This window comes from Lagopus leucura, unplaced genomic scaffold (genome assembly GCF_019238085.1).
Source record: "Lagopus leucura isolate 7727_CA_CO unplaced genomic scaffold, USGS_WTPT01 Super-Scaffold_100029, whole genome shotgun sequence".
Classification (NCBI taxonomy): Eukaryota; Metazoa; Chordata; class Aves; order Galliformes; family Phasianidae; genus Lagopus; species Lagopus leucura.
This window is the reverse complement of record NW_024962280.1, coordinates 5,199,027-5,271,115: the sequence shown is the minus strand read 5'-3', so window position 1 is coordinate 5,271,115 and position 72,089 is coordinate 5,199,027. Positions and strand designations below refer to the sequence as shown.

The 72,089-nt window shown below is 38.9% G+C and overlaps 1 long non-coding RNA gene across 1 annotated transcript; it reads right to left on the bottom strand.

Annotated features, from left to right (window-relative positions):
- Positions 1–17,994: 17,994 nt before the first annotated feature.
- LOC122185470 lies at positions 17,995–52,816 on the bottom strand. The gene is made up of 3 exons (XR_006180870.1): positions 52,619–52,816; positions 48,984–49,043; positions 17,995–18,081 (listed from the first exon to the last, which is right to left on the bottom strand). It is a non-coding gene; the product is annotated as an uncharacterized LOC122185470 (long non-coding RNA).
- Positions 52,817–72,089: the final 19,273 nt, after the last annotated feature.

Below are 72,089 nucleotides of genomic sequence, written 5' to 3'. Positions count from 1 at the left end.
CAGCCCGTGCAGTTTGGTGAACATAACTATGCCCGCTGCTACCAATGCAGCTGGGAGCCTATGTGCATCTCCAGTGCTACCACCAGAATGCACTGCATCTCCAGCCCTCAAAGAGCTCCAAGAAGGAAGAGCCAGCAGAAGGGATTCCACGGTGAGAGACAGTGACCCCACAATGCCACAGTGCTTTGTCTGTGAAATTAAGGCACTGACAGTTTGCTTTTAAACATTCAAATAATAATTTGTGTAAACTACCACTTAAAATTAAAGGACAAAGGCAGCTGCTCTGAATTGAAAGAGAAAGCCAAAAACTGGTTTTAGTTACAAAAAGGTTCTAGTATTAAGCAGCAGAACGCCAGAGCTTTCAGGAGGGTGGGAAGAGCTGTTATCTCCCTTTCCTGCTCCTAATGGGATTCCCCGGGGTCTCTTTTATATCCATTTCAAAAGGTCAGCCACTGTCTCCAACTGCTTCTTGCCCAAGTTAAAGCCACAATTTTGTCTTTGATACTGAGATAAAAGATGTATTTGCTGATTTAGACCCCCCAGACCGAGAAAAGGCCCACTTCAGCATTTCAAAGCGGCAAGTGCAGCAACGGGGATGGGGTGGGCAACATGCAATGACCAAGGCAAGGTCAACCTGAAGGAGATCAAAATAACTTGTAATGATTTACCTAGAGATACATTTCCCTTCCAGCCTGCTCCAAAATGCACTGAAGTTTGAAGAGCTTCTGCTGATTTTAAGTTTTGGAATATGCACTTTATGCCCTCAGAAATAACATTAAGTACTATCAGTTTATCAGGTTTATGGGCACATGTACCATATTTTATCTTTAAGCCTCTGTCCATGAAGAAGAAGAAAGGTTCATATATTGAATATCTTCAGACACAAGAAATAAAGCAAATAAGAGGAAAGGCAGATTTTTCAGCAACAAAAATAAAAGCTTTGATCTCAAACTGGTTTATTTTTTTTGTATTTTTATACCTGCTTTTTCCATTAGCAAATGAAGTTAGATTTTTATTCATATAGACTATCTGTAGTTACTTGCAATCTTACCAAGATTCATTCCAGTTGTGAAAAGGTATGGCATTCTCTATAAATAGATAAAATCATAAAAATAGCAAAAAGTCAATTTCCAGACTTTACAACTATTTTCATCCAATAATTTGTTGCATTTTGCAACTGCTAAGTTATAAACCTCACCAAAACAGGTTTTATTATAGCACAACTATAGATAATGATCTGTCAGCATTTTTATTAAATTCCTTATATCAGCAGAGTTCATAAATTGGCAAAAAAAAAAATCCCTTCCAAAAGAACATCGCCTTACTTGGTCTCAAAGTTGTTTTTAGTTAAGAGTCTAAACAACAGATTGTCCATCTTCATCCTGCCCCAGGACTCTGCCAGCCAATTGTTTTAACTGAAGCAATTCTGGGTTCATTTGCAAAGGCGAGCTGCCATTTCACAAGTTTTCAGTCTTGACCCTCCAATTCCAACCACCAGCACCCCTGGGGTCATGCAGGGCTCTATTGGCAGAGGTTATTTGGGGCACTCATTGAGATCAGTCTTTCCTCCACCATTCAGGGAACCAAACAGGTGTTGTATGCTCAGGCAAAAGTACCCAGCTTCAGCACAGGGATATGTTTTTCTATAGCCAAATGTTTTCTGGAGAGGCACAAAGCAGTAATCAATGATCTCATTCAGATGTGTTACTCGCCCTACAGTAACTCAGAGCTGTGGCTAATGAAACCTGATTGCAACAAACTGACTTACACTGAATTAATGTCAGGTATTTCTGCCCAGCCCCGAATAGTGCTCTCCAGCCTTACTTTTCTTCTTTCTCCCAACTTCCACAACAACCCAGGGTAGGGGTTTAGCACACTGCTAAAAATCCAAGTTCCAATAGGTGGAAAAGAGGTGACATCAGAATTGCAAAGTCCTGCCCTAGCACTGCATCCAAAATAAATAACCTATTAGAAACCATTCCACAATAGAGACTTTTTTAAATGATAAAAAAATAATAACGGCAGAACAAGCATCCGAACAATGATGTGAAACCAACCTTCCTGCTCTTGGTGGGAGAATAAAAAAAATAATCTAACACACGTACAAAGCTTACTTAGAAATAACATTTTGATCCAAGCATAGCTGTATCCTACCCTGTTAGAATGATAACAAAACTGTACCAGAGAGCCCTAAGCTCTGCTGCTCTGCACTGGGCAGGCAGGAGCAGTCCTAGCACACTGAGGTGCTGTGGGATGGATGCAGGATGGACACAGGCACCAAGCAGCAGCACGGCAATGTAAGGCTCTCATTGATCACGTTTGTGAGAAGATCAGGAAAGCTCTGATTGCTTATTATGCATTATTAAAAACAGATCGATACCAAGTTCTCCAGGGGCCACAAGCACGCCCTGCACATGTGATTTGACTTTCTGCAGACACAGAGCAAGTCACAGAGAAAGAAACAGAAGCTTCTTTCCCATGGCCAGGCTCTCTGGGTGCAACGCAGCAGGAGCTCCCCTTGGGCAGGACATACATGGCATCTCTCCTCTCACTGCACTTTCTTCCTCCTTTCCTGATGGATTGTATGGTGCCTAAAAAGTCCATGTCATGCTTTTTACTAATAGGGAATCCTATCCTGTCCTCAGGGGGTACGCTGCAAAATTCATCCAGCGCCTGCCTGTTCCTCAGCCCATTGCTAGCTAATGGCAGGAGAGGAGCCAGACATGAGCGCGTGGAAAATTGCTCTGTTAACATTCAATTTCTGCTCCACTGTCTGATAAAACCCTGACAGCAGGTAGGCAGCTGCTGCTCGCTGTGCCAGCACAGCCATCTCTCGAGCAGCTCGTGCTGTCCAGCCACACCGCAGTTATCACTCCTTCACAAACTCTTTGGGAGACCAGCATGGGAGACAGGGCTGGGAACAGGCAGTAACCAAACGCAAAAGGTCCAGACTCCAGCCGGAGTCTCTAAATGGTACATTAAACATAAGGAGTAACTAGTTATTTCTACATGTTTTTTGAGAAGGGATTGATTTTGGAGATCAGAGAACAGTTCATTCTTTAAAGATAAATCAAACATTAGGAACTCCAGATGCTCAATTTCCTTCACAAGAGGAATACTGTTTAAAAAAATCCCCTCTTCCACCAATAATACTCTTTCTTGAGCATATGAGAAAGAAGATAATTTCTGAGAAATAGCATGCCACTTAAATACACGTACCAGCACCACGCTGTGAGCTGCACACCACTTTGCTGAAGGAGGTGAGGAGGACCATGCTGTCCTCAGTAAGCAAGTTGATAGCTGACAACAACCATGCTTTGCATCAAGCTCAGGAAAGAATGCTGCCACACTGGTAAGCTTGGCTAAGAAAAATAATACCTGTGAAAATTTATCTCAAGAATCACAAACAGAAAACCTTGCCAGCAGACATGGGGAAAAAATAATAAAATCAGGATCCTTCTACGAGAAAGTATTCTGAATGAACCAATCAGTTACTTGAAGATCACCCAACCTGGCTTTGGTGACTGGCTGTTCAGGCCCAAAGTACATCTATTCTTGTGGAAAAGGAGGTTACCTGATACTTTCCACCTTCTGAAGGATAAAAAGAAATTTGTATAGAAAAAAGGGAACATCACTCACTTAAAAATTAGTCTTCAGAATGTAAAATACTCTGCTTCACAATACCAGCACAAGTCCCATATTATTTTCTTGTACCCTAATATTAAATAATCCCTAGTATTAGCTTCTATTTTGACCTATTGCAGAGAAGAGTTTTTGATAGGAATTCTCCCTCACTCCCTCCTCTCTGAGCACAGTTCTAGATAGGAAAAAAAAGTGTATTATGAACAGTAAAGCTCAGAATGACACAAGGAAAATAATAAAAATGACAAAACACAGGTTCTGACTATTGGGCATGAAAAGAAGTCACAAGACAGAACAGAAGAGCAGTGAAAAATAGCAGCTCTTCTCACATAGCTTATGTGGCTAGAAGTCATATCACATAGCACTGACTATACACCGCCCAACTCAGCACTGCGTGTCTTCTGTCTCCACACAACAGTAAGCATCAGATTTTTGTTCTGAGTTAAAATTCTGAATTTCCCGACCCCAAAGGAAATGTTTTCTGACATTTCTGAAAAGCTATTTCATTAATTCACCACTAACAAACATGAAATTTTACACTAGTGTGCCTAATTTTAAAGCCTAAGCAACATGGAAAAGAAAAAACTCAGCATAGTTCAAGGCGTACAAAAACCAAGGTTTGGAAATGAAGCTCACAGCACAATTATAGCAGACTGGGACCAGAAGGGTTGAGGAAGAAGAGAAAACAGAAGTAGAAACACACAGAGAGCACTTATTCATGGGCAATCATCTCCAAAACATAACTGCAAAGCCTAACACACTCCAAGCAATAAATTTCTTTTGCTCATCTGGAAGTATTTGTGAACTGTGGTAACAAGCTGTGCATCCGTCATCCTTATCTCATGTTGACAAGACAAACTACTAATGGCCTCACTCCTTCAATGATAACAGATCTGTAGCTTCTAGGCATTCTCAACGCTGGTCAACTCTGTGGGCACTGTAATTCTGTCACATAATTGAATGCAATTATTCAGCCTGCCTAGTAAATTGAACAATAACAAAATACATTAATATTGTGAAGTCAAGCACTGAACAACTAGGAATTTGAAACCCAATCAGATATGTTTATTACTTAACCTATGCATCATCCCGTGCCCTAAAATTGTCATCACTCTGGGGATAAATGGAAGCTGCTGTTGCCTTGTTCTGTATTTATCTTGTCAATACGTTCTGGTGAGAAAGAAGAGAGAAGAACTGATCCAATGGGAAAAGCAGCTCAAAGAGAGCATATAGAACCAAAAGAAGCAGAAGAAAAAAGAAATATTCCATCATGCATGTTAAACACCACACACACACTACAGAAAGCTGTATCAATATTTGAAATTTCAAAATGAAAACATTTCTTTGTTTTCATTGGAGGAAGAAGAACACATGGAGGAGACCGAGGAGCATAAAGAAACAAAGACAACTTGAAAGAAGTTGAAACACTGTTAGAAACAGTTGATGGCTGCCAACCACAGCAACAATTCTCACAGATAAAACCTACAACAGAAACAGACATGCTGCAGGTAGAACAAGAAGGTTATGTGTAACAAGAGGCAGAACAACAATACCTGCAAATGCCTGTGCATAAAAGTACAGTAATACACGCCTCTGAAAATTTCAGAAGTGCATATGAAACTTCATATTAAAGTTTACAGGGATAACAGAGCAATATTTTTCGTGCCTTCTACAGTTTGAAACTGCTGATGCTGTTTAACCAACTTCTGACCCTTAAAATATTACTCAATTTTGCCATAAAATATTTATATTAAGCTTCTAGCACAGGTTTCTGCTCAAGGTCCTATTAAGCTCTCATGTGGAGCTGAGTCAACACGTCGTGCTCAACCTTTTAAACTCACTGTTTCTTTCAAGTTGCTAAAATGTGAAGAAAACTAGAATATACCGTTGCTCTTTTCAGTCATCATTAATGAAAACGTAACTGTAATTAAAAGATAACAAAAGAAATATGCGTGCACCAAGAAGTTTTTAAAATGGCATTCATCTCCCCAACTACATTAAGCTCCAGCAAACAGAAGGTATCACTTCAACATGCTCTTATCTCTCTCTTACTCCCCTATGCATTACTCAACAGCTATGTTAAATAAGATCATTGTACTATAGCCCACACTACTGAATAATTGATTGTTTTGACATTAAATGTTCATGGACAGCAGCATACACCAAATCATCTTTGCAGCCAAGGAAAGATGAACTTCACATTCCCAGACTGCCAAAACCTGTTCAGAAGTCGACAGCACTTTCGCTGACCTGAAGTGTGCTGGTTTTAAGCTCACTCCAGAACTTCAAGGAACACTCTGAGATTCTGTAAGGACTTCTTTCCCTTCAAGGTAACCATATATAAAAGGACTTGTATGATTGAGATTCACTTCCTGGAACGTAAGCTCATGTTTTTACTGACATTTGGCTATCTTCACCTCCAGGCAAAACAGTAAGGAAATTTATATGTAAATTACAGAAGAAGGGGGAAAAATCCCAGATGCAGCATGAGAAACATATAGAGGATTACAGGTATCTCTGATTTTCATTAAATTATGCTTCCCGGATACTAGGCTAACTACAAAAATTAAAACAAGTTTCACTGACTTTTTCAACAGGCAGCAATTGAAATGCATTCAATGCTTCTTGAATTTATTTGTACACTCGTAACAGTGCTGTTGTAATGCTGCATAAATGAACATAGGCTTAAGTCTGGAGCACATAGCTGGATGTAGATAACAGTACACAAGCATTTGGTGTCTGCAGAGAAAGGCATCTCTGGAACACTGCTCAGGCACTCACATCACAGCAAATTCTGCTGCAGTTTGGTGTTCTTTTTTTTTTCCTTTTAATTATGGATAACAGTGTATATTAATAATATTATTTTATTACTATTATCAATCAAAATCGTTGTTAGGCAGCATCTGATTCCACAGCAAGGTGCTGCCAGAAAAACCAAGTGCTGCTGAAGTGCTGAGTATCCCTCACTGAGCTGGATACAAATTCAAAACAGATACATGCACAGCTCTGTCGTTATATCACACCAAACATTGCAAAAATACATGGCACACAGCGAAAGCAAAGATATGAAAAATAATAGTTTTCAAGCAAAATTTGTCAAAATTTAGAACCAGTGGAGGATTCAATAAAATGGCTTACCACAAGAGAGCATACTTGCATATATAAACTGCTCATCACTTAGGTAATTCCAGCATAGGATTTTTTAAATGAGCTTTTATTTTTTAAATTTTATTTTTAAAGATGTGACCTGTGAATCATCATTTAAACCAAGGAGTTAATCAAAACAAAAAGTTCAATCAGCATCAGTCTTCTGTGGATGTGTGGCCTAACATATTCAACATCAGCTAAATAAAAAGCCCAAGGGTGACCTCAGCTCTCCAGAACAGCAAAACTAATAAACTATTTCATATAATGTGAAACAGACTATGCTGAAACCAGTTTACCTCAGAGTAAGTGGAGTGCATGCTTTTTCCCAGGGCTCACATGGAAAAAACGAATGCATGGGAAACGCAAAGAGAAGGCTTGCATTTGCAAAAGGAGGAGGAAGATCGCCATTGGCACTTGTATAGTTGGAAATCAGACATTACAAAATCTTTTACCTCTTTTACTGAAAACACAAACCATAATACCCTTGGAAGCAACTTTCTAGCTGAATTAAGAACGGTACCTAACAAACTTATTCAATGAACCCTAACCGTTAATTATGATGAATCAGTACAGCTTCCTTTGCTATCCTTATATCATATTACTTATGAAAGTAAATGAAAATGAGAGCACTTAAAAGTCTTTGTTTGAAAAAGAACAAAAACCCCATGAGGGGGGAATAGAGCACCTAACCCAAAACAGTCTGGAAGATGTATACTTGAGAGGTAGGTAGGGAGAAGAGAGACATCAAACCCAAGCTCTGCAAAAGCCACGCTGGATCTGCCAATCACAAGAATATTTCTAATGAGTGTCTCTCATGCCAGCTGCTTCCCAAGGCATTTACGTCAGTAATTCCTGACACGCTTTGGGTCTCATTAAAACAAAAACCCAATCACCTCCAAACCCAGAACACAGTTCCACTGAGCAATTTTAGCCAGATCAAATTAAGAGACATAACTCTTACATTTGCATAACAGTTTGGTGTTTATTTGAAAAACTGAAGTATTTAATAGAGACCTCCACTCATAATTACCATAAATGTCAAGAGCTTCCTGTAGGATAAGAAGAGCTCCCCAAATGTTTCAATGATTTTTGAGCTTTATCTGAAGTGGTTAAACTTCCACATTTCGTAATGAAAGCAGCCCTACGTACATCCCGAAAAGCGGCAGCTTTCATGCCCACATATTTTTACCCCAAAACACATCCAAGGGCATTCTCTGAACACCAGTGCCTCTTCTCACACTTGACATTTATTAGTCATGATTTTAAAGCGAGGAGTATTTAATTACAAATAGAAGATCCCTGCATGTGATATCTCTCAAGATTTTCCTAAGCATGAAATAAAACACAACACCAGTGCCTCCCCTTTGACTTTGCAGCGTACATTTCTTTCTTTTGATAATTCTAATAGACTGATTATCAAAGTCTAATTTAAGACTTAATGAAGCAGTAAAGGTTGCAGCGATAGAAAAGAAGCTGGAACAATAACAGTAAAAACATAGCCATAGACTACGATGATCCAAGAAAAATTTTCTGGCCAATTAGATTTGATTGTGTTGAACAATGACAAACTACAGGAGTAATTAGAAATCACATACAGAATTAGCAAGTGACTAAACGCTGTTGCTGGTTAACTGCATTTTATGCTTCCTGAAGATTGCCATATCCTTCCAGTGCACATGTTTAAAACAAGAATCAGATTAGATTCTGTAGTCAGAATTGTACTTTTTCCTTCTAATTCAGTTGTGGTCAAATCAATTCCCTAATTTTATCTTCCCACTGATTTTATTTCAATATGTTCCATTAATATTAATAGGATATTACCGAAATCTCATTCACATACTGTTCAACGTTGATAGCTGCATAAGAACTCATTATGAACTACATTCATAGGGAAACTAGATGGCTAAAGTCACACGCATGCTTTTGTAACAAACAAACACTTCTCACGTATATTTAAACAAAAATATCCATGGAATTGTAAGGTCCGCAGGTATTTATCTCCAAACACAGTTACACAACCAAGACTTCGCACCCCAGGTTAACAGGCCTAAGCAGCAGCGAAGCAAAGCTGCTGACAGCTCTAAATGGCTGGAAGCCCAGCTGGCTTTGCATTTTTAAAAACACACAAAGATTTGAATCCACAAAAATGAGTTATAAAAAAGGAAATGCTTTATGGAGGTGTTCAAAACAGAAGTTTATTCACAGCTGAACACCAGGGCAGGGAGACTTGGTTGACATAAAATTAAATACAATCAACCCAAACATTTCATAAGCACCTTTTTATCCACATTGTCGCACAGCAGTCCACCAGAGAACACACAAACTGTGGAGACCGAACACTACTCAATACTAACACAGCCAGTTTCCTTAGGTCCTCAAAATGATAAATAAACGAAAACCTGACCACTAACAGCACAAGCACATCCAAATGCCTTCTGTGCTCCCTATCAGGAACCCCATTCTTACCATGTCTGTGAAAATTAGAGATGGGACAAGTGAGAATTTTCACTGGGTGCAAGCACTTCTCGGCAGGTTACCCAGACTTCCTACATTTTAACCTCCTATAGGTGATGCAGTACTCACCTAGAACCTTCACCTAATTCACATAGCTCAAGTTTTCAGAGAGTTATTAGCAGGATGATTTAATTCACAGGAGATCCTTCAGCAACATTTCCTGTGGCACGTTACTTGATACAAACAGCATGCATCTGTCTGTACTGCTGCACCTGATTAAAAATCAAACATTATGGATTTTCCGTTGAGCAGCAAGGAAGCTGTTACGTCAGGATGCAAAAGCCTGGCTGCAGCCATGACTCACAGGGCAAGGTGTAGGAACAAGGGCCCATTCAAGCAGATCTCACTTTACTGGCAGCCGCTGGAAATCACCAGGCGATGTCCCTGAGTTGGTTCATTTTCTGCTTTGCTTTTTCAAATTTAAATTCAGAGAAAACACTTTGTGACAAAAGGAACAGCAAACTGGTATCTGTTGCTCAGTTTGAGTTTTCAAGTTCAAATTGCTTAACTGTTTAGAAACAAAACTTTCTTTCCCCAAGAGTACCTTTGCACAAATACAGTCATCACATACACAAAAAATTATAATGAAGGAAAATAAGCAAAACATAGGATTAGAGCCAGAACTTTCTTCATAATAACTGCAATGGATGATCCTCTAACGCTGACACAGATACAGCAATTAAAGGTCAAATTTACCCTGGCCTACTGATCCCCCAAATAGAAGCCAATTTCTCTTTACCTGAGGGTTACATTCCCCTTTTATCACTCCCTACCACACAACGCCCAGAGATTAAAGATTTATCAGAGGGTGACAGAGACCCATTAGAGTTAGGGCATGCTCACTGAGCTTTCAGTTTCTCCTTTGTCAGTCTTGTCCCAAATTGCACATTTACCTTTAAGAGGCTACTTCCCTTCTCTATCCAGCAACTCATTATTTCGGACAAGACCAAAACCATCAGGCCAGGAAAGGTTCCCTTTGTGCAGATATCTCTGCCTGATGCTATGATCAAATCTGATTCTCAGAATAAAAGTTAAAAAAGAGTGAAAGAACAACAAAAATATGTTCAATCTAAACTGTGGCTAACATTTACAGTAAACTAATCATCATAGCAAAGTGGGTTTCTGTTTATTTCTTTTTTGAAATCATGTCACTACTATAACCACCACACTGTTTTGCAATTATACAGGAGTTCTTGCAGCAGCTCTCCGTGCTCAGCACATCTCCACAAGGTAAGGCTGGCAGATGTGAAGCACTCATCTGTATTCTTAAGCACTACTTTAATGAGAAGCAGAATCAATTTTTTTTTTTTTTTTTTTTTTTTTTTTTTTGCAAAAATACTGAAATTGAGCTTCTCTGATCAATGCAGTCATCTCTTCTAGGCCTCCTCCTCTCGATCTTCCCCCTGAAGCTGACATGGCTTGAATTAAGGTTTCTGTGAATCTTGTTTGCCAGAACACTTCTCCGTTTATTTCTTTTCAACACAGAGGGCAGCAGGCACCACTTCAGTAACTTCCCTGAAAATGCTAATAGTAGAACTGATTTATTTCATTCTAGCATCATTTGTTCAATTGAACTTGTTTAACCATGATACTGAGGAACAAGAGAAGAATCACCAGGTACACTGCTTTGATCCACCAGCTAAAAGTCAACTGATTTTGTCCCAGTTTTAGAAGAATGTCATCAAATTTCTAAGTTCAAAATAGCAAAACTTACGCATACTCTGCTGCATTGCCTAAAGAACAGCAGAAAGAAGATACTGTCTGTTTCTTCTACGGCACCAATGTTACTGTGTTGCAACTCTTTTTTCCACCTCTGCATTCTGCAATACTAAAACTTGAAAATAACAAAAGCAGAAGCAAAGATCTCACTAACTCTCATACTAACTAAATAGAATATATGGTAAGAAGACCCATGAGTACATTCTTGAGTGGCGATTCTTTTGATCAGCAATTGTGCCATCTCAGAGGTAACTGCAAAACCTGGTTGCCTGGTGGATATAGAGGGACATGTTCAGAGGTGGGTGCATGCGATGGCTGCTCAGAGCTCAGCTGTGCTAAGTAAAGGGAAAAACAGCCTACAGTCCAGAGCTGGTTTAGCCCTGACTTTAATGCAATATCTCATTTAACAAGCAGTAAGACCTGCTTTATCATCGAGACGTTTCTCAGCCGATTCTGTCCAAGGCAGCATTATTCTGAAAATCAGACCATTTAAATGCTGCATCTCTCATTTCTGACTTTAAATATTAGTTCTACAAACCCCTAATGTTATTGCTTTCTCTAACCATTGCTCAAGTTCTGTTTGCTTTTAAATTAGACATAACCACATCCTATCATTTTCATTCTGAGCCTAAGTTTACAAACAAGCATTTAATCAGACGATTTCTCTAAATCGTCCCTTGAAAATAATGTTACGTGTCTGTTTGGTCTAATATTTAATTTTTATTAAAATTCAATAAGTTCTAGTGTTGGAAATATTAAAATTAGTCAAATAATGAAATGGTTTTAAACTCAGGCACTGGAAATGCACATTTTGTGCACTTCATTTCTTTTGACAGTCTTGAAGAACTACGACAATTAACAAACTTGTATCTGGGATTTGAAGCCAAACACAAGCTCAAAAGGCACAAAAGTTTTAACTAAAAGACACCCAAAGTGGCAGTAAAATGTATTCCCCAGTGGCATATTGCAAATGGGCTGTAAAAATCATATTTTATTAATCCAGCTGCAATTAAAGAATCACAGCTGTGTCATTTGCATCGCAGCGTCCCATTTTGAGGGAGATGACAAATATTGTTCATTATTCATTATATATTGCTGATTGGCAAACATTTTTCTTAGTCCAGTAGCAATGTCTCTTGGGCACAACTGCTTCTCTTTATGATCGCAAGCTGAGTTCTCTTGGTATCGTGGGGTTTGCAAATGCAAAGAGTCAGTCTTTCTTTCTTTCCTCTAAGATGTTCCACATTTCAAAGAGAATGATAAATTTTTGCTGAAGCCAACAAAAGTAAGCAACACACATATATAGACAAGTATCTGGCCAGTAAGCTTTTAAAGTGTTACTGACAGTTGCTCATTTCCCTACATTTAATAAGCCATCATCTCAATTTCTTAACTGTTGTATCACATTCAAATGTTTTGCAGAATGAAAAGTGAGAAGTGAAAAAGTGCCTAAAATTTAAGTAGGAAAGAGATAACTATTATTTTTTATTATTAAAAACATAAAGCTTTTTTTTTTTCCTCACAAACAAGGCAGTCACAACGCAATCACAAGGCAGTCAGCTGATTAACTTTGCAAAACCTGTGATAAGAGCACTAAAAGATGCATGAAACGAACAACTTCATTTTCACATTCAGTAAGTATATAGATCCCCTCTTTTCTTTTTCTTCCATCCAAGTAGTCTTCACCAAGCTTCAGGAGAAAGCAAGCACTGCTTCTTGGAGAAAATAGATGCCTATCAACCCAAAGATCGCAGCAGAGATACCACATGTCTTATGTATGAAATTAACAGACTAACGGAAAAAGAATGAATCTACCAGACTGTTATCACAATGAAGATATTGAGGACTTTGGATTATGTTTCCTTACAAGTGAAATTTCCCCTTCCTTTACACCTTTCTAGATTAGGCAAAAAAAAAAAAAAAAGCCAGCTCTGTCATTTCTCTCATGCTCTTTATTGCATTTTATTTTGCTTCTGCAAAAAGTCTCTCTGTAGTGCATCATCATCAGCTTTTCTGACTTGCTTACATTGTCTCACACATCCCATGATGTTCACTGGTAAGCAGCAGAACAAGCATCTATTTAAAACAGCATACAGTGAGCTAGGAACACAGTACGCTGCCTTCTTTGTTATAGGCTTACTGGAGGAAAAGAAATTATCATTTCTTCTGGAATACAACACAGCCTAAGCAGCTGTAGCTATAATAGTATTATTAGCTTACATGGTATTAATAAACTTTACTTCTTTGTTGAATTACTTTTTCTAGGTAAATATTTCAGACTAACAGCTCTTGCTATCACAGGGAACGGCTTCACAGTTTCCTCTAATATGATGGGAATAAGCCTTGACTGCAGACACAAGGAATGGTTTGCGAGCATATTTTCATCTCAAAAACTCCTGAATTTGAAGATCTATAAGAGTTTGTATATAGAATCAATCCAAGACCTCTTCATGAAACATCTCTCCCTCTTTGCTGAAATCCTGTGAAACCCATCAAAAGATCTACACACACACACACACACACACACACACACACACTGCCTCTACTAAGCTTGCTGCTGCATTCACATCTCGTGGATGCTGTGATATTTTCAGGCTCTGAAATGCACACTGTGAAGGTTTTCTGTTGACTCAGAGAAGCGGCACAGCATGGTACATCTGAAAACCACCAACAGGACAGCACTGGCTGCCTCTCTGCAGAGCCTCTGAAGAAAAGAGCAGGAGACATTACACACCTGCCCATCAAGTCGAGCCAGAGTATAGAAGACAGAAGGAAAAAAGCATTTAAGAAGCCAAATAAATTTAAAGAAAAACACATAAAGCCAGCAAAACACTGAAAAAATATTCATCCAGAAATATTAAATATATGCACAGTACTTATTTCAACACCGTGCATCAGCACTGCATTTACTGCTTGCGTGAGCTCCACTTAGTACTTCTAAATACAACCTACTAAGATCAATGGCTTCTAAACACGAAATGGTTTCCTCCCAGTAGAAGACTGTTAGACATTTTCAGTACAGAAACGCAATGGAAGTAATGAGCTGCCACTTTCAGAAAGCAGTGCAGAATCAAACAGACCTACTCAAAGGAATTTTTCCCCCAGGTGTGGTATCCAACCCTAAACTGATTTCCATGCAGAGTACAACAGAGCTTCACAAGTTGACCATGCAGAACACATTTGAAAGGAAGTTGTGCATTCTGAACTTTAAGGCATATTGAGAGAATAAACTCAAGACTCATTTCTATCAGCATTCCTTTTAACGCATCTGCTCTCACTGAGATTTGCCAAGAAGGAAAAAAAACTGTTTTAAACTGAAATGCTTTTGCTTGAAAATTAGTGTATAGATGGTGCAGACCCTGAGCCCCACAATTCCATCACCTTACAGAAAGAAGCATGCACACCAGCAGAACTGCCTTCCAATTCCCACTCCAAGTATGAGGCACACCGTGCTCCAGGTGAAGCTCAAAGCACAGGCTACCCCAAGAACATACACCTTCCAGAATTGTTTGCTAGAAAGAACTTTTATTTTCACCATGTAGAGTTTAGCATTGCTTTGGTTGCTGCTCAGTGAAGTGTTTTTAGAGGACCTGAAGCATTGCAGTCACTTTCCATTAAGTGAAACATTTGGAAATTTCAGATAAGCCTGAGGAAATAAAAATGTGTATGGCCTGAACGTAAGAAAACCCAGTAGGGTCTCACACATTAGAGCTGTGTGGGTTCCTGAATTCAGCTCTCAAAGAACCCAAATGCAACAATAACGATCTTGGCATAGGCACTTCCTGCAGATTAATGACCAGCAGGGAGGAGCTGATGTCCCACAGCACAGCCAAGGGCCATTAACCCCAGCCAGTCATTAATCCCCAGGAAATGCCCTGTGCCAAGATCATTTTCTTATTCCAAAATGAAAAGCAGCAGAGACTATTAAGAACACACAAACTTTTTTTTTTTTTTTTAAATGAAAGAAGCTATTCAACTGCTATCTCCAAGGTACAACATCTCTAAGTTAACTCATTACAGTTTATCTCCGAGACCACAAGCACACAGACTGGGCACAGTGCAAGTTTCAGGCTGAATTCACAGCACTGCAGCTGCGGCTGTCAGCAATTCAAGGACAGATGCAGCCATCTCCTTTGCTCAGAAAGCTGAAGTACTGCTGAGCCTCACTGCATCGTTAGCAAGGACATCACTGTGGGCTGCATTTAATGCATACTGCACTGCTGGGCATACCCTCAGGAACAAGCTTGCAGGACCTGCTCGTGAAGGCAGAAATCAAGCGTGCTGCTCAGCAGCTGGCAGTGCTTGAGACCTCACAGAGAGCTTCACAGAAGGGCAATAACTATCCATTTCACTTACACCTGTTGATAACTTCTGCTGGGACTCACTCCATAGATCCTGCGCACTTCAGATTCCCAATGGGCTCATCTGCACATGATGTGACGATGACCATTTTGAAGATAGGAATGTTACACACAAAGGGATTTCTCCAAGGGCATCAGAAAGCATACGTATATATGTTTGTAATATCAAACCTAGTCAACATGCTGATGCAGCTTACCTCAGAGCTGGCCCAGCAGGAGTGCACAGGGGCAAGCACCAAATTCCCTGACATCTTTCAGAAACGTCTTTCTGACAATGATAGTACCTGGTCACAGGGAGGATAAGTCTTCTCTTTATATTTAGCACATTTCCAGGTTATAGGGCCTGCACATAGGCAAGCCTAATTTTGTTGGTCTAGAATCAAGCAATTAGAGCTTCTAGTTAACAGCATAATCACTGCTTTAAGTATCAACATATCACCAGAACTCCGGTTAAGAGATTTCTGTTCTGTACTGAGTATCCTTACAAATCAAAGGAAGTCTCATAAGAAATAAAAAGAAAAGCTGTTTTGAGCATTTAGAACTCCACAAACTTTCATCAGTACCTTATCTGTAAGCTGTCTCATCTCCAGCTAAACTACTCATGTACTCCTAAATAAACTTTTTGCACATTTTCTACATCAGTCTTTATAAGTTTACCTCCTAACTTTGTCTTTCACAGGTACACTTGATACCCATTCAAGTTTTAAAGCTTGAGCTTACTGCATGGAGCATCTCCCCCACACACTCTTCCTCACATTCTGTAAAACATTTCTTTTCCAGAATGAGGCTATACAACATTTTCTGCTCTGGAGAACTTCAACATTTTTAATCAGCAGCAAAGAATTGCATTCGGTTACTTGCTCTCACAGTCCCTAATCTTGCAGCAGGCTAATAAGCATCCTCCCTCCACACAGAACTTGGAAGCAGCAGGCTCTCATCAACAAGACAATGTGAGCAAAGGTGAATGATCCTAGAGCCTTTTAAACAAGTACTTGCTGTCCTCTGGTTATATATAATTTACTGGGAATAAAAATAATTCATGAAAACAATTCAGGAGGGACTGAATAAAACCAGCAGTGCTTTTCAGGAATTTGTTGTCAGCTCTTCTAGCCTGTTATTAGCCTGATATCCGTATTCCCGCAAGGAAAAGCAGAGTTGAAGGTTTTCCTACAATAATAAGGACAGTAATGTATCAAAAAAACAGGCTACACTACCAGAGGGCAGATTATCAACTTTGTTTCCACTGAGTGAAGCACAGGAGCAGAAACTAAAACACAGAACTAATTCACCCCTTCATCCATAGACACCCAAGCTTCAGAGGAAGCTTCACACACACTCCATAACATGCAGCTTTACTGCCTCGCATTCAAGATGCCTATAGACAAACCTAATTAGGAAAAGCGCTGTCAAAGTCCTCTCTACATAAGAAAATCATAATAGCTGCTCTCCTCAGAACAGATGTGCTAATAACTAATCCTCACTCTGAAAACATGCATTTGCTGCAACACGCTCTACAGTGACAGCCCTTTCCTGCAAAAGGGCAAAGCAGGTGTAAACAAAAGGAAAGGAAAAGTCTGGTTGGAGTCTGTGCTTCGAGGTTCATCTTCACCACTGCATGAACAGCACATATCATACAGCGCAGGATCCCAACAGCAGCACAAAACTAAAGCAAGGAACTACTACTGCTCAGAGATCAGCAGCCTAAATCACGCCTGTGCAGCAGACCTGTTCAGACAGACTGTGGAGCAAGGCAAAGAAACACTGCTTGCTCCAAGCCAGAGAGGCAAATCTAACAGAGCAGAGGGAAAAAGTCTGTACAGTTATTCTGACACAAACCTAGCAAAACTCCGCAGATTTCAGCAGCCAGTATTTCTCCTGCAGTTGTCCTACTGAAGAATTGTTCTTACACACCAAAGCGCTGTACAACAGATTCTGGGCCCTACTTCGCGAAGTGCTTTGCAAATACTTAGATTTCACTTCTTCCATTTTACGTTATTCTGGGATAACACCACAGATTTTCAGACATTTCTTTGGCAAACTGGCTACAGGATTTCAGAAAACTGATTAAGACTGTGACATTTCCTAGCCCCAAAAGGTCTCAGTAATCAGAAAGTGAGCCCACAAGAATCACTACCCACATCCAACCCACGGTTTGATAATACACAGTATCCAGATAGAATAGACAAAATTACTCAACTGAATGTGTCTATATTTAAAATTGAAACCTTAGTATAAAGTATATCAATATGTTTGTTGCCATAGAGACAAGAACTGTACAATAAGCAGCCAGTATTTATCATAGTTTTTCCTCTGGCTTTGTTTTTTCCCCATCAATTATCTTTTTCCTCATTAGATAATAACTTTTCATAGAAAATAATGTGGTTCCAAGTTAGAACAGTTACTACCTTGATCCAGTAATTTAACCTCTACCCCAGTGCCTATTTGTGAACCTTAATTTCTCTCAGCCCAACATATTGAATTTTCTGAGTCAAAATTAGAGACCACATCAATAAGCTCAACGGTTGGCAGAACAGCATACAGAGCAAAGTTTAAATATTTATTCTTCCAGTGAAATCTTTGAACATTAGTGAAAAATCTTTTGACCAGAAAAACAATTCTCTCCCCGCTAATTGCAATATCTTTAAATGCTGATGCCTGCTTGTACTACAGCACTCCATGGATCCGCTGAGTTGTTTTTCTAAAAAAAAAAAGTGGAAACACTTTAAAATGTACTCTGGAATTTAGAAGCACAAATTCCATATTAAATTCTCCAGAAACAATACATCCAAGTTCCATTGATGTCCTTCTTGCAGTTCCTTTGATATGAGGAAAAGGTTACTTTACTGTTCTTCTTTAAGCTGACAAGCATGTTTAAGGACAAGTAAGAGCATGCACGCTGCGTACAGGTTTTCTATCCACACATTTTACATCAGTTTTGATTTGAATGGCAGCAATGAATTATTTTTAGTTGGAAAATAAAAAATACTGTACATCTTATGTAAGAAACAAGAAAGCTGAATCTGCTTTAAGTGCCTAAAGATACTTTCAGAATTGGATGCGTTTCCAGAAGAAGGATTTCTACCTAAATGTCGCCTGTTTCCCTATGTCAGTAATTATCTTAAGTCTAAACAGAGCTAATGAGGTCAACAAGGATCACTACAGTTAAAAAAAAAAGATCATTCTCAGAACTTTTAAGGCAGACACACAGACACACACACAACCTCCACACATCTGCTATAAAGGCAAATTGTACCGCCTGCAGCTTTTACTTTGAAGGTCAAAGACTCTCTGAGTCAAAGAAATTGGTCTTCAAAAGGTGAGAATAACAGTTCCTGTATACATAACTGTTCTGCCCAGCTATTTTGTGCAGAGAGGACCAATGATAGTCTTTTTTCATTCCTAGCTGGGAACTGCAGGCCAAATGTCGTGCTAAGATAATAACTGGCTGATTTGAGAATATTGAGAAGCAGCTTCAAAGTGAAAAAACAAGTTCCACAAAATGAAGAAATGGCGGCGTTTCCGCACAACTGCCGCCCAAGATGATTTAGGGGAACGATCAAATTAGTTTCAGTATTTTGTTCCCCTAATTCATCAATCTGCAATTACTGCCATTGTCATAATAATTTATATTAGTTCTAATTTACCAAATTAAAAAAGAGGCAGATGTTAAAACTCAAAGTGACATAATTACAAATAAGAGCATTACTGATATTATGTATGCTTTGTTTATCCATGGCCCTCAAAGTGGACAGCTTCTCTTCATCAGCATGGAGGCAGAATTCACATCCCTTTTCTCCTTGTAAACAATAATTAAAGTGTAAAAAAGCTCCCAAAGACAGGAAGTGTTCCATTGTGCCAACGTTCACAGTGTTGAGTCTTACTACACAATTGCTTTTCTTGAGTAGTTCTCCTAAAATCTAAGAAGCAAAAAGCAAATAAAAAGAAACCAGGACTAGGCTGACCGGTACTTTTGCACTAACACAGCTCTCTCCAAGTGATCTTCCTTACAACACAGAACTTGTAGTTTTTACCATCTCCTTTGGGCCTCCGGCTCTCAGGAGCAGTCGCTGGCACCAGACACCCCTAGAGCTAGGAGCAGGCTGTTGGCTGGAACCACATAAACCTTACAAGTCTACTCCTCTGTATTCTTCATCCAGATCAACACTGCCACCTTTCACTTAACTGAACAACATGCATCTCTTATTTGCTTGACATCCTCCATTTTGCTTTACTTAAATAAGTGAATGCATACTTGAGCTCTCCCCTTGTGATTATACCACTGCTGTTTTCAAGAGTAAAAAATCTTAGTTGTTTTTCTCCTTCCAACCTTGCTATAAAAAGAAGCCCAGCTCAAAGAGTGTTTTGCCTCTCAGTCTCACCCTGATTATTCAACACAGAAAAATTCCAGACCCACTCACTCCTTGTTTACATCTTACAGTTCTCTAAAAATATTGGAGATTTTTCTCTCTCCACCCACAGCAGAAGGGAGTCACTGCAATTTACCTCATTCATCTCAATATCAGAATGACTCATTTGTGAACACAATTTTTCTCCAGAACAGGCTGTGCAAAGAGGAATACTGTTCTCCCACTATTACTTTTAGAGAGAAATGGAAACCAAAGAGGGACTGAAGGACTCGTCTACGGTCACAGGGTTACACAGCATCGTAGTTTCCATCACTCTCGGCTCATCTTTCCAAATGTTTTCTTTAACTGGCTCCTCCCCAATCTCAATTCAGTTAATGACTCCATCCAACCAAACTGAAATAAGCATTCATAAGCATTTTCTGTTTAATCCTTTGTAACTACATAGATACATGGATACTTTCACACCAGAATATTCTCACACTGCAGATCAAACATCATCATAGATTTTGGTTTGGGATATTATCAACATGTATTAATTTGATCCCTTTTTTCCTACAAATAAAGCAATTAAAGAAACTTGCTAAAAAGCATTACTATTTACTTTCTTACTTATTTTGCAGCATCCAGACGCATCTGTTTGTACTGCTCCTGAGAGCAGACAGTACTAAAAGGTAATCTAGTTGAGTCAGAGCCTTCTACACACAAAGCAGATGTCTATGAGTAATGTAAAGATAGTGAGCTTCACAGAGTTACTGCAAAAAGCATTCACATCATTAAGTTCAATTTCTTAGAATATCTTAAGGCCAAGACATACTATACGTATCTATAAAGCTAGCTCAGCAGTTCAAGACTCATTCAGCAGTGTATCAAATTCTCCTTTGTCCATCTGTAAACCAATGTCTATGCCCAATTATAAATGCCTTTTATGTTGTTTTCTCTTCTGATGCTTCAAAAAACATCTGTTGAACGTGAAATCATTAACACTGTGCTCCCAGAACAAATAGCTCAGCTTGTGCATTTATTACATCCAGATTATCACGTGGATTATCAGAACAGGAAGAAGGTTTTTTTTTTTTTTAAAAAAAAAAAGGTATCAAGTGCAGCATATGGGAAAAAGGGGTCTTTTTCCTTCATTGAATGCTTTCAAGTCTTCTATTTCAACCAGCTGCATTGCTCAGCTTGGGTGCTGAAGTTGTTTTTAAACAAAAATCGCAACTCCATTTTTTCCTGTTTTAACTGATAACCAGGCATGGAGCCTGATATTCCTATTTTTTTTACCATCCTTCTTTCCTATTTATGTCTCTGCACTGTACTCTTAAGAAAGGGAACCCACTCCTGAAAACTTTAACCAGCACAGCAAAGTAACTTCTGCAATTTATACTAAAATAGATTTAAATAGCAATCTTCTCATCTGAATAATAGCTTCCTTAGCTACTTTGCAGACAGCCCAAATAATCAAGCATCCATCTCAACTTGTAAAAGCGTTGAGATGAACTGCCCTCACATACTGATCAAAAACAGATACACTACAAGAGTCATTTAAAGTCATTTTACCACTTTTTAAAATGCATGCTTTAATGATCTGCTGCTTGTGTAGGAAGCCCATCTATAGAAGAAAGTAGAAATTCACATTACACATCAAGTCTTTCTGGTTTCCACCAATTAAAGAACAACAAGTCTCCTAAGTAGTTACAACTCCTTATTCCTTGCAGGCTTTTATTTTAAAGAAAGTTTAGGATTCAAACTATCTGTACTAATCAGCAGAAGAAAATCTTCAGGTACACACACACTATGAAGACTCCCATCTTGAACCTCTTCCCTCTGGTTAAGGTAAAGAGCCAGAAGGATCCCTCAGGGGAAAGGATATCAGTCTACCTCTCAGTGCCAGCAAGCCTGAAAAAAAAAATCCTCAAGATTTAGGAGAGCAGGGAATGCAGTGACAGGAAAGATTAGCAGCAGTGGCAACACTGGGAAAAATAACAGCAGCCACAGACAGCTGATCCAAGTCAATATTCCTTTTGCAAATTAACAGAGTTTCTCACCGGCTTTTGATTTTAGGATCTTGGATAACTAACAAGTATCCATACTGCTCAATCCTATTTCTGCGATTACACACCCGTTCAACACATTATATGTTTTCCTATTTGGCTTTTTCTGTCACTCAAATAAGTCTTAGAACATCAAAACCAGTTCTCTCACAGCATTTCCCTTGTTTGGGAAACTACCAACAAAACATTACTATTTGGGAGCAGTACCAGCAGTTCTTTACTACTGGGGAAATAGCAAATTGAAATACTCAGACCACACCACTTTCAAGTCATGTAAGAAACAGTTTAATTGTAGCTAAACTCCCCAACTGAATGAAGCAGAACAATGCTCTCTATGTACACTTAACATAAAGCATCCCAGTGTGCCACTCCAAGCAAGATTAACATATTCAAATTATATTTATCTATTTATAGGTATTGTGGTTTTAAGGAATGCAAGTAGGGAAGCATTAGGGAGGAGCTTGGAATCTTATTTAAAGAAGAAAAAATAAATATTAGATGACCATCGCTCTTAAAAGCGGTGAGAAAAGATCTGCATATGAAACCATGACTGAAGCCAAGCCCCCCCTATTTGTAGGAATGGAAATACTTAGGCTGCCACAGTTGGCAACTGCAGCGACTGTTTTGCACTAATCACCTGCTATTCCCTATTTACTTACACTTCACTTTGTCCTCCTAAATCAGTGCATACATTTAATAAAGAACCTATGCACAAAACCATTACCAAAGAAACTTTTTCCAACTATTTCTAAGGGCTAACAACAGTCATCTGCATCCTCTCTTCCTTTCAGTCTAGCACAAATTCATTGGTTTTTTTTATGTAGCCTTTACTCTACGAAGAAGAGGAAGTTAGGAAATCAGTGTTTTCAACTCTCCAAAACAGAACAAGTTTAATCAAGCTTTACCAGTTTATGCTTTCTTACATTATCAAGTTCTACTAATCTTATTCCGTAAACACTTAGCTATGAATTCACAACATAAAAGTATTTCAGAATGAATCATAGCCTAGAACTTCATGTAAACATCCCTGATGTTTCATGTTTGCATTCTGTACTTATGACTCTTAAGATGCCAAGCATATGGTTTTAGACAAGGTTAGAAACAAACTGTAGATAGATGCAGCCCATACCTAGCTTATACCAGTATTAGCAAATGCAGTTACTATGAAAAATGAATATCAGGTTTTAGCTGGGAAAGAGCATGCCCCTGTTAGAGAATGCTTGTGAGATTGTGTACCTACAGCTAAGCAAATCACTTCAAGTAACACTAAAAACTAGGAGTATGGAAGAGCCTCTCCAGAACCAAAAAAAAAGAAACACGGCTGTATTTCTGCTTAGCCATAGCATCATAAGCAGGAAAAGGAGGAGGGTGTTTACACCATACATTTCATGGTATGCAATGAAAAGTTCAGAAGAAAACTGTTTACAGTTAACAGTGAGTAAGGTTCAAGATAGCCATAATGTTCAACCTAGGTAATTTAGACTTGAAAACACAGACATGTTGCTCCCTTGCAGTTCTGCTTATTTCAGTGGCACATCTGGCTCCATCACCTTTCAGCTCTCCAGTTCCAGTCCTGTTCCCTATGGTCCAGCCAAGAGCACCTGGATTTCTTTTTTTCCCCCCTCCAACTTGAAACGCATAAATCCGTGAACTCTGTAATACACAAGTTAGCAGCTGTTTGATGACCACACAGAAAGAAATATTCTTTTAAATAAGCAGGCATTACCTGAAGTTCTCATCATCCCTGTGAACAGGTGGCAGCAGGTAACAGTCTCGGTGATCTGATTCAGCTCAGTTGTTTTTTCATTCCCCTTACGACTTCTCAGCAGCAGTTCAGCAATATTTGAGACAAGAGACACACAATTTCCAGAACACTACACTTGGAATCTGTTCTAAAGATGAATAACTGCATGGAAGTTTAGAAAATGAAAAATATCAAGCTGGCCTCATAGATCCATAATTGAATGCCCCACAATGGCGCAAGTTGGACAAGTCAGTCATAAATTTTTTACACCTTAAACTTTCAAGCAGCAGGATGTAGACTTGGGAGATATTTTCTAGTTTCAGCTATCTATCACACAGTTAAAATTTGCATTAGTTAGCATGTCTAATGCCAGATGAGATTCAGCCCAGTGGGACAATAAACTGATGCTACTCCGAAACTTTGAAGTGAGCACAGAATCAACATTATATCATACACGTTACCAAACACTTTCCTTACTAAATCCAGAGCTTTCAACACTCCCATCAGCAACCACAATGAGCACATAATGAGCTGTCAGAGCACACAGAACAGCAGTCCTGGGGTGCAAAATAAAATGTTACATTAATCTACAACCAAAGATTTATGAAAATCAATGTCATAGTGTCACTGCAAAATGTTGCCTTCATTTCTCTTTTCCCTTCAGGTGCCACATTGAATTCTTCAGACTTATTTTTTTTCCCTTTTAATTTCCCTACTGCCCAGCCTTTCCAGAGATGCACACTGTACTTTACTGTGCTTCACGCTGTTCTTCGTGTCGCTATCCTTGTATCAACAATCAGAAAAAACTTACTTCCACTGACGACTAACAACGTATAACAATATTTCAACATTGATTTTCCTGACAGGCCTAAGTAATGCTGTTCTGTTAATAACACTCATGAGATAAGGCTAAATGCATCTTCTTTACATTAACAGCCACAGTGATTACCACCGCCTCCAACTCTACCTTGTATGTAGAGCTTTTACTACTGACAAATCACAGAATCAGAGTTGTGACCTCTGAAGATCATGCAATCCAACTCCAATATAAATCCACTTACACAGATAGAAGTAACAAACACACTGATATAATAATGTCTGAAATTTGGAATTATTTGCAACGGGAAATGAGAAATACAAAATCTCATTAAATGTCCGGTACCTTGACGTTATCAACTGACAGCCTGCAAAAATTTAAGCCAATAAAATGCTAGCGTATTTATCTGAGGAACAAATGGTTTTGGTTCTCCCCCTGATGGGTTGCATTTTGCACATGCACAGAGGAGCATTCCCACAGAAGCTTCAAAAATTTCACATTAAACCTCATTCCAAATCTATGGACCTTCCGGGCCCCATTTCAGAAGATGCTTAATGACCTCCCATCATCTTTACATGTTCTACTAACCAGGCAATAAGAATTACAGACATACGGATTCCAGGTCATTAATTAATTCAAATCCTATTCAAGCTAATGAGAAATAAGTCACTGAACTTCAGGAAGATCAGCATTAGAACTTTAAAGATTGGAACCTCCTCAAGATAGACACTAGTTTTGTCCCTTTACACTACAAAAATCTTCTGCATATTATCAACTTCTAGTACTGTGCGCTCATGTATAATAGCGCAGAGTTACAACCAGCACCAGCGATTACCCCGTTACATGCAGCAATGCAACTTTTTAAATGGCTCCTTTTAAAACCTGTGAAACGTATTCCACAATGATTTTTTTTGTCCTTATACTGTGAAGCAGCTAACATGAAAATTAATTTAGAAAAACTAATTTAAACAGGAGAGTGACAAAAAGGTTTAGGTGGTAATGGACTGCCTTCCACTGGTTTCCTCTGAAAAGAGGTGGGTAGACCTTAAATAAAAGTACATACAGAAAGAGGTTTATAGTAGCACTAATCAGCCATTTGGTCTAATGCTCTGCTGAGAATCAGGAATGTTAGAAGTTTAAACATCAACAGCTCTAAAAGTAAAAGCTCTGTTCCACAGAATTACAAACCTAAATCTTACTCCCATCGCAGTTTCACTTCCATGAGCACAAGGGAGCCAGGCTCAGTGCAGCATCACAACCACAACATCAGGGGCCTACGGTACACTCACATCCTTTAACTGGCCATATATTTGCACTCTAACATTTCCAATCACTGATTTTGTTTTAATTGTTTTACTTTTTCAGGATACTTTAACAGTTGATTAACATTCAAGTGTTCAAAAAAAAAAAAAATAGAGAGAGAGCAGTGCAATAATTTTATAAATGCTAAAAATATTGCAGGAGCCAACGTTTCCTTACAGCACATCAACCCTCCAGTAAAAATGCCAGGGATAGGTCAGCAGGGCATGGGGACTGTCATTTGCACTGCAATTACAGTCACTGCCAGAGCCCTCTCAGCTGGAGCACTCCGGGGTATGAGACTCTGCTCTTCAGATACAGAACTTGTGACATTTATTGACCAATGGCGAGGAAGTCAGAAAGAATCTTGAAGTACTTCAGAAATTAGTGTTACAGACTCTAAGGTAAAAGAAAGGAAGAGGCAGACTGCATGCTTTGAGTGCATCCTGCCTTCTGCTAAGTATTTGGTTCATGGCAATTAACTGTTAACTTCACATCATAAACGAAATGCAGAGCAGGAGGTAACCTATAGATCCATGATGCACATCAGTAGCAAACTACTGTGAAGAAACTTTTTATTTACATATAAACATACATAAATATGTATGTATTCATGAATATATATATATGTAGACCACTAATTTAATAATATAGATATTTATATGACATCAATTCAGACAAAGCTTTGTCGTCTTTTTTTTGTCACTAAGACAGGCAAATTGTTGACTTGTCACCACTCCACCCCCAGCCTTCCAATCCCAGGAGATCTGAAAATATTAACTTCTCAAATAAAAAAAATACATTATTAGTGTACACAGAAAGTTAACCATGAACAGAAACTGAATTTAAAAGATCAACTGTACAATTTTTTTCTGTGGGATGGTCATTTATCAGAAGAACAAGCATGCTGTCATATTCATAGGATTCTAATAGAAATCAAAATTTAAAAAAGCATGTAAGCATCTTTGATTCATTACACTTGTTTTTAACTGACAGTTGCTCCAATATCAAAATCCGATGCCTTTCAGCATACTCATTCATCAGAATGATCGTGTTCATCCTCATATCCTTTACATAATTTCTCAAGTAATGTGAATAGTACGCCTTTAAATTAAATAATCCTCCTGCAAAGGTCAACAAAGCAGCAGAGCAATGCATAGAGCCTTCAGTACATTTCCAACACAAGTAAAGCTCCCTTAATAGACTGTGCATTGCAGCAGACAAATACAATAGATTGTCAAAGCAGTTTCTCTTCAAAGGAACACTAAAAGTCCATTTAGGTCCACCTGTTACACACACAGTCACTCAACAGGGCTGCTAAGGAATCCCCTGGTGAAGATCCTCAGAAGGAACAAGTTGCATCTGCTGCTATTGATCAGTAAAAGGCCTTTTAATAAAGGGTTGATCCAAGAGTAGCAGCTTGCTACATATCAGAAATTATATTTTTAATATCCAATGATAGATGAAACAACAAGTATATAAAACTTTACCAGCCAATCCTCTCCAAACACCACTGAAGGTGCACTGAACAACATGACAAAAGTTTCACCCATAGCCACAAGGATTATTGTGCTCCAAGTTAAGCACCGTTTAAGTGCTCTTCTGATTGAAGCTAAACACAAGTTAATATCGTGACCACTAAGCGCCCACAGCCTCCTGGTTCCCTCCTGATATGAGACTTTATTCTACAAAATTAAATAAAATTGCTTCAATTTCACACAAGTTTCACACGCTTAGAACTGGATTAATGTCACTAGGGAAAAAATTCACAAAGCAAGTATTCCACACAGACCTATGACTCAGTAACATTCAGTACGGCACTCTTTTGAAGCATGTTCCTCTAACTGTACCGCTTCACAAACAAATAATTTCTTGAATAAAATGCACTTTAAAAACAGCCACAGAAGCAAATCTGCTGCTGCAGTCGGCAGAAGGGGCAGACTTGCTCAGAAGTCTGCCTGAAGCTGACAGTTTTTGCTATCAGTCACTCTCTAATTCATGTTCTCTTTTATCAGACTTTAAGCACAGAAGCATTTCACCTTGTTTCTGGTTCAACGGAAACTCTTCCTCTGTGGTTGGCAAAAAGTAACTCCAAATGCAGAAGCATCAAGCGAGCCTCGTTCAGGCAAATCATTGGACTACCTCATACAGGATGAACTTGATGAAAACACCAACACCGATAACAGCAACGTTATCTGGTCAGTGGCTCAAGTTGAAGGAAAACGTTGAACAACATTAATCAGCCCAATATATTTATAATAAATAAGAACCATGCCACATCTCTATTTTCATGCAGCTGCACCGATATACTTTCATTTCTTTTTTGGAGGAATCTGCAAACTAAAACTACAGCTGAAAAAGATGCAAGATAGTTTTGTTGGCACTGGTGCAAAGAATTCAGAATATGTTCTCCCAGACTCTGCCATGAAGACCACAGCCAGCATTTATGCCAGCTGCATAAGTACCTGCACACAAGCCTAAGAAACAATCCCTTAAATTCAGATAACTCAATAGTTATAAAGGAAAACATACCCAGAGCCCTTTCTTGAGAAAATCAGGAATACTGTAACATTGGCTCAATGCTAAATTTGGAAATCTGCCTGTTTTACCAGCCTGTGTACTTACCAGCAGGATGACGACACTTCCCAGCCTAATGACTGAGACACCAATTACCCAAAGTTAGCTCTCTACTTCGAAATGCAGAACAATTCAGCATTCTCAGTTTGATAGGCTTGATGCACACTTTTCCTCCCATCAAGCCAGAACTGGAACATTTCCATCCATGAGGATGATCCTTGAGTGGTCCCTTCTCTGCAGGTGAAAACTCTCTGCTCAGCTCTCCTCCACATTTTGCCAACCGTGACAAATTCTGAACTGTATTACCAGCAACCATCGAGCTTCTACTGACAGCCACATAAGTGCAGTATATCTGGGGGAAAAAGCAGCTGCAAAAACAATGACCTGTTACAGGAAGGGTAAAATGATTTGTTCCCGTAACAGAACTAGGCTCCATTCTACTCCTAGCACACTCAAATAATGCAGAGCACATTTTTTCTCACTGTAAGAATGATGGATGTACGATGTGGTAAGGACTGTTTTCTACTGCTCTAGCTGCATTTTATTTCTTACCTCACACAACACTTTGTCTGCAAGAAATGGATAAATATTTGACACTGCATGATTCCCAGTGCTCCCCTCAATATAAAAGTTGTTTTGTTTTGTTTTTAAATTAAATGTGTTGCTTTCCTGTGTACTAATTAGATTAAGGACAGGTTGCTTTTTTTTCTTCTTTCTGTATTCACTGTAATTACAAAACAAATTACATAATTTTACAGACCCATAAAAATCTTGACATTATTTTACTGGCTCTGCCAACTAGGATTTGAATAAGAACGGGATCAGAGCTAATGAAGTCAGCACTAAAACTGTCATATAATCTTTCTGAATACATAAGAAGTTCAATGTGAAGTAAAAATAAATCATTTTTATGACTGCTTCCTGACACATGTAGGAGAAGGATAGAAGATGACAAAGTAGAAAACACCAATAATTATGAAAATGTCAAATATATGACGTGAAGTATGTGAAAAAGCCAGTAAGAGATTAATGTAATGTAAAAACATACTTTGGGGTTTATTACTGGCCAAGTTTGTACAGTTTACTTAAAGATGCTATAAAACCAAGAGGTACTTGGTTAGTACGTGGTACCAAGAAGTACAAAGATTTAACATCTGCTTTAACTGCAGTTTGTTACAGGCTAAGCTTATGACCAAAGGTCTATCCAGTCTCCCACGTGATGTAACAAAAAATAAAAACATTTAAGAGGAAAAAAAAAATAAAGAACAACCAAGCAAATACTTGTACCGTGGCTTCAATATAACGCATTTACATGCTTTCATCTCTATAAAAGAAAGTTTGCAGCTTCACTTTAAAAATGTGTTTTCATTCTGCCATGGAAATACTTGAGAGACACTGAAAATCCTTCTCCCCCACCCCACCAAAATTCTATAGATACAGGGTACTGTGTACCCTGGATGACAGCTATTAGAAGAAGTTTGTCTGCTCACAACACCAGATGGAACAGAGTCCTCTAAGTGCTTGGCAATAGTTTCATCAATGGTTCTCTGAAGTTCCATATCACCTATGTAAGCAAGCGTTCTCACAATTTCTCTCATAAAGACTAGAAGTTAGAGCAACTCCCGTGGTTTCCCATAACTCTTGGCAAGTGGTCTCACTTCCCTCTCCCACTCGCTTACCCCCACCCCACCAATTCCACTCCCTCTCATTAAATAGCAGACAGATACAACCAAGTTCTTCCTGGCCAATAAAATCTGTTAGAGATCACATCCCCTCCCTCCCAGCTTCCCTTCATTTAAAAAAGGAGGCATCTTAAACCTTAGCCAGCTGCATGATCTCAGAGGCCTTGAGAACAAGGTGAGGACAAGAGACCTGTGGAACAATGAAAGAACACAAATGCAGAAAGTTCACCATGCAATCTTCACGTTATTCTGTCTGGGGACCCAAGAAAAGCCAAGCCATTGGCTTCCCCTGCTTGGAACTCACTTTGCCTCCTTCTCCAAAGATGTTACACAGGGGCTGGGCTCATCAAGGAATGCAGTGCTACCAATTTTTCAACCTGTAAGGAAAACAATTGATGCTAATCCACCCTGGATGTATTAGAACTAGCTATTTATTAGGAACTAATATTGTGTACTCATGCTTCTTTTTCACGCTCTCATTGTTGCTTTTAGTCATCTGAGGACGTTAAGATTATTTTTCTTCCTGAAATCTTTTTAGGCATTATCCTGGAATTAACTGTCTCTAAAAAAGTAAGCATTAAAAAATCATTTAACAGCTGGAGACAACATCTGTCTTTCCCAGGTCATTAGTACTTAAGAGCAGATAATTTATGAGACTACAAGGTAATGGAAAGACTTCCAATTAAAAGAAGAATTACACTTGGTTCAAGAGGTGGGTTTTTTTTAAGCCATGTTTGAGTGTTGCGATTTCAAATAAAATCTTTTTTTAAATAGAAGTCATGCCAAATAGAAAGTGCCATCAACTTTTCAATATCCCAGTAATTCTGTGAAATCATGAGTCATCTTAGATCTTCATTTCAAGAAAATGTGTGATTTTGTGTAGCCCTTTCACATCTCAGATTCAAGGTTGTAAAGTTTAAAATAACTCAGAAGGCAAGGAAGAGTAAATAAGGAGCACAGTAGAGACAGCAGCATCTCACACAGTATACGTACAACCTCTTAAATTCTAGATCTTGAGGCAGCCTCAGGATTTCTTTAGGGTGCACTGAGTAACTTCCATGCACGTGAGGTAGGCAGCGCTCAGTCACCAGCACTGCTGTCCTTGCTCTGAGCAATCTGTGAAGCTATACACATCTCGCAGTCACAGCTCATCACAGTTGTCTATTCTGTCCGGATATAAAATTAGTAATGTTTCCACTTTCAAAAATAAAAAAGCTTCTCCATTTTAAAAAAATGAAGTAGAAAAACTCAGTATTTACACTATCAAGGCTTGTTATAAAAACATTTATGCAAGACAGATCTAAAAACAAAGAATGCAGAAAGATATAGGAGTATCTCACACAAACAACAACAGACTTGACAAGGTCTGGCATCAGAGGTACTTCTGCCAAAGAAGGAGGAGAACAAAATTTAAGCTTCTATACTCATATAAAAATAGACACTTTTAGAGTCAATGAAAGAGTTCCATGCATGTAAGGTATAACTGATTACAGTTAACACTGGTGTGTTACAGTGGCTTCGGTTCACTCTGCAATATGACTTGTATTTCAAACCAAACGGCCATAGGTAGAGTGAACCTCCTCCCACTCAGGTTTCAGCACACAGCTATGACCTGCATCTGTTCTGAATTACGGCTATAACTCAGGCTTGATTTTACCATTACTCAAAGTCAAGCCTCCTCTCCTCTGTATTGGTGTATTATTACACCAGCATTGTCAAATGTGAACAGCCCTCATACAGCGTGCTGATAGTTGTAATGACTCTTAGTAATATCTGTTGTTCACATAAGCTGTAATCATAAATAAATCCATTCTAGAGGCTGTAGAAATACAGGAATATCAGAATGAGAAACAAAACAACAGCACATCCAGATTGTGCAGCTAGGCTGCAACAACACCGATCCACAACTTCAGCAAAGCGGATTTGATTCCAGTTCTCTGACCACTGGCAAGCTCTGAAAAGTCAGGCTTGGCTTCAGCACCAATCCTTCTCCTGACCCAGCTGCAGTTTGTCAAAATATAATCCCATCTTTAATTGCTCAATCCATCCTTTCACTGCACATTTTGTGCTGTTAAACTAGTTACTGAACTACATCTTTCCATTTTTCCCATTCTTCAGTGCTGACCTTGTAATATACTGACCTGAAAACATCACAGTCAGTTTCTATGAACTATGGGTTGCAGTGGTATCATACACAGCATTACTAAGAACAGCTTTCATTTGAAGGTGGCAAGGCACTGGAACAGGTTACCTTACGCTGTGGTTGATGCCCCATCCCTGAAGACTTCAAAGGCAAGGCTGGATAAGGCCCTGGGCAACCTGATCTAGCTGTGGTGCCCCTGTTCCTTGCAGGGAGTTGGACTAGTTGGCCCTCAGAGGTCCCTTCCAGTTCTAAGGGTTCTATGATTCTATCTATAAAATATCAATGTATGTTATATATTTACCGAAAAATGAATATAGCAAAATCAAAGTTGGACTAAGATTTATAAGGAAGTAGAAGCTACAATATATAAAATACAAAATATAAGTTAAGAATCTCCACCTGGTCTCCAATCTTATCTCATCTCTATGATTCTGGCCTTATGCTAAGTAGTACATAATTCTTGCAATGCCTGCAAAGAACAGAACAAAAATAACGCATGGATTAACAAATAATAATTCACAAGTACAACTCAAAAATCAAGCAGAATTTTAGTAAGTCAATAAAACCTCATTTTTAGTATTTATATTCTGAGAAATTGTTTCAAAACAAAATGCAGATCTCACAATCTAAGGAGCTACTAATCTTAGTATAATGTTCAGTAAACCGTTCAGCATTACAAGCGCACACACATGTGTACAAGTACATATCTTCATCCAGAAAGTCTTAACTTCAGCTTTTATACACGCTAACAGAAAATTTAAAATTCTACTATTCTGCGAAGCCAACATATTCACATTTCAGTTGAATGAAGGGAAGAGAAATCAAACAGCTCCAACATCAGCGAGAGCACCTATTGCACCAACTCATATCCAGAGGTCAAGGCACAACATCTGCACCGCTGGAAAATCTGTAGTGCTGCACCAAGTCCTCAGGCAGAAGCTCGATTGGAACATCGCTCAGTGCACTCACAAAGTAAAAACCGTAAGGAAAGGAACTTCTCTGTGCAATTTCTTCCACACATTTAATGAAGAACTCAAAATGGACTTAGTTTCACTTACCATCAGGTTATAAATGGCTACATCAGCAGTTGCAGATAACTTCATGAGTATTTCATAAAAACTGAATTTCCAGCTTTAAAAGCTGCTGTATTTTCAAATTATCTGCTTTAGTGTAGGCAATACGTTGAGCAATAACATTATGAGATTCAAATAGTACAAGACCACATCTCACATCTTTGAACAGCAGTACTTGTCACTTATTTGCACATGTCCATTGCTTGTGGCTAAAAAACAATACATGTCTGTCTATTTTCATTTCAGGGAAGATGATTTTTTTTCTGCAATATACTTGGACCATCTTCTAAAATTCAGTGGAATTCTATCTTCCCTCCGAGACAATATTGTGCCCCAAAGACTCTCCACTAAAATACCGCACCATTTGCTACCTGTCAGATGGCTGAAGGCACTCACTCAAGCAGCCAGCAACTGGAGAGGATTATAGCTCACAAATGCTGCCAGTATCAGTGAGACAGCAAGTAGCAGACAGTTCATTTTACAAAAACTTAATGGACTGTATGGCCCTGGCTGCTTAATACAAGCACTGTCAAGGCATCTAAGTAAAAAGTCTCAGCTGTCACTGCTGACAAGCTGAGCAGAATTATTTGTCACACTAGACTAGATAGGAGACCAGTAGTGTGGTGTATGGTGAGCTTCCCATACATCTCCATACTGCAGTCTCAGACAGCAGGCATATGGTTTCTTCCAATGCACTGGCAGTGTAATGTAATCTTACCACAAGCAGTACAGCCACAGCATTATTCTTTGGCCTACATATTTTAACTAAACCATCCTCCTTTGTGCTCAGCTTTACATGTTGTAATTAAGTGCTCTCTGATTTCCTCTTCATTTTTTTCTGAAAAAGACAGCATGAATGATCTCCAGATCATTAGCTAGTGCAATCCATGTCATCAATGTCAAATTGTATTGGCTGAAAAACTAACTTGGCACATCTGGTCTATAATGCAAACGCCTTCATCCTGCTATTTTTTTCTAACCCCATCAAAAAGTCTATCACTTGTTATCTTTCAGCAAGCGTACACTAATTAAGGAAGGAAAGACAAAAAAAGTAGTTCTTTTTCCTGCTTACATACCAGAGCTCTCATTAGCCCAGTCCTGCATGTTGTCTACATTAGGGTATACACCATCTTTCTTCACAAAGGAACGTGACCTTAGAGTTCTTCTATTCTTCGTAACAAAACAGAAATTAATGCTTTTCACTTATTGGCATTCACCCTGCACAGCCACACTGATACTAACACTGAACAAAACCTATGCAAATTGCTGAAAAACCTTTGACAGATCAGAACAGTTCCGCAAAACTAACAGCACAGTGCAAGTTCGAAGTGTCAGATCTCCCTCCTTTAGTCAATACAAAAACAGTTTCTTACACACAAAGTTGTCAGGAAAGGATCTTAAGGAGTGGAAGGAATGGCAAGAAATGGAAGTAATAATATAGACTGAGTCAAGTTATATAGGGTTGTCAGACAAAGATAAGGAGTAAAGAACTGTGTAAGTGACAGGAAATAAGCAGATCGAGGCAAAGTGCCTACACTGCACAAGGGGCAGTGTTGCATGCTTGCTGCTCCCTCTAGTTTTACATCTGGGCTCTCCTCTAAACTGCCAGGCACAACACAGCACAACTTTGGTGCAGCCTTTCAAACGCCACAAGGTTATCACAGCATTTAATGCAACAAGTATTTTGGTACTTCAGTTCCTAGAAAACAAAACAGCCGTAATACCCAAGTGGCAGTTCTTTCCAACACTGCTCTCCACTCAAGGACATACACCTCTGCTGAAACGTTCCCTCTCAGAGGAGTGTTAAAAGCTACAGTTACGGAGAAGTTAGCAAGGAAGCAAAGGCTCAGTGAATGAATTCAACTTCAGTCATCACCACTGAGTTTGTGCGACCTTCGTTGAATTTATAAGATCACTCCAGTTAAAATTAAAAACAGGAAATCCCAGCACATCTCATTTCTCAAAGACCTTCTCCACTTCTGAGCAGCCAGTGGATATTTCTGTATTATTTCCTGCACACTGTAGGCAAGCAACAAAGTTATCAGTCTGTCGACAGCAGTGAATCTACATGTCAGAGAGATGAAGCCTGAAGAAACAATTACTAAGCACTGCTCTTCTACACACACACATACATCCATAAAAGCAGAACACATCCTCTGTAAGAGAAAACTCACGTGCCTCATCACTGGACCTGAGACAGTCATTCTCCGTGGCTGAAATTCATTCACGAATGCAGATTGTACACAGATTCAACCCCACCTAACTCTTCAAAATAAAGCAGAACTCACAGAGGCCTTGCCCAGAGCTCTTTCTGCCTCCAAGCTGAGCCAGGAGGACGTGGTTCTGACACGATGCAAGCAACAGCAGCTGTATTTCAATAAAGCATTGCTGGAGGTGCACTGCACTTCAGAAAACAAATCCACACACTGATGACCATGCAGCAGCAGTAACAGAGCCTAATGCTATGGAGATCATGTACTGAACTGTGGTATCACGAAAATCAGTATCATGTTTCTGCAGAATCAAGGCTAGGGAGTAGAAAAAGATGAAGTAGCTAATGAATAGAAATTAGAATGAATACGAGAAGTGAGTGCTTACAATAAAGGCAGACGCTTGCTAATTCACACTATTGAAAGTATTTAAAAAGTGAACAGCTGACCTATTTAATGAGCACTCAAAGGATTTAAAAATGCCAACAGATACAGCATTAAATTTCATAGACACTCACCTCCAAAAAAAAGCTCTGTCACTGTACAAACCACAAATAACACTTGTGAATGTAGTTAAGACATATGAGAGAGCTGTTAGAGATAACCTCAAAAAATAAATGCAAGTGTTCTGAAAGGAGAGTGCATCATTATAATTCTAGATTAAGAAAAGACCTGTGCTTAAATTCACTGATGAACACGTTGACTGATTGGCCAGGTCAGTAATACCACCAACAGTTTCACCAAAGCCAAATTAATTGAGTGTAAAGCTCCTATTGTAAGACATTAACTCAACTTCTAAATGTTAACACAAGCTTAATTTTTTGTCTTTGTGTGTGTGTAAAACAATGACCAGAAAGCATACTTAGTGATTAAATAATTTCCATCAAGAATCGAAACTCTCTTCTGAATTTTCTGGTTTATCAAATTTTCTTTCTTCCCCACAAGATTTGAAGTGAGAATGTTGAGGCATCTATCCAGAACGACTTGCAAGCCTGCACTGTGAGATTTCAAGAACTATGTTGGCACAAGTGAAGTGCAACATACTGACTGCATCATAAAAACTGCAAGACTGACATTTGCGGTTGGAGCAATTCATCTAGATAGCACTACAATATATATCTTCAGTTCTCTGTGTAAAGTAACAAGGTCTAAACATTAAAACTTGCTGCGAACCAACAAAATACTGCACAAATAAAATTGTAGAGCTAAAAGGAGAACATCTAACCTCAGTAGCCTTCATCCCGTGCCACAAGGCTTTGCTGGTTCTTCTGGAGGCAACAAATGAGAAAGGCTCTTTCAACCAGGAGAGAATGTTTCAGCAAGGTCATTCACACAGCTGAAATACCCATCCTAAAGATCACTGTCACTGACCCTGCTCAGCCTGACACAAGCAAAAGGCAAGCAAGCCCACAAGTCCTCCAGAGCGTGTTTAGCTCCACTGCTTACCCAGCAGTGGTGAGCAGCATCAAGGAAAGATGTAAGTAGAGCATGTTGCCCGCCATCATTCCTCTCCCCCACATCCCATATCTTACCAATTCATTTGTTACAGCTTCAGGAGATGAAAGAAAGTAAAATGGCTTTCCTGGCAAATAAGACAGCAGTGACTAAAGCAGGTAATTTCTTTTACACTTTTTTTTTTTTAAAGCTATTTCCAAGCTTTAATCAGCCATCTACTCCCCTTACATTCTACCCTGCAAGGAAAGGAAACCCCCAGAAAGAAATTTCTAATACTGGCTCCTGGTGGGACCAAATTGATACATTTTAGCCCATTTCTTTTTAATAAATGCAATGATTTTAATCAAATTTGTTCAGAGGACATAAGATTAGTTAAAGAAAAGAAGTAAATGAAACATTAAATGAAGGTATCACTGGGAATTAAAAATGTAATTTTATGTTATTACCAGCGGTATATTATGAATAAAGAATATGCAAAACGCAATTAATATGCACCACAATATGAACAGCATTTGAGAAAAATGAATTTGATATGTAGGACAGAAAGGTCATATTCTTAAAGCCAATTCAATTGGCTTTGCTCTGTTCAATTTCCTCATGTGCTCCTCTTTAAATATTTCCAGTTACAGGGGACAGTCACTACTAAGTTCTGACATACTTGAAGGTGACTACAGTTCCTGACAAACACAGTATATTCCCTATACAAAGCAAGACAATTCTTGGAAGCTTTTCAGTTTTGTAGAAGTTTTCAGTTATGTAGAAAGCTTTTTCACACATGGAGATACATGGAATGCAAAACATGGATCGATAGTTCATAAGAATACATCAAACATCATAACAGTGCTACAGATCACAAAAGTAAAAAAAAAAAAGTTTCTTGAAAGTTAGTTATAAACTTGTTTATCTAAAATTACTATTCAGAATCACTTGCCAGTGTATTAAATCGTTATTTCCAAAGCCATTCACTGTTCTCCGTAGGATATTTGGGGGGAAACAGGAAGTAACATGCAGTTTGACCAACAGTACTTCTTACCTGTAAGGTACCATCAAGGTACCTTTCCTTCTTCCATAGGATAATGGATTTTTAAAGCATGTTGGAGCTCAGATTAAAACTGTATGCCCGAGTCCTGTTTTTCTAAGACAAACATACCAGAAAATTGAGACTGATGAAACCAGTGGACTCCATCATAATTCTGACAATCAACACTACGCATATGTTAAGATTTCTTATACAACAGCAAAACAATCTGAAAAGGATAAATAAGTCAAAGTTACTTTAGAGCATCCATGAAACCAGCAATTATTTCATCACTTTCCTGTAGGTATTATTTCATCCTTCTAGCCTAATTGCAGTTTCATAATTATTTCCTTATTCCAACCTATGTAACCCATTGACATCTCACTTCTAATAACACTATCTGTTAAAATGTACATTTCCCAGTTTATAGAGGGCAACTGTGATCATCCCAACCAATGAGCTGAACTACACCAAGCTGCACCAAGCCCACAGGTGTCCAGCTGAGCTGGAGCACACTTTTTAGAGAGATGTAACCTTGACTTAGTACTTAACAGTAATATCATTAATTGCTTTGAATTTCTCTACAGCTACGATTTACAGCTTCACTAACATAGTGCACTACGTTTCCAAACACTTAATATACCAGTGTCACATTTCTAAACTGATTCCTAAGGATCAAACATTCAATAAATTTAACTTTGAGACAATTACTAATTGCAATGCAGCCTCAGGCCTGATAACCAAATTTTATCTTTTCTGCACCAGGAAGCACCATCAGAAGCTCAGAGCTTTCACCCAAGCTCTCTAACAACCACCAGTTCATCCACAAAAAAAATAAAAACAGAGCAAAAGCAGGAAGCGTTGAATACTGACTAGCAGAAATACACGTGGAGAACACTCTTCAAAGCGTTATTGCAGCCTTGAGATCAATAATTCTGTGTCTGAGCTTGTCAAGTTATAATGTAACACCTCATACACTGAACTTCTCAATGTATCTATATCAAAGATGATACTTTCAAGAGTTCTCTTTGTTTCATGAAGTATGGTTTTGTAATTTACATGTTTCAGGGGTCAGTTATAACACAAACAAATACATTAAATACCATTGATACCATTTTAAAATACCAAGTGCTGAATTTATTGTCTTTATTTTAAGATATAAAGCCATCTCTATATTAGAAAATTAAACTTCTGAGACCACACTTCACTACACAACTGAACAGTTGAGAAACAAAGCTTTAATGCTCAGGGATCTGTCAGTGCTTGGCAACAGTGACCAAGGTGACACTGGCCTCATACTTACAAGGTCAGTGTTGCTTACCTAGTTCTGTTTGCTAACTACTAAGAGCAGAAGCTTAGATGAATTCTCTCTTTTGTGACAGTCATGACACAGATCATGCTACCATCTCTCATTTTGGATGTTTACTGGGCTATAAACTAATTCAGCATCCTTAGATACACTGCCACATACCTATGTCTGTTCTAGTCTCACTCACAGTAACGCATGATCTAACCAATCACGAGAACACGAAGTAGGGATATAAAAATATGATAATATACCCAAAGGAGGGAAGCAAGAAAGACAAAAGGATAGGAGGCTGAAAATGGCTCCTTTGGTTTGAAGGAGGCTGAGGGCTGACTGCATTGCTCCTCCTGAGGAAACTGTGGCCAGCAAAGAGAGACACGCTGACCTCTTCTGTCTGGTGAGACAAGGAAAGCTCTGAAAGCTTTGAAAGTAAATTTTAAGTCATACAGCTTTTATTTTTCAAGTCATTTATTTATAGCTTGCCTGTACCCTAACCCCTTGCCTCACTGGTGCGATTACTTTAAGTGATCAAGAAATAGAGCAGTACAGTAAAACTACAAGTTCGAGGTATACAAAATTCAGTCTCTGAAAGTGTTTTGCTTCAACATTCCTATCCCCATATGGTTTGATAATGTAATAGAAAACAATCAGCAGATTAAAGACTTTTCTGGGTGAGGCCCATTTTGACAAGCAATACACATCTTTTCAGATACCTCCTATTGCCTTATTCATTCTTACGCAGAGGGCTATAAAAAGGTGCGTGTTTTACTGATTAGACAAAGATAAACTCTATTTAGGCTGAGTAAGCAGTTAAAACTTGTCCTTAACCCAGCTTTTAGGACTTCATGTCTGGCAGATAAAAACTAGTGAACACATCACCATTTGATAACAAGCTTAAACATACTCAAAGATGCTTACTTTTAAGTAATGAAAGTAATATTAATTGGTATTGCATTCACCGTTGAGGTGTGCTGCTGGAATGCAGACAAGCACAGATTATTGAAAACAGAACAGGCAGTGATTTTGAAGTGTCATTTAGAGAAACAAGGGATATGTGAATTAGAAGTTGAGAACAACGAATGTGCTGATTGTGAGAAAAAGAGAAACTATTTAGAACAAAGCATCCAGAATAACACTTCCAGTAAAACTGAAAGCATACCACTGGCAGAACAGAGTGAACACCTGCAGAGAACTTGAACTATGCAGTGTGCTGACCATTGAGCCACCTTTCCGCAGCACAGCACCTACAGACCCACCAGGCCTGCTAATGGCCAACCGCACCTCCTATGGTTACTAGGAAGAGCCTTCTTTGGTGGATTGATAGTTGTGGAAAGGAATATCAGATATGTTTTTATTTTCTGTCAGATAAACTGCATGACTATCATTAAACCGGAGGAACTGTAAACTAACATTCACAGCAGTAATAACATAAGAACATTTTGCTACCTGGACTTTTGGGAAAGCTTCAGAACAATATTTGAACTTTACATTTACAGATGCAGGAGACACCGAGTAAGTTTTCTTCTACTCTTTGCTTCTATTGAATCTGACAGATGTATGAATTCTGACAATTTCCCTTCTTCTATTCTCATGCACCTTCTGTTGTGATTTCTTCCTTAAAGCTCCCCTCAAACCATTAAAAAAAAAAAAAAACTTAGAAATCAATAGCAAGTGAACCTGATTCTAACATAGGTTACTGTGAGTTGTAACATCAATTTAATACCACTGAGGTTAGTGAAATGCAACAGAAGTAGTGAAAAGCATCAGAAACTTCTCCATATATCCTCACATGGAGCTCCATGCAAAAGGGAAGGCAAGCGAAAGGTAGAACTGCGTTTGCTATTTTCTACTGTGATATGATTTAGAGAAGTCTGAAAAAAACACCTTTTCTTAAGTCAAGAAACAGCTTCAGTGTTGTTGCACTCCCAAAAGATGAAATAAAAGGCAGCTGAGCATAGGCAGAGGTCGCTTATTTTCCTACAAAACAGCCGTTTGGAAGCTCACACGTAGAGTGGAAAAGTTGTTAATTTACAGTTTTAGACTGCTTTAGAAAGTGTCAAATACCAGAATCATCTCACTACCCCACTGCTTATTCAGCTATACCACCTAGTTATTTTTGTTTTACTGATCTCCCTGGAACACAGCCAAGTCAGTCTCCATTTACTCTCTCCCCTATTATGCAAATTTGAGGGTTGAGGAGGGAATATTGCACAATTCTCAACTGCCTGAACTGTGGGACTGGAGCACATCCACACACACAGAATGGTTGACTGAAAGTGATGCCAAAATTAATATGCACACTTATTTCCTTAACAAAGAACTTGCTTAGGAATCTGAACTTTTAGTTTTACTGACACAAGTAAACTCATTAGCAGACCAACTACGGGGTAAATAAGAGAAGACTTCAGCTGGTATCATCGTAAATTCCCAACAGTTGCAGAATGCAAAGGATAATTTCATTCAAAATACACATCAATTTGTTGTAACGCAATACACTGATGCAATATAATACCAAAAAAAGGGGCTGTTCAGAAAAAAAAAATCCTTACAATTAAACTATTGAGAAAATCCAGAAAGTGTAAGTTGTTTGGGTTTTTTGTTTGTTTGTTTTTTGTTTTTTAAGACAATAAGAATCAATTTTGTTATGTTTTCAAATAAGGCAGCCAAAGGCCAGAACTGGAGGATTCCAGTTATTGCAAATAAAATTAATCTTGTAGAATTCAAACTATGGTAGATTCTACTCATACCTGATTTCATCTATTATAATTAATGGATCATAGAATAGTTACAAAATACATTGATTACATTTCAATGCAGTCATGAAAATCATATTGTCATACCCCATAAGTTTCGTGAGACACCTATAAGGTTTATTTCAGTAGGTAATACCGAAATCACAGTATTTCATCTCTAAGGTAATAGCTAAAAATCGACCTTCACATACAACTGTTTTTGCTTATGTACATAAAAGCATGAGTATAAATATATACACACAGTAGATCATCTGTGCATCAGTGAAGACAGCACAGCAACAGAAGTTACAAGAAAATACCCATTAAAAGAACACATTTTGTTTGCTTTCAAAGTAATATATTCTACAGAAATCTGTTTTCTAAAGAAATTCTACAATTCAGTCAGAACTTTAAGCTTCATGACAAGGTAACAGATTTATCCTCGCAAGTTAAAGCTCTCACACTTGTTGAGCACACAGGACACCAATAACTTGACGCAAGGTTTTCAAATGGGTATGGGTGCATAATAGAGACATGCTCAACAAGATTGACCAGAGGATCGCAAACTCACGCCTGCAAGACTTCCACGCCAAACTTGCTCTACACCTGATCAACCTGTGGCAAAACCACAGTGAGTCTGGGTTTATCTGAGCCTCATTTCACAAGCTCTCCCTGATGTTCTGCCATAGAACACTTAGAGCACTCAGTGCACCCATAACTAAGCAGAGCACAGCTGCATATGGTAATAATCAACACCATTGTGCCCTGAATCCCTATATCACTGTGCTCCTTGTTGATAATGCATATGATACAGTAATACAAAGCAGATCTCTGGATAACTCAGTGAAGAGCATCCTTCTTTCTTAGTCAAGGGCATCATCTGCCAGAATCCACTGAAAGCCCGCAAAACCTATCACTACTTTTTAGGAAACATATTTCTACAAATTCAAGCCCACCTTTCACCATGAACCCTGAATCAAGCTCCTCCTCAAAAGATGAAGTGGATGAGTTGATACACATTCAATTTGAGTTTCTAAAATAGAAGAGTTGCATCCTTGCAGAAATATTACTACTGATTTTATATGGGAAGACAAACAAATTCCTAGAGATGGTTACAATAAAACAAATACTATACAGACTAACCTAGGACTAAGTGTTCCAGATTAAAAGGAATGGCAAACATTGGTAATTCTTGGACACTTCAATTTCCCCCCACTCCGCTTAATTCACATGCCAAATGACCAGCCTTATGACTTTTGTATACACAGGTACACTCACTGTGCCCACAAATGGCTCCAGCACCTTACTGAGCCTTAACCTGCCATAAAACTAAAAGCAGGAGCACAATATTATTTGCCTGCTTTTTCAGCTCAGTGGTCGTTTTGTCTTTAGCGTGTTGGTCCAACACAGAGCCCAGTTCACATGACCTTCTTTCTGCAGCAGGTTAAAGGAAGGGGAATGGTTTCCATTTACTGCATAAACCTATCTCAGCATCACAGGACACTGAAGATGATGTACTGGGGATGAATGTAAGCTAAGCAACTTTAGGGTGTTTTATGATGTTACCTATATTCTAGGTTAATGTGAGATTTTTTGTATCGGTACATTACTGCATCTGGGGCCACTGGAGCTGTGCTGCAGCTTCTTTTCCAGATAGCAGTATATTTCTTCACAGTTCCTACCTACTTTCAAATTTAAGCAAGCCCAGGGGAATGCAGCCATTCGGTATTTGTGTTGATAGCCTAGCTGCTTTGCTGTCATTTCTCTCAAGAGAACTTGTTAGGTATAATACCTCTAAGAAAGGGTTTAAGTAATACTTTGTTCCCAGACCTGAGAAAAATAAAAATAGTTTTAATTCTTTTCTCATTTCAATATCATGCCACTTTCTTTACTATGACAACCAACTACATTTTGTACTGCAACACATTTTGAAAAAAAAAATAAAAATAAAAAATTCCAGCTAGCTCCTTCATATAGGAAGGAGGCTTTATTTATTCAGTACTAGGTATCTGAAATGGCTGCCATAAAGGAAATATAAAAAACATTTGAACAGATAGTTCTTATTGAGGAAAAAAAAAAAAAAGACGAGAAAAAAAAATCTGAAGCATAGTTTGAAGACAACTCACAAGAATGTTTTCATTTGTCAAGCTTCACCTGCTCCTAAGGTATAGGGAAAAACATGAATGAAAAATACTGGGGAAGAAAGGTAGCATGCTTCCCACAGAACAAATATTGTTGAAAAGCCGAAATACTCTATTAGTTCTTACTGCAAATGTATTATTGTAAACATTACAGAACCACCAACAATTTAAGCCTGAAACGTCAATGGCTACATCCCCCATTTTCAGCTCTGTGTCTACCAAACACTTCAGTTCTGCCCACACCCCATTTTATATTTCTACTAGTTGAACCTCAACATATAGGTACCAGGCAGATTTTTTTGTTATGTTTGTGTGGAGGAGAAAAGAACTAACAGCTAAATGAAGAACTGAGCACAGAAGCAGAAAAAACATAGAAGAAAGTGGATTAAATAAGCTCTAGAAGCCTTGAAAGGAAATGGAAAGTACTTATTACTTACGTTGTAAAGGGAAAAGAAAAAAGTATACTTATTTGTTTTTGGCACTGCTCTTTGTAGGTAGGAAAAATGTCCTCTTATGTTTTAAAGGAAAAGTTCTATAGCAATACACCAGAAAGATGTCTTTCAGATGAGGTAAATTGAGCTCATGAAATTATACTTTTGAAATGCCATCTATCATTCTGTGAAAGATTCATCTTACAAGCGTAGACTAAAACAGTGATAGTACTGTCTAGAATAAAGGATCCTATTTACTTCAACACGTCATACTTCATAAAAATAACATCCAAGATAAAGCTTGTAATAAATGCTAGTCAGTCAGCTCAAAGCAAATCAGTGAGGTCTGTAACAACAAAGTCAGCAGCTCTCAGAGCAGAATGTTTTAACAGAGCAGGCACAGATGATTTCAATGAAAGGCACAGATGGACTCTGAGGAACAGAGGTGAAAACAGTAAAATTAACCCTTCAATCTTCCCAAAAAACAATGAACCTGCCTACCCTTAATCTGATCAACCCTATCTTTAAACAAGCCATTGAAATGTAAGGCTTTTAAATTTAACTTCGTGAAATGTTACAAGTTTTATATTCTCCTTGTAGTAGCTGAAACCCCAGTTACTTCCATTACAGCATTGTTTATGTATGCCACTCTAAAAGTATTGCCTCCTATTTGTTTCCACGGAAACTACAACAAATACAAGAAGAGAGACCCTAAACCCTCTCTGGGCAGCCTGTGTCATCACAGGCTCTGTCACAACATAGAAATGCTCCCAGGTGCTTAGAGGGAACCTCTTACATCCCAGTGTGTCTCCATTGCCTCCCACCCTGACATCAGGCACCACTGAAAAAAAAAGAAAAAAAAAACCCACAACCTGTCTTCATCCTCTCAGAACTCCCCCCTCAGGTATTTATGAACATTCAAGAGATTCCCCCTGTCCAGGCTAAGCAGTCCCAGCTCTCTCAGCCTTTCCTGAAGGAAGAGGTGCTTCAATCCCTTCAGCATCTTTGTTAGCCCTATGTTGGGCACTGTCCTTGATTTTCTTACAATAACACAGGGCTATTTGCTAGCATGCATACTTTGGAACAAATTTTTAAACCATTTTGTTTTAGCAAATGTGAAAAACCCAGTAGCAATTATCATTATTTGTTGCCTAAATAAATACTACGATTTTACTGGGAAAAAAATTAAAATGCATTAGGTCCTGCTAACACTTCTGAGCACTGAAACTATTCCCAAGATGTTCTTGCTAAAATAATGACTTAAGGAAATTAGTAAAAATACTTCCATGCACTCCCAAGTATATTCTGCATAGATGAGCATCCTGCAAGCATTTCAAGTCACTGTTTGACTAAAGACTCTTTTTGAACTTATGGGCCAGCACATGCACCTCCTCCTCTGCTTTTGCTTTCATGATTACATAAAAAAGCCTACTTTACCATTATGCTACTTCGTGGCATTTTCCATTACAGATTGAGGGATTTACTGGTGGTTAATTTCCAACCATTATCAACACATTACAGATAGAAGGAACAGAAAGAATGATCAGGTAACAAGTGATTGCTTTGTCCCATCCAGCCTCTAAAACTGAGTGGCTCAGGATTGAACAACATACTACAACAGAAATGCAAAAGACTTGTTTTACCTCCTTATTCTCACTTGAATAACAAGTTACTCAAAACTAACCGACTCAAACTAGCCTTGGCAAGAAGCAGCTGAACATTATTAGCATTATCTTGAGGGTAGCTTCTGCTACCTTTTATTTTCTGCTATGAATTCCACTACAACACTTGAAGCACCTAAGCCATCTTGAAGCTTAGAAGGCTATTCTGAGGAAACCTTTTAGATAATACTGTTGTCACTCCTCTGCTGTTGCTTTTTCTGCTTATATGTATATGTGCCTTCTAATGCCCCAAAACCATATCCTTGGGGATTAGGAAGGATCAGCAATTCATCTCGCTGATTTATAACATGTGTGAGTTCCCAACACCTCAAAATAAAGCGTCTTCTTTATTAATTTCAATAGGAAAAAGATATTTGTATAAAAGGAGGTTGAAAGAATATTCTTGGTTCACAAGCCAAACAAATAAATTACTGTTGTCATCATGAAGAGTCCAGTTACTGGAAAAAAAAAAAAAAAACAGTTAAACTGAACTTTTAGTATTTATAACATTTTAATTTGCAGTTGTAAGAACGTAACTGATTCAGAAATAAATAGCTCTCAGTTCAATTCCCTCTTCCCTTCCTCCTAACTCGAAAACAAGTTTACTGGAAATATTTGCAGTACAGCACTGTCTGGCAAACTAGACAGAAGGGGTTCCCACTGGAGAGAATACTCTACGCCTTTGGCTTTTCCTAGGCTCATTTCCTACATGCAAGCTTCTAGTCAACCAAATACGCAGCAGTAGCGTTAGTTTGGTTTATTATTATTATTGTTTGTTATTCGATGGAGACCTTAATCTTCCACTGAAGTCAGAATATAACCCGTGGTAATTTTGCTAATCAGTACAATTTCATCAGTTGCTTGTAGGGACCATTCAGCAGTTGATAGAAATATCATGATTCAGACCACTATATGGAAGCAATTCTCATACATGCAATCAGCTGGAGTACAGAGATTTACAAATGCATAACTATGCATCAGAATACACTCATCTTAAGAGAAAAGGCTGGGACAAATCAATGTCAGCATCATTATGAAGCTAAGTAGTCTTATTATATGCAGAGATTTACTGGTGGTTAAGTCTGAGCTTCTGCAAATTTGCCTAATCATATTTAGCCCATACCTTGCTAGATAAAGTGCTCTAGATTTCTCTTTGCAGCATTGCAAATGATACAATTTACTGTATTGTTGAAGTCAAATATATGGAGAGAAGGAGGCTGGGGAATGTGTAGAGTTGGTAATGCTGAGTTCCATTTCATTTTTCACTTCAAGTTTTCCTTCTCTCTTTGTTTACAGAAACAGCAATAATTAATTACATGAACAACAGTCCTGAACTGTCTGGTTTATTCAGTGAAATTACGTTACCAGTTTTCATACTGCCAGAACTCATTTTCTATCTTCGTACAGGATTCAGGTCTCAGAACATCTTGTAATTTAAATAGGAGAAAAAAGGAAGGGTGAGCAGCCCACCATGGAAGACAGATTATTAGAGATGGCCTTAAAGAGCCCAATCATCCAGTTGTTTGTACTACCATGTAAATAAAGGAGAGTCTGTTCAAAGTACAAAGCGTGTTCTTCAATTAACAAAGTTTGATTTTTAGTTGAATGAAACAACTTGACTGACTGTTAACAGTTACTCTAAATATATGATAACACGACTGACATTTGTCATCTTCCACCTGAAGATCAAAACTGCCAAATTCACAATGTGCAAGTACCTGACAAATATATATATATACTAATGCCAAGAGAGGGCTGCTGTGTAGAGCTGATCAGGCTACCTTACAATCAAGCATACAGAAATGACAGCTATGTTAATTTCCTTTGTTCATAGTTTTTAACAAGACCATGATAAGAAACGGGGATTAACTTCAGTAACTTTTAAAAATATGTTAAAAATAACAAGCACTGAAACAGAGACTTGGTGCTGTCTAGAAGATTGCCAAGCGTGTGAATTTTTAAGAATCCCTTCAGAATTCTTCAGACAAAACATCACAAAACAATTTTTACTATACAGCATATACTTGCTTTTTAACACAGTAGAAAGCAGTAAGCTCGTAGTACTACTTACAGGTTACACTTCTTACACAACTGCACTTCGCTGGTGGTGTGTCTGGTGTAAGACCTCAGGAAAATGCACAGACGATACCAAAAATTTCTCTCAGGAGTAGCACTGGATCATTAAAAACCTTTAACTCCACCATGTTAACAAGGTTCTCTTTCACAGCGATTTCAGTAAAATACTGCATATACTTTTGAATGCTACTACAAAACTGAAGTTTGAGCTGAAAATTAAGAACTTTCTAGAAGTGACAGCAGATTAGATACTTCCCAGTGTTGAAGTTATCTCAAGTATTTCTTATAATGAAATACTAACCAATACCCATTCTTATACTAATACTTTTGCACTTAAAGGATTCACTGATAATAATCATTAGATTCGTTTACTCATCCAGCAGCAGCCACTCAAAACCAGTTTGCTTTCAAAATGCTTTAAGGCAGCAGAATGTACTCTAATAAGTATATAACATACACTGAAAGAAAATGGAAAATTATAAATAGAAATTGAGAGAAAGAATACCATCTACTTGGAATTATATATTCTTTAGAAACAACTGAAAAACAGCTATATTTATTATATATGTATAGTATTGTATAGTTGCTGCATGCAACATTTCCATGTAATTACCATAAATCACAAATACGCCTATGTAAAAGAAACTACAAAGCAGAACCATTATATTAGTGGAATTCTCCAGGGTGGTTTGTGATACACAACTTTGACATATCCTTGCCAGGTAATTGGTAAGCATTTCTAACATCTCATCCTTTCTAAGCACTGAAAAGGTAATATTATTTAACTGGTACACAGGTCATAAAAATCCAAGGAGCTTACCCTGGGTCACCAGAAAGCAGCTCAGATTCAAGTGTTATTTCCAACGTCCAGACAAGAAATCTGAAAAAGAGAATAACAAAGGGTTTGTGACAAACCTGACACACAGTACTCTGAAAATAGTAAAATCAATTGTGACATTTTTCATTTATTTGTAAATGCCTCTTCAGCACTATGCTCAGCCAAAAAGACAGCTGACTCTTATAGAACAGGGGAGGCGATGGTAAGAGAGAGAAATCCTGACAGTTCCTTTAATGAGATTCTGCATTAGGACCACTCCAACGCTCTCCTTCAGCGTGGAGCATGCCCTTCGCTTTCAATCTGCTACTCCCCAATTTGGAGAGCATTAGCACTATGAAAAACTCTACTCAGCCTCCTCTAATCAGCATCACAGCTCTTATTCCTATCTTACATTCACTGTCTCACTAAAAAGTTACATATGGAAGCCCTCTCAAAATTTTAACTAAAAGTAAGTCTCATAAAGCAAAATTAAACTTCAATTTATATGGTAGTAAAGAAATTAAGCTCTTGAAACTGACCTTATTCAACAAAAAAAAAAAAAAAAAAAAAAGGATGTTATGGGATAGCAAGCAAACAAAGCATTCCTACCAACTCTAGGAATTATGCTACTAGAAGCATTCAATGTAGGAAGGCCCTATGTTCACATTTCCCATATTGCAAATACAGGATAATTTTTAACAGGACACAAAACTTGCCCCACAAATACTGCGAGATCAGAAGCAGGGGGGATTTTAACAATTGTAACCATGCACAGATGCATATTATTTCAGGAAGAGGCCATACACCAGAAGACCTAGTGTTCAAGTGCACTTATTTTGGGATACCTCTAGTTTGAACCATCCCAGTCCTAAGCTTTCCACCAATAACCCTTCCTTGCAGATGAAACATACTATGTAGTACTACATCACAGGATATCTTTCACTGGGAGTGGAACTGAATCTCTCACAACAGCCTCAGGTAGCACTAGCACTTCATCCTGTTAACATTGACAAAATTTGGGAAAAGAAAAAACCCACACCTCTATTCCTAACTCTTTTGAATGAGGTTCAAGTATTTGGGTAGGAAAAAAAAAAAAAAAAAAAAAAAAAAAGAGAGAGAAGAGAGTTGGCCATCTTCATAAATTCCAAAGCAGTAGCAAGCACTTGGCTTGACTATCTCAACAGAAGCACTACAGTAATCCACACTCGGGAAGCACTTTCATTTGACAACTCAGCCACTTACGAAAAGAAGTCCAGGGCTTTTTAGACTATGGAAGAGATTACCAAGGAAATAATTTTTGGCACCATCAGCTAAAGGATGCAGATAAATTGTTACTTGAAAGTGCTCTGCACAATCCTCATTGGTCTATGGGGCCTTAAAAAAAAAAAAAAAAAAAGCTCCATTGCTAGAATCAAGGACAGCGCTTTATTTTCACTATTAGCTTCTGTTTTCCCTTACTGAAGACTCACCCTTCACAGAAACATTTGAAAATCAGCATAAAAAAGCCTAGCCCAACACTAAGTCACCTGCTGAGCAAATCAATCCGAGTTAACAAAAATAAAGTACTTCAAAACAAGTTCTCTGGCAGTTTGTGATTAACATCAGTTCTCATCACTTGAAAGACCATTGATATTTCATTCTTAGAAGCCTACCCTTACTCCGAGCAACCTTTCACATTTGGATGGAAAGCAGAAAAGGCCAGATTCTGACCTCTGCTCCAGTACAGGAGCACCAATGAAATCTAATGAAGTCAACAGGCATTTACTCCAGAAACGAAAAAAAAAATTACTATTTAGCTCTGAGAAAGGCTGCTTTATAATTCAGACAGGTGATCTGGAGGCACAGCAGAGCAATAATGACTAACATCACATAGTAGAGGGAGTATAAATTTTAATGATACCACTCATAAAACCTGCATTTTAAAGGTTACAAAACAGAAACAAGCTTACAAAGAAAACATATAAATCATTCTAGGTGTCGGGTTCTTGCTCCTTAGCTATTTTTAAGAATTAACAGCCTGTCCATCACTAAATAAACTAGGATGCATTGCACCTATTCACACAGGGCTGAAAAGGAGCTTATGCTGGAGTTCAGCAAGCACATTGGACTATAACCTCCACTCTTAGCAATGCAAGAGTCATGACCATGTGTACCTTCACCATTTTACTCATAAGTAAATAAGACTAAACAAAATCACATGTCTAAATATCAGCGAATTTGGCCAAGATTACAACACATAATTACTAAAAATAGGCCAGGTAAGTTACATCAGTATTTCATACCCAGACACGTGTGTGCCCTCTATCATCTGCTCATACGCATTTCTTTGTGTTCCCTTAAATTTCTATAACAAATAATTGTGTTCTATGAATTTCTATAATTTCTATAATGTTCACAAAACCAGACTGGATCCTGGGTGTTTTGAGATAGTAAACATCAAAGAGACATAGACAGGAACAGGGGAGGCCATTAAAAGACAGGAGCACTCATCACATTTCATTCTTCATTTGTCCAACCTTAACTTGCAAGCTTTAATCCCCTGCACATAAAATTAAAGTTCACCCCAAAAACCGCTGTGTCATTTAGCAAGGAGCTGAGGTGGGTTTCTGAGCAGGTCAACGCGTGAGCATCGTACTCCAAATTACTTGCAGCGTAAATTGACCTAATTTATTAGCAAGTGCTAGTAAAATTTATTGTTTATTTATATATATATATATATATATATATATATATATATATATATATCTGTTAGTAAAATCTGCTAAATCAAACATTAACTGTAGGTCCAACATGCAAATAGGAACAAATAACACCATTCCAAATAAGCAAAACTAATTATCCATCCTAATCCTCCTGCCGAAAGCCAACACAACATTAATCCTATCTTCTCTTCATTACCCAACAAATTCCTTTTTCATTATTCATGGCTCTAGCATCCTCCTTGCAGCTTAAGCACAGAATTCTACTAGCATAAAGGTTCAGTAGAATTTCAACTATAACATGCCCTATTCAGCCTCTAAAAGAACAGGGATGCTTCAGGAGTAAGTTAGGAGATAATCAGGACTCTCCGGGTGCTAGAAATGCTTAAATATACCCCAAACATTTCAAGAACAGTGAACATCCTCTGTACGTTCTCATCCAGCCCACAGTAAGGTTTGAGTTACTCAAATTCCAGGGCATTCATAGTAGAAATTGAACCCAGCTTCCATACAGCATACCATTTACACCAGTCAAACAGTCTGGAGCAAACGTTTCTTTTGCTTGTAGTCAAAAAGAACGAAGACAGTTTGAAACTACAAACCTTTTATTCATCCCTCCCTCCATTCTGATGCACGGGAAAGCTGCAATGCAACTTCTCTATGCAGCTCTCCATTCATACCAGAAGGATGAGTCAGAAAGTGAACCTTATATTACACCTTATTACTTTAACTGCTCTGCAATTACAACTCTATTGTTATACCTATACATAAGCCTTCAACACAAGACATTTTAAACGGTTGTTAACAAGGTTACTTTGAGCTAATAAGTCAGTATAATGGTGAACTTCGATGCATTCGTTACTCAAATCCACAGACCCTTGAAACTGTGCAGGATCTCACAGAAATCACGCTTGGTTTTGCAGATCAGACATTTCTTACCTTGAGAAAAATCAGTCTCTGTATTTCACTGCCCAGAATAAGACCCACACCGCATCTCACCAGTAAATGTGCCAGCTACAGACTCATTGGAGGCTGCTGCATTAGGGCTCTTCTTATGCCCTGGACTACCTTCTGGAAGCAGGGTGCTGGCAGCCAGGTTCACTGACCAAATGACTTCTCTACAGACTTTCAGCACACTGCTTCAGATGAGGCTATTAGTTTTTAAGAGCTTTAACAGTAAATTTCAGTAAATTTAACAGTAAATATCCTTCCTGATTGAGCTGTTTAATGGATAACTTGAAGTCCATTTATTTTTTTTCGTGAGTAGACAAACAGTAAAAGGCACTTGCACAAGGTCATCTTGCCTTGCTGCAAAGCCTAACAAGGGTATCAGATAAGGCCTCACCCCGAGTCCTGTAATGTCAGAGGGAATATTTCCACCAGTTGAATTTTAATACTGAATGGAGATTTGGGATCAACCACACAGTTGCAAAGCTCCAACTGGCAATGCTCACCGGACCTAAGGCTGTGACTTCGCATTTGAAATTTCTACATCCACGCACTAACTGTCAGAATCACTCAACCTCTTAAGATGCTTGCAGTTAAAGAAAACTAATTATTTCATTTCCTATGAGCTGTTTCCCTAATTCCAGAATCTTTGTCTTCAACTCTGAAGCAATGGTATCTAAGTGAACTGCTAACGTAAGGCAGCATTGTTTCACCAATCTTCTTTTACGTCTTAAAGTATTTCCGAAAGAAAACAAACTTGAACAATGATCTCAGCATTTATATAGTACTGAACTTCAACTGCAGTAATTGTGTTGCTGTGAGCTATGACAACTTTCCCATGGGGGAGAAATGACCTGGTAACGCAAGAATAGCAAAGTCAAAAGTAAGGTAAGCTGGGGGAGGGAAAGGATTTCCCCTTAGGATGAGATAAATATAATTTCACACGGCAGTGTATATCTCTCTTAAGCCTCAGGTGGTTTTAAGTTAATGAGATTAGTTCCAGCAGGCAGTGAAATCCCAGGATATAGAATTTAATATTTTAGCAGTTTTCACTTCATCCAGCAAGTACAGTGTAGTCAATCTTTGTGTCATTTTGTTATTGCCCTGGTTGGGGTCTCATTTTCAGATTCAAGCCTGGCTAAGGCAACCCGTAACTTTGGCTTGAAAGCTTAAGCATTATGTAAAGAATGTGCTTAAATATTTAAAAAGGCAGAGAAAGGAAGCAGACATCTGGAGGACAGCATTTTTTCCATTCTTCAACTTCATAAGTACTTTTATGTAATGCAATTTCATTCTTCACTAACTTCTGATTTTTATTTAATAATACATTTAACCCTTAACACAAAAAAATACAGAAACTAACATTGCGTTGTTAAAATTTAGTTCCTAAAGAGATGGCCATTAACAGATTAGGACAAATGAGTAGTTCAGTATAATTTAAGTGCTGAACGACCACCGCACAGCTCAGCGCAACCAATACTGGCTGTGTCAGATGTTAGCATCAGTCATTACACAGCGCTGTCACACAGAAGCCTTCCCAAAGTCAACAAACAAGAAAAAAAAGAACGTGTAACACTTTGTGATTTCCACGCACTGAAAATTCTTCCATGGCCAGCTGTATTTCAGCTGACAATTGCTGTACATTAGCAACCAGTAGTTTAAGAAGTATCAGTTGTTTCACACTGTGGACAATATTTTTTAACTGTAATTTTAAGCATTTTTTGTGATAACATTACTAGTATAAAGGAAACAAAAATCTGGTGTTGACAACATGCTTGAGATAGCTCATCCCTATCCCATACAGTACTGACCACAGCTCTTTCTTCTCTCTGGCAAAACAAAGCATGAAACCAAGTCCAGCACACAAATACGAAGATCGTGTAAGTTTCAGGCTTCTCTCCAAGACTGACTCATTAAACTACAGATCTAGACAGCATACAAAGAAATTATTTTCTATCAGGGTAGTTTAACCTCAAAATACAAAATGCCCTCTATTGAAAAGGTTTCCTAGATTCACAGGAAAACACTGCATTTATTTCAGTTTTATTTTACGAACTCGATTTTAATACAAGCAGATCACACTCAATCACCATTTTAACTTCTGTTGCTTTTACTTTTAAGGCTGCATCTAATTTCTCATTCTGTGCCAAACCACCTCCCCATTATCTTCATCCCTTGTCTCCCATAAAGATGTTCTTCCCATTTGAGCTTTTGCCGCTTCATATCAACCAAGTGTCTTTAGTTGCACTCAGAGAAGTTCAGTCATCTTTGTCAGAGGAGTGGGAGTGTTTCGTCACAGTCTGTGACAGAGTAAACAGAGGCAAAGCAACATAACAGAAATGCTATGAGATCTATTTCTGTGTTTGATGGAAGTATTGGGCTGAAACCTCACGTGGGACAAAGCTGTATAGTCCTACTGAATGAAGGCAGTAACAGCACAGGAGTCTGAGGACACAGAGGCCAGCACCCAAGCACAAGCTGATTTCTAATGATTCAGATTTTAGCCAAATAGCCATTTTACTGCGATCTGCTGAATAAACAACGGAACGCTCTGTATCCCTCACTGCCGCTCTGGCTGTAAGTTGGAGAAAATTAGTTATATAATTATGTGGATGCATTTTAGCATCACTTGCATGTTGCATTCTCCTGTCATGTTATTTAAATATTTGCTCACCTGAGAAGTAAATACATTTGCTCCTAAGCCCAGTAAATACTTCCAGATCAGCACAAAGCAAAGCATGCTATTTTCAATTAACTATATCATGCAGATATAATTCCCCAGCAATACCAAAATGAAGTACTAGGGTAACTTATGAAAGTACTACAATTCTAAGTGATGTATTAGAATCAGAATGCATCATGCTCTCTGTTGACAAAGGATTATTTAGCCTGCGAACTCCTTCCACACATACTAATAACAGACACACAAGGTTCAAAAAAGGAGCCTATTTTAAAGTAGTTATTAATCTCTCCCATCATTTACATTTATCAGTCTCTGAAAATAACAGACCCAGCAGAAAAATATCTACAGAAGTATGACTGCAGGGTGAGTTACTTTGAAACATTTTCAAAAGGAAGCAAAAAATAAGTCAAAGTTTTCATTTAAGTTTTGAGTCCACAAGGATCAACAGAAGGGAGCAATCTGAATCCTTCCCATAATCCCAAATCAAGAACCCTTATATAGTTATACTTGCCATAATAGATCGGCTTTATGATTTAATAGTTCTACAATATTCTAGCAGACTTCTACAGGAAAGCTACACAGCTTTGTGACTGTATTCTAAAATATTAACGTGCAGAGTGATCTTAATTTACTCTGAGTAGTCTTTAAAAAAAAAGCCCAAACACTTGCTTTAACCTTACTTCTTTCTCTTTTGCCTTGGCCAAGTCCATTTTTACTACACGCACTTTCATTGTGAAGTGAATCAGTAACCAAAAGTTCCCTTGTAGAGCCTATTAGCAGCATTTGGCCAAAAACAAAACAGTAGCATTAAAAACTGCAATCAGATAACAGGCATGTATATGAAAGCATGTATACTTGTGCAGAGATACCACATGCAGACGTACTTTCCCGGATAAATAGAAAGCAGTCTTCATGCAGATGGAAAAAACTTGCACAGTTCAGCTAAGGGAAATGCACGTGTTCTCCGCACAAAAACATGCCCAATCACTGCCCTGTTTACCTCAGAACAGAACTTGCCCTGTCAGAATGTAGATACTCCAAGGAAGAAAAATAACAGGATAGAAAAATACTGAGTCTGAAGTCTTAACCCTTCGACCTTCCGCTCTTAAGTCCAGAGAGCTGCTGTCCACAGCAGCCTGCTCTCATCAGTGGGGATTCAGCTTCCTCCTGCTGCAACACAGTAGATGGACACAATGCCTTGGATGGAGACTTGGTTTGGGAGGGGAGATAACTGCTGACATATACAAAGGCGTAAGGCTGATGTATACAAACAAAGACAGGCTACAGAGTTGGAGGAAATGTGGAAACTAAGATACAGTTTCACAATGAAAATTAGATAACGAAATGGACAGAGGTTGTCAGGAGAATTTTCACATTCCTTTACATTTACTAAAATAAGTATTGACTGATATATTCAGTTTCATCACGGTGAGCATTAGATAAGGGCTCTTGGACTAACTCAATATGATGCATCTCCCGACAGCTAGAAATACTACACAGCTTAAGCTGCAATCTTGTTCTCTCTGGCTTCTGAGATCTGACAAGAGTGATCCGACAGGAAGCTTATAGAAAAAGCTGGGAAATACAGCTGGCAATTCAAATTCCTACTCAGCAAGTGCCCACTTACAGTTGGTTCTAGAGGCTGAGACTTAAACCCAGACTTCTGACCACTGTCACCATTAATGATCGCCAGTAAAAGCATTTGCAAGCTAAGCCATTTTGTTCTTGGAAAGCACTCCAGCAACACTTTGGCATCTCAACACAGAATCACACTAGTCTACAAAGTTCACTCATGCATGAGTAAGAGTGAATGCTTATTGTTATTTTACAGACAGAAAAGTCCTCTACAGTAAGAGAACAGGGCAAATACAAATAGGGTGCTCTGGCAGCCTTCAATCAAGAAACGCCCTTCACTTTCCATACCAAACACTCTCTACACTCCTGTTGGTCCAACAACTTTTCAGTAGCAAATGATTTCTGAACCACCACATCAGAAGTCCCTTCAACCACAGAATCACAGAGTGGCTAGGGTTGGAAGGGACCTCAAGGATCATGAACCTCCAACCCACCTACCGCATGCAGGGCCACCAACCTCCGCATTTGATACCAGACCAGGCTGCCCAGGGCCCCATCTAACTTGGCCTTGAACACCTCCAGGGACAGGGCATCCACAGCCTCTCTGGGCAGCTGTTCCAGCACCTCATCACTCTTACAGTAAAGAACTACCACTGTGTACATTCAGTATAACAGGTTATTTCACACCCTTCACAAAAAGGCCACAGAACCACATATAACACAAGCATAGAGACCTCCCAATTTCACAGCCCTACAGACCACAGGCCTAGAGCAGAAGTTCCCATAAACTAAATGATATATTCTATTTGATGAAGAACAGTCTGCTTTTAAATACGTGACAGCACATCAATGCTTTGCAAGTGTTGTAGCATAGTTCACTACTCGGTGTCAGAATGATTGCGTAGATCGTACTGGAGGAAGCTGAGTGCTGCTGCAGGTCACCAATGATTTTCACACTTTGGATTCCAGTAAAGTGCTTGGGTTATTTCACATGACTCTGCTTATAAGATGTCTTGCACATTTGTTCGCAGTAGGATCACATACTTTACGAAATGTATAAAACATACAACAATCTCTTTAAGACTACTAAAATCATCACAGTCACACTGGCAAGAACCTACTCTAGAGGAAATGCTGCCAAGTTTTTTTTTTTTTTTTTTCCCTTTATTTCTCTTACTTCCAATCCCCTAGTCAACCTCACTCCACTATGAGTTTTCATGTTACATTGACTTTATCGCTGCCATAAAGGATAGCATAGACTTTCCACTTCACTACAATGGAAATTATTTCCATGCCTAGTCTTAAGCAAATAAGCAGGGAATATGATTTACTTTTGATTTGAAAAGACTGATAACCTTGAGTTTTAAACTATATCTGACATCTCCCTGATCTTGACTTGCTACATGAGAAATGTAGGAAGTCCTCATCTGCAAATTACTAAAAATAATCAGCTGCAAGATGTGACCTTGGATAAAGCAACGTTCAATTGGCCAGCAAATTTTTCTGAGGTATCACTGTTATTAACTTGCAATTTTTTCATTTCAGTCTGCCACTGGTGCTTGGCAGGTTATAATTTTTCATTTTCTCACTTGGCTGATGCTCACTCAAGTAGAGATTATGGAGATAGTGGTGAAGAATTTTTACAAAGAGATTTCTCCCCTTTCACTCCATTCTATCAAGATAAAAATACAAGCAGTCGTTACAAGTTAGGTTACCTTCCAAGTATAAAAGCATCACTGTTAAGAAAAGATCCCTTCAGTGCCCCAAGAACACTTCTTGTCTTAGACCTTACGAGAACTCCCATGGGCTAACAGACAGATGTACAGGTTGCACATCATTATGCCAAGCGGGAATGAGCTAACACAGTCTCATTAAAGCCTCTGTTTTACAATCAAAGTTATAGTTGTAGTAAGTAGTCATTTCTCTTAAACTTGTTTGCTTTTTTGTTGTTGTTTTTTTTTTTTTTTTTTTAATGCTATTGACCACTGACTATATTCTAAAAGGTATTCCCTAGATATGACAAAGTACAATTGGCTCCAAATTATCTTCCTAATTTAACAGCTTTTCTCATTATTAAGTAATGTTTCCTATTGCTACTATTCAAAGTTAGAGCTTATGCTAGAGGAAGCACTGTGGGGATAAGCTGAATCACCATAGAATGGCCTGAGTTGCAAGAGACCTCAAAAATCAGGGTCCCATGCAACCTGGCCTTGAACGCTTCCAAGGACAGGGAATCCACAACCTCTCTGGCAACTTGCTCCAGCACTTCAACACCCGCTCACTGAAAAGCTTTCTCTGAACAACTAATCTAAACCTTTTTCCTTTAGCTTAAAATCATTCACTCTTGTCCAATCACTGTCTACCCCTCTAAAAAGTTGATTTCCCTTATGTCCATAAACTCCCTTTAAAAATTGGAAGGCCCAGTGACATCTCCCCCACAGCCTTCTCTTTTCTGAACTAAATTAGCCCAGCTCCTTCAGCCCATCTTCGCCAGAGACACAGTCCAGCCCCCTGAGCATCAGTTTAACTTCAATCCTGTATCAAGAGCCCCAGATCTGGATATAATACACCAGATGGAGCCTCACGAGGGCAGAGTAGTGACAGACAACCATAGCCCTCACCCTGCTGGCCAACTCTCCTCTGAAGCAGCTCAGGAAACCATTGGCCTCCTGGGCTGCAAGCACATACTGCTGGCTTATGTTTTTATTGACCAGGACCCAAAAACATTAGTCACAGTGAACAGTATCATCAACAAGCCATAGTTCATGTGAAGCTGAAGACACTTTGATATTGCTACTACGAGTTACAGCCCAAAGGTTATTAACACTGTCTGACAAAAGGTATTGCCTCCATAATTATCCACTTTCAGCCTTCATATTCAAACTAGGATATTCAGAACAAGCAAGCATAAGCTCTTGCCATAGCAGACGTGACAAGACAGAGAAACAAGGTCACATATATACTTATATAATATGCATAAAGTAAATATTAATAAATAAAAAACAACTAACCTGTATTAGTCAGGACTGCATTAGTTGAACAGCAATACAAAGCAGTTTTTGCATGCATTTCTTTCCACCAAATTCATTCACTTCAAGTCATCACATTTGCAGCAGGCCTGACCTCAAGTCCAATGAACTCTCAAAACAGACCTCTTGGATGAGAATAGGCATAAATTACAGATTTGTGGAGCTGCAGCTATTTGGCAATATCCCTGTTACGCAAGGTCTCCTCTCGGTTAAAAAGAAAAAGTGAAACTTAATAGAGCATGTAGAGCTCTAGGGAAACAAGTTTGGAATCCTAACAGCCCTTCCTAAAGCTCAAATTCTTATGTACAAATCACAAAAAAATATATCAAATTGAAATGAACTATTCATGACTGTTATTTCTGCATACGATCTATACAAATTCTCGCTAGGAATCCAAATCAGAAAGATACTTCTGAAAGAAAGAATGTTACAAAAAAATGCATTCCAACTTCCTGTACGGGTATTTTTTTTTTTTTCTTTTAAACTGATCCCAACCTTTGGTTTCTACAATGCCAATATATTCAACAATTTAGTTTTTTTTTTTTTTTTTTAAAGTACCCAATGCCAAACTCAACCTGTATAATTTACAACTTATAACAAGACAAAAGCTTCCCACTCTCTCCTTTTAACAAAATCTTGTCTAGATTGTCACACCTTAATAACAGAAACACGCCAGGTTGATAATGAAAATATTTTCAAAAGAAGTTGACTTCAGATAGATCTCAATTAGTAGGGCTATTTTTATTTTTTTTAAAAAAAAACAGTATTAACCTGTGAACCACTGAAGGCATACTAATCAGAAGAGAAAGTTTCAAGCTGTTTTACCACACCTGAGCACATAATCCAACAAGTTCTGTACCCCCATCGATCCAATTTTCCCACTGGCACACTAACATTCAGCAATAGCTAACAAAATAGAGCTGAGACCTCTGAAGACCCTCACTGCTGTATCACAACAGCCAGGATTCAAAGAGTTCTGAAACCAATCACACACGTATGCTACCGCAGTCACGCAGTCAGTGCTCATACAGCTCCCAAAAATTAAGGCTTTAAAAAAAAAAAAAAAAATCTGATTTCAATAAGATTGCCAGAAAAGACAGAGACAATATTTACACTTGCTCTTGTAAATTAAGGAATGTCTTAGTGCATGCAGAACATGTCCAGGTAGAGCTAATTTAGCTAATAAAGCAGATTCCTGTCCAGATCTCAATCAGTGAATTAACCCTTTTTTCCCCAGATTGCTGGTTTGCTTTTGTTTGTAAAGCACCTACCAGGTTTACACTGAGCAAATCAGGATAAGGGTCAGCCTGCACTTCAAGTCAGTCTGTGGGATGCTGCCCATGGCACAACAAGCCAATTTCCTTCTAAAAGTTTCAAAGAAAATTATATAGAGAGAGGAAAGTGGGGAGTAAAAAAAAAAAAAAAAAAGAAAAAAGAACTATAAACCAGCGCAACTTGATGTCAATCCACTCAGTAAACAGGGGTTAGTTCAAATAGCTTGGCATACTTTGCACTTCACAAGGTAACTAAAGAGAAGTTTTTAGATGGAATTTCCCCAAAGCAGCAGATACACAATCAGAGGATTAATATTCTATAGAGTGCACTATAATAATGATCTCCAAAGTTTTTCTACAACTTCCAGTTAATTTATTCCAGCACCAATAGTGTAACTGCAAGAATAAAAAAGGCACATTTCCACTAATACGGCTTTAAGATCAGAGTACCTCAACTGTTCCCCTTTAAATCACATTTATTTCAATTCTGAAAAACTGCATTACTTTGATATATCTTCCACAATAGCACTTTTATGCCTTCTCAGGACATCAGTGATTTTTCAGACTTTCGAATTGATACTAAAAATTATTAAGCACTAAAGGTCACAAAAATTTTTCCCCTCTTTTTTTGGTAGCACTTATCTCATCTTTCCAGAAGTGTCATTAATTAGCTCCTTTCAACCAAAAAAAGAACAAGTGTCTCTGTTAAACATAGACAAAATTGGACTTCAAAACTCAATCACACCAAGCATCCAGTAGAAAAAAGGCTTGGCTTCTCAGTTCATATACAACTGGAAATGCTATTTATAATTAAAAACAAGTAAGACTAAATACAAGAACACAGAACTTAGTCTTAGGCATCACTACTGCTTTTGAAAAATATACTCAGGGTTGAAAAAAGATTGAACAGGAATACAAGCTTTTCAAATTGCCCCATTTACACCTGAATGACATAGCAGATATCAAATCTGCATGGATCACAGAATCACACATTCCAGGAGTTGGAAGGGATCTCAAGACATCGAGTCCAACTCCCTGCTAAAGCAGGTTGCCTACAACAGATCACACAGGTAGGCATCCAGAGAGGTCTTGAGTATCTCCATTGAAGGACACTCCACACTCAGGGCAGCCTGTTCCAGCGCTCCATCACCATAAGCAACATTACAAGTATTTCACTTAAAATAGTTTATCTACAGTTTGCTATTCACTTTGCCAATTTTTTTTTCTTCCTTTTGTGTATTAGAAAAGCAGCACTTTCCCAGAAGGAAGAGTGGTTAAAAGCTTCCTTACACCTCACCCCACTCTTTAATACAGTCAGTACATCTCTCAGACACTAACAAGGAAAGACAACTCTATTGAACACTGATCTATTAACAACAGCCAGACAATAAAAAACATTGTAACCTTAGTGTTATACACACAGCATAGGAGAGAAACTAACATCCATTTCAAAAAGGAGATAAACTACTTCCACATTATTTTCAAATAACAGTTCAGAACAATACACCATAAGACACGTGCACTCCCTTTAACACATCGCAGATTCCTCTTGCAGAAGAAAAGTGAAAAATTCTGTATGTGTTGTCTATGATATTTCTGGACCCGACTTCCAATTCAGAAGCCACAAGACCACACGATCACGATAGCACAAATAAATTCTTGCGTGCTTTGAGTATAACCACTACATATATGAAAACGTACACCTCGCTCCCAGATACGGATAACTTCACACATCAATTCACTACACTCAGAGCTACCTTGATTTCTATACCTGTGGGCCGAATGTACGCTTCTGCACAAGGTAAAACAGCACTGTTTTTCTTTCTACATCCAAAAAGGAATGAAAAAGAAATTAAAACCGCCACTACATTTGTGCCATGGAAGTAATTGTGTTTAAACTCACATCCCAGGAAAATTTATGCCCCAGAGAGTTTCAAAACTCCAGCACATCAGAACTTCACATTACTAATGGAAAAAAAAAAAAAATAAATAAAAATCACTTGAAACACATTCCTATTTTACCCCCCCACTATGGCAGGACCTTAGAAGAAAAATGAAGCGTTCTTTAGAACTGGTTTACACCTGAAACCCTCGTAAAACACATGTTTTCGTGAATTTAAGCTTTCATAGTTTCAAAAGTATTGATTCACAAATCTTCTAGTTTTCCTAACTTAGAAGCACTAATATGCAAAACAAATTAAGAACCTACTGTCTATGTAGAATCACTGCTTGATAAGCTGAATATTACCAGGGCCCCACCATAAAAATCGACTGCTAGAAAGCACAAAGAAAAAAAGCTTTTTTATTAAGTAGAAAAGTGAAAAGGTCTTGTCTGAAAATATTTTTCAAAGCATTAAAAGTAGCACAGTGTAAGTAAAATAGAGATTTTCTTGATTACTGACTTGTGCCTTCTACAATAAAATAGTAAAAACCTGGTAACAGAGCAGAACTAAAGATGAAATCACTTTTTTCCTGGAAACACCACGTTCTCCCTAACACCTTGCTAAACAGCAAGCTACTTTGCTATCATTTGTGTAAAGGCAAAAATCATCTAGCTTGTACCAGACATATCTAGTTTTCAAACAACAGATACTCATCAAGAATCATCCAATACATGTGAATAGCAGGTAGGAAAATGAAGATTCAACTCTGATTTCAAGATATCTCTACATTTGTTCTCATTCCATCCTGGGGAAAAAAAAGGAAATCTGGATACTTTTGCATACTCCCCCATGACTAAGTCAGAAGACTGAAGAAGCAGTAATTCAGCATGTTGAACATAAGCTCAAATCTCAGCCCTGGGCCAGAACTTCAGACTGAAAATAAGATCAGACTTGAATTCCTTGTTTAACGCTCACATAATACAAGACTATCAAGGCTTCTTTTATTAATTGATATGGTATAAACATGTAATAATGCAGCACATCACTACTTAAATTACAAGACATTCAGAGGTGCCTTTCTGACACTGCATAAGTATCCTCCCCTTCTATTTTCAGCCAATTCACTGTACCAGGCACACAGAATGCAGAAGGCAGCACTCAGCATCACAGCCCTCTCCTTGAACAAATCAAGCTGTTGCATCTCTCTTCTATGCCAATCATTCTTTTGCTCTGGTATTCTCAGACATCTCTGAATATGAGAATCCACCAATATTTTAATGGGATTCCACAAGACAGCCCACTATCCTAGCCAGGGGCACAGTACATTTTACTTAAATAGATGATCCCAGAGGTTTCCATTTCCTGCTCATAGGTATACTCTAGATGCCCCGCAATGGTTCCCAGAGCAATAGTCAGTAGCAACAGGATGATTACAATATTCTCTAAGCTCCTATTGTAATCCTTTACTTGTTATAGTCATGAAGTGTGTAACTACACGAGTTTCTGGTGTGGTTTTTTTTTGTTTGTTTGTTTTGTTTTAACTCCCCTTTAGTTGCTCTTGGAAGAACTAATGCAAGAAGTAGTCTCCATAGAAGAGTTCATACAGATTTGTTCCCACTTAAACAGCTCTAAAAGCAAGTTACTTAAAGCAATTCACTGAAAGGAATGCGTTTTTAGATGTGCCCAAGGACAGTTGTTCAAAGAAAAAGAAACAATAACAAAGTGACATACACACATCAACTGAACGGAAGGAATACTGAAACTAATTCAGACAGCAATACCACACCGATCCTTGTCCGTACTTTTACCCAGCATGATGTTTGTGATTCAGAAACGTAAATCTGTGTCAATCTGTTAGCAGACACTTAAAGAAATACACAATTAATAACGTGATGCTTTGATGCAGCCCAGGCTTCTCATCTATGAATACCTCTGAGACTTAACAGCCAGATTGTCTCTTGCCCCACAGTTAGCATGACCAGTGGCTTCCAAATTTCAAATTAAGAGACATATAGGAAAATTAATGACTTAAAGATGGAAAAAAAATCATTGGTAAATGTAGTATCTACTCCTTACAAAGGCTGTCAAATTGATTATAGAGAACTAATTGTGACAGTAGCAGGGATGTATCCAAAGGTGTTGAAGGAGCTCAGTCCTGTCATCAAGAGACTGCTCTGCCCTGCATCAGCTTTGCAAGCTGTGGTGGCTGAAGGTCTCAAAGATTCACAGAAGTGTTATATCCATCTCCCACAGGGGGGCAAACCCAGGAAACATTAGATCATTCAGCCATACCTCAGTCCCATCTTGCAAAAGCACAACATGCTTTAAGCAAGCAACTCTTACATGCACTTGGATACAAATCCACATTACACAAATGTACACAGATATATAGAAATAAAGCTCCCAAGGACATAATTCCACAACTTCACTGGTGTTAAAACCACACTTGACAGAGGGTGTAATACAACCTGGTACACTCCAGAAGAGCTAGAAACACTAATTTCCCTTAAACAATCTGGAAGAAGATAGTATCTTCAAAGTTTAAAATTTACTTGAAGCCCTGCACACAAACACCATCTGCTCTTTGCAAAAGGTATAACATTTGAAACAACATTTTTTTCCTCTTCCTCTTAAAACATGCCATCATGAAGAGAATAATTATTTATATAAGGAGCCCACAAAATGAAGTTCCATAAAAACAGGAACATATGGCCAAATAATTCTGAATAGCACTTAGCATATTCAGTTGTAACATAAGCAGCATAATGGTAGATAAATACACCCAAGCCTACTTGGAAATTGTTCATATTAAGGTGGTTTTCTTCAAATATATATATATATATTTTATATATATATTTTAAGAATTTCTCACCCATCACTTCACAGATACTTCTCATTTTGGTTTTGAAAAAGCCTACCCTTCCAAACCCCAGATTCACCCTACACCAACTGATATTCATTGCATTAAAAGATTTCCTTCTTTCATATTTTTTTTTTTCTTTTTAAGTTAATTACAAAGATATCTGTCTCTGTAAAACAAATTCAGGCCACCTTTAACACAGAATTTACTATATAGTGGGTAAGGTCAGGCCCATGCAGAGCTACTTGGAACATAAAATGCCAAAACATATACTCAAGATGAGAAATATAAAAAAACAGGACCGAAGGAAACTGAATACACATGCTACTGGCTGCACTTTGTAAAGACAAAAACAGCACATGGGCAAACATCTCCACCCTGCACGTGGACTCACAGGATTTTCTGTAATTAAAGTGTTCCTTTCTATTTTCTCAGCAGTACTTCATACCTCTATCTTGCACTGGTTTTTAGGCCACTAACTACTTCCCACAGCACAGTTTCTTACTAAGTGACAGAGTTTATTGGCTCAGTCACCTTCAGATTCTCAAAACTCCTTCCAAATACTGCCCTGCTCTCATCTATTGCAGTACTACAACCGTTCTCACTGCATAGACGAGTTGGAGAGCCAGATCTCGCCCTCCTAATCAGACTTCTGGCCAACAGAAGTTGTCCAGCATCTTCAGAGCTTTATGCAAAAAGTCTAGCCTGACTGAATCATGCAGGTCTTCTTCATTCATTTTCACAATGTTCTTATTGTATGGAAAGCTGATTCCTGAGATCTTCTCCCTGAAGCTGCAGTCCATGCAAGACAGAAATCTTATCTACTTGTACTTCAGGTCTTCTTGCCAAACTTCAGCGTCAAAAGGAGGTTTTACAATTCTGATTTACAATTCTTTTATTTCTCCCTATGCTGTCTAGGATACAAGTAAGCCAAAGACCTAACAGTATCCTCTGCTGAAAGCACGTAAAGCTGAGCACACTGAAAACCACAGAACATTCCTGCCAGTTCTTCACTGCAGGAGCTAATGCATTATAATACAGATATTCCTGAATTCTCTGCAGGATCTGCAAATCCCTCCCCGCAATAATTTCCTCCCCACACACACAGCAGGCTTGTCTGTGATCCAGCCTGTGTACTCAGCAGCTTTCTAAAGCAGCCTGAGTGCTCTCTTCTATGAGAACAACTCCATGACAGCTCAATTTTTTATTTCACATTTCTCTCAGATTCTGGACTTCAACCATCATTATATCCATTGTACTTTCATGCTTTTAAAGAATCACAGCACCAGGCATGTTCTTCCACTAGCCAACATCCAAGACCGACTAACGCAGAACTGACGGTAATGAGATCCTTCCTTTGCTGAAGGATTTCGTTGCAAACATGATTTAGCAGTGTTCAATCTGCAGTACAGACATCTTAAGCAAGTAGGTCCACTGTCTCCATTTATTTTAGACATTTTACATATTGAGTTGATTATTAGCTCTGTTTTAATTTAAACAGTAACCTGTGTTAACACAGGACCATATATACGTATTTAGATACTGATTCATATATTAAAACACGCAAAGACCACTACCATGATCTACTATGAGTTCTCTAGGACACAGTCAGTCCCCCCAGTTAATTTCTATTTAGGTAGATCTTAAAGGAAAAATACCACATTTGATTTATTGATGAACACCCCACCATAACCTGCAGTAAGTTATCTTCATAATAACACTGAAGATGCGTTTCTCACTTCTGCCAGGGCACCTGGTTCATTTCAGCCAATGGATCTTGTTATACCGTCATTTTCTGCTTTATCATAGAATTTCTGTTCACAATGCACGCACTTCAACATTTCAAAGTTCTCCTTGTCTTTCTCTCTGATAATGTTTAACGTCCTGAGCTCCCTCTGGAACCATTTGCAGCCTTTCTTCATTCTTGCAGTTCTTCTCCAAGTTCTTTGACTTTAACATCTACCTTGAAGTCTGAACAGCCAAAACTGACAGAGGATTCTTAGAGCGATCTCATTAATGTCACACACAGACATGCTGTAAGTTTTCTGCTCAGTCTCATACAGCTTGGATATTCAGCCTCTCTCAAGATCTCCCATAAATTAATCCTATTTACATGGAAATTAGCAAACCGAGCTTCTCAAAAACAAAAGTGAACAATGGAGCAACCCCAACAATCCTGCCAATTCAACCTCCATTTCTTTCCCCACACGCATATGTATGGATGGCATTTCCCTTTCGTTTTCAAGCAGAAACCACAGGCTAACACTGATGGCCCAATCCTGGGGCTTTATGTAAGGGAGGAAAGTCGCACTTAATAGCACAGAAAACAGAGTCAACCAATCTGAGTTAAAAGCAAAAACTCGTCAACAAAGCCAGGATATAGTCCTCAAACCAAACAATAAACTAATAACGGTATATTCTCACATTCGTCTCTGGATTCTGCATACATTCTGCGCTGCTCGGGTTCTCCCAGAACCACAAGCACGTTTCTACAAGAAACCATAACAAACTCAGTTCACAAAGCTTCATTTGGTTACTTTGCGACTTCAGGTATTCAAATTTGCATTGCTTCTTCCTCTTCGAGACTCCAGCTGATCAACAGATCCTTAATAGATGCTTAATGGCAATAGTGCTCTCCTGCACTTAGCACGGGCTGTGAGATCCCGAGTACGTTTTTGCTTTACAGAGACCTTACAGCCAAGAACGACCTCTCCCAGGTCCCTGCCCAGCCGTGCCAGCCAAGCATACTCTACTGACGTAAGCAGCAGATGCATACTTGAGGCACAACAAAGTTTCCAGGATTCTACAGGCAGAGCCCTTGTGTTTTACTATGAAAACACATCAGAGTTACTGAAAACAGGATGCATGGTAACCTCACTACTATGATGATTTCCACATCCGATTCTAACAGCACTACCAATCACCTTGGCAATGCAGTTAAAACACATGAAAGCCATTAAAGAAAATTAAAGGGAGGGGAAGGTATTGGTTTTTCTTGTTAAATATCATCAGTATGTTAAAGATAAACATTCAATATATGTTCTGTATTTCACAACCAGAGCTGATTCCAGTTTTTAACGTGATTAATTACTCATGTCTTCAGGCAAGCACTGTTGACCCTTGATTTACAGAACAGCAAATCAAGGAGGGATCTGCGCAGGCATGTGACTCAAAGGGATCCCAGTTCTGTGACAATGCACATTCAGAGCCATCTACCAATGACTTCATCATATTACATTGCATTCTCCTGATAAACAGATTGCACATGTATGCTTACGTACATAAGCACCAAATAAAACATCATAGTAGGGAAAAAGCTCTGATTTCTGGGGGGGGGGGGGGAAATATATGTTCTAACCACAGAAATGTTACCTTGGCCAGACAAAGAACATCTAAAGTAGGAGCTCCACAGCTAAAAAGTTTGAGCTTCTGGGAGATGCATATTCAAACAGATTAACCATAATGAAGATCTACCTTCCCTGGAGGGTTACAAGCGCACCACTCTTTGGAAAGAAATTTGTTTGTTATGGTGGAGAGAAAAAAAAAATATATATATATATATATATATACACACACACACACACATATACACACACAACACTTTAAAAGGTCTGTTCTCTTCTACTTAGCATTCATGCCTAGAGGTTATTTAAGAAGGAAAAAAATAATGCTGGTATGTACCACATGAAGTGAGAAGGTAAAACATTGGCTACCAAGGTTAACAGAGTGGGAAGTCATATGGTATGGCATGACTACTTGAGAGCTGCTACCAAAAAAAAGTGTGTAGCTTGTGACATTCACAACTTTTTTTTCTTTTAAAACATGGACAATTTGCCTATTTTTACCACTTACCCCCTTTTTCTGCTTCAGATAGATGCTCTGGACCAACATCCTCAAAGCTAAGAAAAGAACCTCCCTATTAGTACAAGTGGAAGCGTTGCATCATTATCCAGCAAACCAATCTGGTTAGTCTCACCAACATTTTCCACAACAAAAGTTGCTCTATAATATTTATTCTTTAAGGTTAAGAAATAAAATTCAGAGCTTTGGATAGACAGTAAAACTGCTGAAACTCCAATAAAATCATTTCTGCAGGTGTTTTTCTTTTTTTAAATACTCTATGCATAGCTCAGCAGATTTTCTTAAAAAAGTCACACCTGTAGAAAACTGCAGAAGTTCTTCTACAAAAGACCATTCTTTGGCTTGTCTCAAGTGATTACCTCTCAACTTCATGGTCATTAACAACATATAGTTCAGACACTTGCTAGGAGTGCAAACCAAGACGAAAAATCAGAAGGCACTCCTTAGCTTCATTTTGTCATCCTGGAGATAAATGCTGGATTAACTGATGCACTGGGACTTGTATAGAGAGCTCTTTAGATTAAGATTCTAAAAATACATATAGCATCGCTTGATATACAGGATGTTGGCACTGTTAGCATTTCTAATGCTTCCCATATGCTAACCACTAAACAAGTAAATTTGCCTGTAAGTGCAAGAACTATGTATCAAGTAATAAATAAAGCAACATGATACAGGCTGTTCATATTAGGATAGAATCTAAATTCTTTATATGTTCCCTGAATATTTTCGTCTAGATGACTCAGCACTGGAAATTGCCGCTGAAATCAGCAGGATGGCTCAGCACTGCTCGCAAGTGTCAGATCCATTTTAACCACCATTTTGAGGCCATCCCAAGGCCTCAAAGGCAGATTTACCATATGGAGCCCTACTGGAGCCAAGAGCTCCACATGCATGGAGAAACCGAGGCAGCATGGATGCTGCTGCCAAACTGCCAACATCGTTAATCTGCATTAGAATCGTTATGATTAAGAAAGACCTCCAAGATCCCTAGGTCCCACCCATTCCCGTGCCCACATCCTTCAGTGCCACATGCACACAGCTCTGAACACCCTCAGGGACGGTGATCCCACCACTCCTGGAGCAGCTCTACTACTGCACTGCTCTGATTAGAAACCCCTCATAATATCTAACCTGACTGAAAGCAATGAAGCCACTCATTTACGTTTATGAAGTCAACCCATTGAGATAACCTAATTACCTACTGAGATAACCTAAGCACACACGGCACTGGCCAGAAAAAAAAATATAGGAGGGACGGAAAGCACGTTGTGATGCCGCTCATTGTTTTGATGGCTTCCAGAAAGTTTTCAAGCTGTTACACAGCCCCGGCTCGCTGGTTTCTGGTGTTTACAACCTCGAGGAGCCAACACACGTCAAGTTCCTAACGGAGGCAGAGACCACACCGGCACCTAGTCTCCCCGGGCAGCCCCACGCAGTGACGGCGCGGAGCGGCAGCGGCACGAGCGCAGCCGTCGGTTCCCGCCGCCCCGCAGCGGGGCTCACCTCGGCGCCGTTCCTTGAGCCGGTTCCGAGCGAACGTTCCCCGGCACCCTCGCTTTAACAGAGCTGCCTTCCTTCCACTAAAGTTCTCCCAAGGCTGACAGCCTCGCTCCGCAGCCCGACCGCCGCCCGGCGCTGCGGGTGGGGGATGCAGCTCTCGGAGGAGCGGTGACCCGCGCGCGCTCCCCAGCAGCCCGCCCTCCCCCTCCCCCTCCTCCCGCCGCCGTTACCTGCCCGCCGCCTGCCCCGCCGCCGTACGGCTGCCCCGCGCTGGCCGAGGGAGGTTTTCAGCAGCCGTAAAGCGGGCGGCGCGCTCTCCCCGAGCGGCGCGGCCGAGTGTGGGGCCCGGCCCTGCGGGTGGATCCGGAGGCGCCCCCGGCCCGGCAGCCGCGGGATGCTGTGCGAAGCCGGCTGCGGATGGGAGCGCTGCGGCTCGCCGCTGTGCGGGGCGCCCCCGGGAGCGGGGCCCAATCCCGGGGAACCAGGAGAAAGAAAAGAGTAGGAACGTCTCAAGCTGCAGGTGCCCATGCCCAAGCCCCAGGGCCTGCGAGTGTTGCTCTCCGCAGGGTGAGAGCATTTTCCCTGCCTCAGGATATAGAGCATAACACCGGATAAACAGCCGTGTCCTATCTGTGTTGTGAGGCTGTGTTCATAGGTTCCCATGTTTTCCTGTACATGGGACGTGGTAACACATCCCTGTGCCCCAAAACACAGCCGTGTGTCCCCTCCCAGCATGCAGACACCTGGGAGATGCACAGTACCAGCAGATCACCTGTGTTTGGTTTGGGGAGCCT